Below are 60,948 nucleotides of genomic sequence, written 5' to 3' on the forward strand. Positions count from 1 at the left end.
CAGCTGCAGGGGGCTGCCTTTGTTCTCCGGTTACCCTTCCTTCCCTCCAGAGTACTCCTTCAGGCAGACTTGGGCACTGTTGCTGTGGTAGAAGACCCCCCCACCCCTCCCCACTCCACTCCCCCACCCCCAAGCAAAGCCAATGAAAAGAGAAAGGGATTACTCTAGCCTGCAGTTCAAGGCTACAGTCCATCGCATGGGGAGGTCAAGGCAGCAGGAGCTTGAAGCCAGTGGTCAGGTAACAGCCACAATTAGGAAACAGAGAGTGATGACTGCGTGGTGTTGCTCTGTGCCTTCTCCGTGTATACAGTACAGGCTCCTGGCCAGGAACAGTGCACCCACGGCAGCCAGGCCTTCCCACGTCAGTTAAGTCTACCAATAACTGCCCGCAGGCTTGCCCAGCCCCTGTCATCTGACAGTTAAAGCTCTCGGCACAGGGAATGCCATTAGGAAGGTGATTTCTACCCTTCTAAAAACCGTATCTACCTGCAGGGCAGAGATGATCGTTCCAACTAATGGGGTGAGGCATGGGGACAGCCAAGCCCCTTTCTTCCCCCGGGCCCTTCCTGAAGCCACTGAAACCATTCTGGGGTGACAATCCTGCTGGTCTCTCTGTCTCACCTAGGATTCACAGTCTGCCTACGCATCATTTGATGGTGTATGAAGAGATGAGCCAGGCCAAAGACAGGACAGTCTTCAAAATGCCAATCTAGTTAATTCCGGGCTTACTTCTTCCAGTAGTTTCCTATCACCCTGAAAATAAATTGAAAATGGTGTTGGCAAGGTGGCCCATCAGGTCTGCCTGCTTCCAAGCCTGAAAGACTGAGCTCCATTTCCTGGACCGTGGAAGCAAAGAGCTGCAAGTCCTGCAGGCTGTCTTCTCACCTGTGCACACAAGGGCTCACTATGTAGCTCTGGCTGCCCTGGAACTCACTCTGTAGACCAGGATGACCTCAGACCCAGAGATCCACCTGGCTCTGCCTCCCGAGTGCTGGGATTGAAGATGGGCACCACCATTCCTGGAATACAAGGGCATTTTTAAAAGGTGAAGCGGAAAGACCTGATTCGGCTATGGTTCCTGCATGCTGTCACCTGCTCACATCAGTGTCTGTCACTGTTCTTGGGACAGAATGATGAGGACCTTATCAGTGGTGAGAAAGGAGTGCCATGTGGCCATAAAATAAAGTAATAAATAAGCACTGGCTGGGATGATGGTGACGGCCTGGGGCCTGATGGGAAGGTGTAAAACTCAGTTCTCTGAATAGTGGGAAGCAGCCGGCCAGGGAGAGCAGGGGAGGACCTTTCCCTATGCAAGCCTGCAGAGTCCCCACACTGGATAGAGGGCTCCACACTGGATAGAGAGCCAGCGCCACTGGACAGGCCTGGGATGTGAGGCTTCGTGACCTGTCTCAACCTGCTGCTCTCACTGAGCGACCGCCCATGAGTCTTTGCTGGACATAAGTTATAGACCCAGCACTATTGAATATCTGGGTGTTTTGTGATCCTTTGATTCACGCAGGCTTCTGCTTTGTCCGTGAGTTACATTAGTTGTAATATGTACATATATCATATGTAGTTATCACAGGTTTATATTAATTAATATTTAATTATTAATAGTGAATGATTAATTGCATATGTGTAATTAATATGTTACATGCATGTGCTATATGTACATATATTACAACTATATGTTACATATGTTACTATATGTTACATATGTTACTATGTTACATATGCTACTATATGTTACTATGTTACATATATTACTATATGTTACATATGTTACAATATGTTACATATGTTACAATATGTTACATATGTTACTATATGTTCCATGTTAGTATGTTACATATGTTACTATATGTTACATAGAGTTGTAATATATAGTTGGATATAACTGAGCGGAATGAACAGATGAGTTTCACTTGGTTTCCTCTCTACATTATTTTAAACCTTCAAGCGTGAGTCGGCAGTACGGCTCATACCAGGAGATGGACTCTAGGTGCCCTGGCGTCCCTTCTCGGTGAAGTCTCCACACTGTTCAGGAGAGACACGGGGCGTTAGGCATGCTCCCGCTCTTCCCTGGGGCCGGAGCTCCCTTTGTGACCCCACACAGGACAGCCAGCCTCCCTGGGACCCGGCTGCTGGGGACCGGAGCCTTCCGAATGTCGCGCGCTCACCCACGTGCACTGGAAATCAATGTGCTGTAACCACAGGCTAAAATAAACCCTTTCCTCTCCAGTTGCCTTGGGTTAGTGCTTTCTCACAGCGAGAGAGAGGTCTGGGGCCTCCTTCCACAGCTCAGCGCAGCGGGTTATAGAGATGCTGCTGCCGGTTCCCTTGCCAGGTCCCAACATTTGCACCCTCAAGCGGCCTCTTCCCAAGCGAGGAAAGCAGCAACGCTGTTCAACCGCTCTCCACAAGGTCTAGATCCCCTAGGAACCAGTTAGCATTGTTTCTTTGTGATTTTCTCTTTGGTTTCTTCTTTAGACTGACTGACCAAAACAATAAAAATTGAAAGAAGTCAGACACCCCTGTGTGGAAAGTTCTAAAAATAGCACAAACACCTGGGCTCGAGCCTGCTTTTGTTCTGTTGGCGAGTGACTGCTCGCAGAGAGAAGTATTTGTTCTTTTAATCAGATGTGCCAACCTCAAATGATGCTTATCTATTCGTGAAAGCCAATACTAAATGGCTTCTACTTGAAAATATCCTTTAGAATTGCTGGAGAAGGTAACTTTGTTACATTTTTTCTTGCACAAAGACATCTTCTTGGGTGGCATTGTCTCCCAGTGTGCTAGTCCAGTGCTGTATTTAGAGACTCACAGAGACGAATTGTCTCAGGTAATCACCCGGCTTGCCTCAAAATGCTAACACCTCCCAGACGGACCCCCCTCCTTTTTCCTGTTGTAAAGTGCTGGCTTCCTGAAGGATATTGTAGTTTTGTTTAGTTGGCTGTTTCTGAAAATAACCATGTAGGTAGACTTTGAGAGTTGTCCACTCTAGGGTTCTTTAGAGGAGCAAAACCAATCTCACTGCAGTGCACAGTTAGGAAGGGATTTCTTGTTGGCTTAGGTGATCGGAGCCCGGGAGCTCCAACCACAGCCATCTGCAGGCTTTCGAGGCAGAGAGTTTGGTAGCTGCTTTGTCCAAGAGGCTGGAAGTCTGGAGGCAAGAGCCTAGAAGGGAAGCCCAGCTGAACATGGTGGCAGGCATCTAATCCTAGCGTGCAGAGGCAGGGGAGGGCCTCTGAGATGGATGTCTGCCAGGTCCACATGACCGGGCAGCCCCAGGTTGCGGGCTGGAGAGATTCTGTGAAAGGCTGAGAGCTGAGGACCACGGCAAAGGCAGCGGCAGAAACACCTTTTAATTTTAATGTGGAGTGAGCATGTGTGTGTTCACACCTGCTGTAGGTGCATGTGTTCATGTGTACGTGTGTGTGAGAGAGGAGCTGGGTGGGGGTGGGGCTGAAAGGGAGCATTGGCTTCTCTCCGGCGGGAATCACAGGCAGCGATGGCCTCTCTGACATGGACATCCGGGTGGAGGCATGGTGGAGGAAGAGGCTTGCCCGTGGTGGCAGGAGCCCATTGCGTGCTCATTTACTTGTGATGGTTTGCTCAGGAAGCAGAGGGAGCTGGGTGGGTGGCTAGACTGCGCCCATCCCCACACCCGCCAGCTAGGCCCTGTGTCCAGCATGTTCTACACCCTCCAAACAGCACCAGGAGGCCATGTGTCCAAACACACGAGCCTGCTTGTCTGTTTAGCTGGACTCGGTCAGTTAGAGCACAATTAAGAGGATCGGCTGTTTGGGTGGGCCCACGTTCTGGGTGGCAGGGCCGGCCTGCGCAGCGTCTTAGAACGCAAGCTTTGCTCAGGCCTTCAGGTGTGTCAGCATGTCCTCTCACATGCCCCTCACCTGTCCTGACCTCCAGCAGTGTGAGGCCCGGCGTTTACTCCTGCCTCATCACCTCCCTGTGGACAGCCCACTGGCTCCTCGCCGTGGCCCTCCTTAACTTAGGAACTGTGGCTACTTGACTGTGAGGGTGAGTGTGCTTTATCTCTGTGTCTGATTTGGGAACGGACAGCAGGCTTCTGCTGAAGTCCTCCTTATCCTGTAACTCACTGTGGGCTCTCACCTGCTGAGTGTGTATTTAGCCTCAGCTGTTTAATCTTTTTTAACCTCATGGGTATGTGTGAATGCCTGCATGTGTGTGTGTGTGTGTGTGTGTGTGTGTGTGTGTGTGTGTGTGTGTGTCTGGTGCCTGCAGAGGGCAGAAGAGGGTATATGTAGCTTGACTTACAGGCAGTTGTGAGCTTGACGGAGCACTGGGAACTGAACCCTGGTCCTCTGTAACAGCAGTAAGCTATCTTACCTGCTGAGTAATCTCTCCGGTTCTGGTCCACCTTTCTTCATAACCAGGGTGCCTGTTCCTTACTCGAGGATTCTCCGTGCCTCTCCGTGTGTCTTGATGTTCCTCTGTCGGCCCCCCTGGCCCACAGACTCTGCACTGCAGCCCTGCCTTATGCTGTCTTCCCTCCCCTGCCTGGAGACCTTCCCCGAGGGGCCATCCAGAGAGGCCAAGAATTCATCTTGTTGCCCCAGAGCAAGCAGCTGCTGCTTGTCCATCTGTTTAGCATCTCCCAGGCTACACTGTGGAGAGAAGCAGTCTACAGACCAGGGCCCATGTGCAGAAAGAGGGAGGACTTTGGAAGGTGACACGCCTTGTAGGTGCCATAGGCTCTGGAGTTCACAGCCATCAAGACCAAACATCTTTTGCTTACTCCCAGCACTGAACAACGGTGTTTGCACAGATGTAAGCAGTGAAGCCATCACTTTACAGAACAGAACAATTTAAAGGTGTGATAGATTTTATTATTTGTTCCAGATTAGTTGTTTTTATTATTTCCTTGCCTTACTTTGGTAGAGGCATGATATAGTCTTTGCCCTACTGATTTTGAACTTGGCTGTTATGACTCCCTGTAAATATGATTTATGTGAAGATTTAAGTGTGGTGCTATGGTTTGAGTTTGCCTCCTTTTTCATCTCTTATCGTCCAGCATGAGAAAAACAGGCTTCAATGGTGGGTGGTTCTCCATCCTGGGCCCATGAAGAGAAGGCACAGGGAGCTGCTCAGACCCCCTGGAGCTCAGAAGTGATCTAACCCGTGGTCCCCAGCAGCAGGAGCAAGGAATATGTTATTATTTTTTTAAAGGTTTATTTGTTTTGTATGTGAGTGTTCCGACTTCATGTACACCAAAAGAGGGCATCGGATCACATTACAGATGGTTGGGAGTCACCATGTGGTTGCCTGGGAATTGAACTCAGGACCTCTGGAAGAGCAGTCAGTGCACTTAACCACTGAGCCATCTCTCCAGCCCAAGTTATTCTTGATTAAAAAACATAACAAAACAAAGCACTAATATTCATTATGGTTGTTGTAAGAACACATGCTGATAAAAGCTGGTGTTTTGATTTTTTTTTTTGGTCTTTCTTTTTGCAGGGTATGTATGTTTTTCTTTTTTCTCTTTCTTTCTTCCTTCTTCTTCTTCTTCTTCTTCTTCTTCTTCTTCTTCTTCTTTTTTTGGCAGAGTCTCATGTAGCTCTGCCTGGCCTTGAACTCAGCACATGTTGAAGAAGATGGCCTTGAATTGTAATACACCTGCCTCTACCTTCCTGGGTGCTGTGTTGACAGACCTGTACCCCCAGCCAGGCCTCAGTGCTTTTTGTTTGTTTTTCCAGAGGGGTTCTTTGTGTAGACCAGGATGGCCTCAAACTTACAGAGAGCCACCTGCCTCTGCCTCCCTGAGTGCTGGGATTACTGGCTGCTGCTGCAAGTTGGAATTGGTGCTGCGGCTCTCTCTGACCCCCAGGGATTGTGACTGTCTGTCCCTGGTACAAAGGGTGCAGAGAGGTGGGCATGGGGCAAGGACTTGGATGACCACATGGCTGTGAGAATGACAGAATGGTCTCCTGGGATCAGCTGCAGTGAGGCAGATCAATTTTATCTGAGGTGAAGGAGGGCTATATACAACTTTGGAAAGAGAATTTTCAGGGTGGGCAAATGTCATTGGCTGGAGGGCTAAGGTCCTGAGAAGCCTCATTTACATGGAGAGGCATTTCAGAAATCTCTGGTGCTCGCTAAACAGGTCCTACCAGGAGGAAGGGGGTTGGACCTGTAATTTCCCTATGTGACAGTCCTTAGGTAGAGGGTGTGGGGATTCCGGATCCCAGATCAGGCAGAGAAGAAGGCCCCGAGCTCAGGGCTTTCCGGCAACATCAGCCTTTGGCCTTAGCAGCAGGTTTTCCCACAGGTTCTAGGCACGGAGTTGAGCTTTATCGTGCAGCACTGCTCTCCACACTGGGGAACTGTTATAGGAAGATGGAAAAGGTGGTGACCTATTCACACATGGCTGAAAACTCGGCTAAACCTCCATCGGTGGACGACGTCGCTGTGTGATGGGACATTGAACACTGTTAGCAATGGGCTATTACTGGTTTTAATTGATGAGAAACTTCAAGAAAGGGATGAACTGAGAAAAGAATCGCCTGCTTGTAGTAAGGGAAGGAACATAAAAGTGAGAATCCACGCAATTCTTGGATCTGCTGACTTAATATGTGATGCTACTTTCCATTTATTTCCGACTTTAAAATTTCATTTTACCATATAATCTGAAGGCACGGGAGTGTGGGTCCTGAGACATGGCCTGGGAACAAGCAGTCAAATGAGTGGCTCATAAGTGTTTGTTCAGATGTCTGACTGATCAGTAGATCCTAGTAAATTATTTCATTTGCTCAAAGCAGGTCTGAGACAAAAAAGTAAATAGGATCTAAAAGTGTTAGTGATAGAGGAGGATAGGGTGCATGTGTTGATAGTAATTCTACATGTGTTAAAAAATATATACAAACCAGAGCTGGGTGCAGTGGCCTGTAGTCCCAGCATGCTGTAATCAGGAGGCAGAGGCAGGCAGATCTCTGCGAGTTTGAGGCCAGCCAGCCTGGTCTACAAAGTGAGTCCAGAACAGCCAAGGCTACACAGAGAAACCCCATTTCAAAAACATGCATATGTGTGTGTGTGTGTGTGTGTGTGTGTGTGTGTGTGTGTGTGTGCCTTGCTGGTGGAAGTATATCACTGGGGAGGAAGTACGTCACTGGGGGAGGAAGTACGTCACTGGGGGAGGAAGTACGTCACTGGGGAGGAAGTTCGTCACTGGGGGAGGAAGTACGTCACTGGGGGAGGGCTCTGAGGCTTATGGGTTCACTCTCTCCTTCCTGTGTGCAGATGAAATTCAATCAACTTTTGTTCCTCCCACCATGCCATGCCTTCATTGCTATTATGGACTCTCTATCTGGAACCATAGGCTAAAATAAACTGTTTTATAAGTTGCTTTTAGTCATGGTATTTGTTGTAATAATAGACATTAACTGATATCTGGCTGTAGGGCATTACTGTGATTCTTAGTTAGCTGGTGTTGATAGGTCCTCCTGACTGTGAGTAGGACTGTCCCTCAGCAGAGGACCCTGGACTGTATAAGATGGAGAAAGCTAAGTGAGCAGTAGAAAGCTTTAGCTGATCTCTCACTGTGATGTGACTGACTGTTCTAAGCTACTGTTGCCTTGACTTCCCGCCATGACAGAGAGTCTGGACTATGAGTCAGACTCTCCCCTTAAGTTACTTTTGTTAAATATTTTATCACAGAAGTAGGATAAGTAAGAAAGATGACTTTTTGGTTCACAGGAAAAGGGTAGTCTTGTGGGCAGGGCTGTTGGCAATAATTCTCTCTCTCTCTGTCTGTCTCTGTTTCTGCACTAATTTCTCTACTTGGAATATACTTTTCTCCCCTAATGACTTCTGGGTTGTCTGTGTGAGTGGACAAGCATGATCATCCAAGGAGAACCACTAGTTGGGCTGTGTAGACTGTGTCTACCAATCCTTGATCTTTCACACCTTCCATGAGAAGCACATGCCTGTAATCCAGGACCCTTCTAGAAATGAAGAAGTGTCTATGGCACAGAGCCCAAAAGATGACCGTAGAAAGGCCCAGGATCACACAGGTCCTTCCTCCAACCTCAGTGAGCAAAGGGCAGTGTTTATTCTTGTGAGACACTGAGCTTTGGGGATTGCTTGTTACTGCAGCCAAAGCTGACTATTACAAATGACTATGGAAACGGAGAGCAGGAATTACACGTGAAATAGAAGCAGGAGCATTTTATGCAGGTCAACTAGATTGTGCGCAGGACTGAATTATACTGAAATCTAACATTTGCTACACGTAATGTTGGGCTCCTTTTTAAGGAAGAAGGTGAGGAAATTAGGGTGAGAATACTAATGTTTTTGCACCTGGGATCCAGATTAATATTTTAAAAATTTCAGACTTAGACATTGATTTAAAAGTCAAGAGCATGCTTATCATGCCAGAGCTGACATGTTGGTCATAGAAGGGCATATCTCCAGTGTTTCTGAAAGCCAGACCTATCTTCACGCCGTGTTCCAGGCAGAATTTTCATTTGTCACTAAGAGGCCTGACATCGGCCTGCAGTGATGTCACCCTAGTAGTGAAGACCTCGCGTACTTCATAGAGGAAGAGCTGTGCTGTCCAGATCTAGCTGAAGATGAACCATCTCAGCGAAAAAATATAAAACCGGGCCTTAGATCAACTGTAAGATGCATAACACACTGCTAACTAAATGCTGTTAAGGTAATTAGGTTTAATTTGTGCAAGGTAGGAGACCTACTGCATGAGCTAAGCTGAGCAATGAAAATTTAAAAATCAGACTGCAGATGACGGCAGAAAGTGAAATTAACTATGACTGTGCTGTCTGGGATATTTGGTACAAACTCTTAGTTGCTATTAATGCCATAAAAGATCAAAAAAACAAACAAACAAATTAAAAATCCCTCAACTAGATCTCGGCCTGGCTGCTCTTTTATTTTATTTTTTTTAGGTGGAGGAGAATAAAATATTTTTTTAAGCTCTAGAGAAGATATTTTTTCTATAAGATCAACGACATGTGATATATATATATATTTACTTATTATAAATAAGTAAATAAACAAACAAATAAATAAACAAACTCACCTGGGGACTGAAGAGACTGCTCAGCAGTAAAGACCACTTGCTGCTTTTATGTAGGACCTGTTCGGTTGCTAACAGCCAATGGTGTCTGATAAATGTCTGTTTCTCTTGTTCCAGGGACCTGGTATCCTTTTCTGACTCCATAGTCACCAGGCATGCATGAGGTGCACACACATGCACAGAGGCAAACATGCATACCTTTAGAGTAAATACAAGTCAATCTTTTTTTTTTGGAAGGAGCCAGCCAGTCGTGGTGCTGTCCACCTGTAATCCTAATGCTCAGTGGGCCGAGACAGGAGGTTTAGGAGTTTGAGATCAGCCTGTAACTTAGCAAGAGACAGAAAACATCTGCAGGGCAATGGAGAAGTAGTCGAAATCGCTTCAATTGAAGAAAAGTTTACATAAGTTGAGTGGCGCACGGTAACCTTTATTTCTTGTGTGAAGTTTACGTGCGTGCACTGGAGACTTGAGCACAGGCCCTCACGTTTGCATAGCAAGCACTCTTGATCGGAGCCATCATCCTAGCCCTGAATATTTTTTTTCCTGTAATATCTAAACATGGAAAGTGTTACAAGGGTATAGGGGATATTTTGTCGTCTTGGCTGCTTCCCTTAAAAGCGATGACATTGCCTTGTAATGATGGTATGATGACGACCTAGTACTTTTCAGTGCAAAAAGAACGAATTTCTATTGTTTTTATTATTTTATATTAGTATTATACTTGTAATGATGAGTTTCCTCCATTATTCTATGCAAGCTATGGAAAAGCCGTGGTTCTTTTCCAGGTCTAAGCATGGCTTTACGCTTTCTTGCTGACAGTTCTACACACTACAACCCAACTGGAGGCGGAAACAAAAACAAACAGAATAAATACTCAAGAATGACAGTGGCTCAGCCAGACCTAGTTGCATACTCCTTTCAACTCTAGTGACTTCAGAGACAGAGACAGGAAAGATCACAAGTTCAAGACCTGCCTGGGCTACAGGGTGAGTTCAGGCCAGCCTAGTTAATTTAGTGAGACCCTGCTTTAAAACAAGAAGCCAGGGATGAAGCTCTGTGATAGATTGCTTGCCTGGCTCGTACAAACTCTAGGGTCCAGGCATTTGATGGTCCAGTTTTTGCCTCCCAACTCCTTACGTGAGAGCCAGGGGCTGCAGATTTATTATTCTTATTTTCTTGCTGGGAGACGAGGTGTCAGTAGGAAATTTAACTTGAACCGTGCACAGGCCATTAGATGGCTTGATGGAAAGAATTTGTTACGACAAACATCACAACGCCTGTGGCTTATTGCCAAAGCGCTTTCAACGTGTTCCCGGCAGTTCATGTGACTTCAGCTCTACCACATTTGTTTGGCTTATAGAAGAAAGAGAACGCTGACAGGCGAGGAGATGAACCAACCCAAAGTCAACAGCTCAGCAACTTTGGGGGGGCAGCATATTAGTTCCTTTTCTTGACCCAAGGAATGAGCACCCGACAGGAAACTGTTTAAGAGACAGAGGTTATTCTGGGATGCTGTCATCATGGCAAGGAAGGGCTAGCAGCAGGGACACGGCTGGACGCGCAGCAAGAGTGCAAGCCTGCTTGCTCACAGGTAGGTGGACAAGAAAGTAGAGAATGGGAGACAAATGCTGGTGCCCCACTCACCTTCTCCTTTTCCTTTGAAGCAGGTCTCCCCACATTCAGGACAGGTTGTCCCCCTCAGGAATCTCTGTAGAAAATCCCTTACAGACTCTCTCAAGGATGGGCCCCATTGGTGCTCTGGACATTTGTTATTCAATCAAATTAAAGTTGACAATCATGACTAACCATCACCATTCGAGAACCCTTACAAAGCATGCTATAAAGGCAAGAGCATCATAGATTCTTAATGGCCAGTGCTGTAGATATCAGAAACATTCAAGAGAGTCTCAAGCGCTCGGTGACTTTAGACATGGTGACCGTCTTTACAAAGTTATTTCTTTCTATTTACATGTGTATGTGTGTGTGTGTAGGCCATGTGTGTGTAAGAGCCTGCAGAGGCCAAAGGAGAGGGTCAGATGCCCTGGAACTGGAGACACAGATGATTATGAGCCCCTGACCTGGGAGTTAGGAAGCAAACTCAGGTCCTCTGGAAGAGTGGCAAGCTAGACCCTGAGCCTTCAGGTCCCGGAGGAGTAACACCGGCAGGCCGGGTGCCTGAGGAAGCCAGTAGAGGGTGCAGACTCCTCTGGAACCGGAGTTACGAATGTTTGTGAGCCACAGTGTAGGTGCTGGGAACTGAACCCAGGTCTTCTCCGAAGAGCAGCCGGTGCTCTCTGGCCACCACTGAGCTCCGTCTTCGGCCATCAGTTATTTTTAAAACTCTGCTTTGAATTATATCATAGTAGTGATTCTAGATATACATGCATCAGTACAAAGAGTTTTTTTTCATTTCTGCAGAACTTTTGCCTACAGAAGGGAGAAAATCCAACTTCATAGACACGGGATACTGAGTATTGACTGGAACTCACTCTCATGAGCTATGCACCTTGACCAATGGCTTCCAGACAACTAGGAAACGACTCACAGCAGCCTTTGGGGACCTTTGTAGGCAGCTGAACTTGCTAAGTTTTTAATCTAGAAAAGATGAAGCCCCTCTGTAACAAAATGCCAAAATGCCTACTGGAGAAAGCATAAGAAAGACAGGTCAGTGGAGTCAGAAGTCAAGCCAGAATATAGGCATTTAAATAAAATTAGCTCCCAAAGAATTGTCTTAGGGGGCTGTTTTCCTCTGTTATAATGAAATAAGACAATGAACTTGTAAAGCGAAATGTTGATTTTGCCATTCTAGTCCAAGATGGGGCAGACCCAGTGCTTTGGGCTCCTGGCAAGCCCGCTTAATGTAGTAATAGGGTTATGTGTGGCAGGATCGATTACTCATTTTGTGGCCAAAGATGAAGCAAAAGATGAGGAAAGGCTAAGTTCCCATAATTCCTTTCAGGGAACACCTGGCAACAACCCAAGGCTCTTTTCCTAAAGGTTCCACTCCCCCCCCCCATATATAAACCACACAGCCAACTAAGTCTTTACATCATGGATGGCCTTTGGGAGACGTAAAGATCTGTACAGTTGGGAGCTGGAGAGATGGCTCAGCAGTCAAGTGTTTGCTGGTCAGCAGAGAACCACTCACACTCCAGAACCAGGGGTCCCCTCACCCCTCAGCCTGCTTTAGTGACTCAGTGCCCGTGTCCCATCATCACTAGCAGCCAGTATGATGATTTCACTCTCACCCAGTCCCTGTCTCCATGGTAGCAGTCTGCGCATGCCCCTATAAGGGCCATGCTCCATCACAGCCCGGGTTCTCTCTCTTTCCTGTCTCTGCTCAGAGGCAGCTCTTTGCATCTTCCCCCTTTCCCAGTAAATGCTCTGCGAGAGGTATATTGTGTGCTGTGATTTTGCGGTATTTCTTGGCCCCTGGGTCACCGGGACACCCTTTTGCTGGGTTTAAAACAGTGTTCACCTCTCTGGGTTCAGTTCTCTGCGTTCACCTCATGGCTGACGATCATATATAACTCTGGCTCTAGGGGACCCAGTGACTCTTCTGGTCTCCAGGGCAACTTGGTACGCATGAACCCACACATACACACATACATAGATTAAAAAAAAAAAAAAACAACAACCAAAAAAAAAAAAACCAAGTCTTTGAAGAAATTCCATACCACAGCAGCCACTGTGACGTCACTCTAGGTTGTCAACTTAACGGCATGGATCGGGAATCAACTAAGCACGATCACAGAAACACCTGTGAGAGACGCTTCACCAAATGTGGAGGTGGGCGCACCTCCACGGGCGACACAGATCACACCAGGACGGAGGGACCCTGGGCTTTTGCCTCACCGCCAAAGGAGACACAGATCACATGAGGACAGAGGAACCCTGGGCTTTTGCCTCACAGGCTTTCACTCTCACCGTGAGTTCATCTGCTTCATTGCTGCCGATTCTGCTGCTGCATTCCTTCCCTGGAATCTGAACACAGCCTCCTCCTCCAGCTTTCAATGCAGAGGAGAACCAGTGACTCCCCGGGGACTCTTCAGGGCCCCAGCACCTGGCTGAGGCTTCTGAGCAGCCTAGCCTCGTGGCCGGAGAAGTTAGGGGGTTCTCGGCCTCTTCAGCATGCGGCCAGACATTGTTGGACTGCCCACAAGCTATCATATAATCAAATCTAATGCCCCAGCCCCTGTGCTGTGTATCCATTCCAGCCACCCGTTAAATCACTTCTCTCGGCTTTCACCCACATTCATCCATTTAATTGGCGTATTGGGATGGGTGGCCCAGCCTAGCCTTTTGGACTGCAGGATCCTAAGACTTCTGCCCTAAAGCTCTGCTTACTGCAATGTTTACTATCTTCATATTCTCCGCGGTCTTGATCTTGTGGAGGGGGCATGCAGTGCTCAAAGCACCTAGGGAATGAATGCTCGGCAGGACATTTAAGGAGGATGCACACATCACTTTCTAGGCGGCCCTCCTAAAGGAATGGATTGTTAGAACCATGAAAGCCGATCACATTCAGGCTGCGCGTGAATGAAAAGGAAGTGGGGTTAAGAGCCTACAGCCAGCCCTCGGCTGTCTCTCCTCCCGGGGAGCACGGAGGTTCCCCTCCCCCCCATTTTCTTTTCTTTCCCCAGGAACAGGAAGCAGGGCACTTGGATGGAGCAAACAAACCTGCTTGTGCAATGCACGGGGCAGGTGCCGTGCTCTAAGGTTTCTGCCTGAATTAAAGGCGAGGCCACCGAGGAGGAAATAAAAGGGTGTGCTGGGAGATCAAATGAAGCATTTGTATAGAACCTTATTCAAAATGGACACAAATGCATCAACTCTTCAGAATTATAGGTGAATCAAAGGAAAATTACATCCAAGAAGATGAAGCAGAGCCAGCAGTCTGGCCACGGATGGCGCAGAGACTCAACTTTGAAGCTTCCGGCCTGGTGCGCCAAAGAGCCAGATGTGGCAGGTGGAATTATATAGCAGCCCAGCATCTGGAGGGGATAAATCTGCCCCACAGAAATTCAGAGGTGCGCAAGGAGGTGGTGAGGACGGCTGGCTGAAAATGCGTTTTTTGAAAGAAAAATTGCTTTGAAGAACACAGGACACCCCTTAAAAAAATAAAAGTAGGTCTAGGTTCAATTGCTGTATTTATTGGGGCCGGTGTGAGGGGAGCCGGCACAGCGATTCTTCAAGTTCCTGGGATTTCCATCCCAAACTCCCCCAGAGCGTCTGTTAGAGGCTGCTGGGGTCACGCCCATCTGCAGCTGTGCCTCTCTTCTCCCCCACCCCCGCTGATTCTGGATATAGCACCCCCTCTCCCCCGCCCCTCATTCCCCTCCCCCACCCCATTGCCACCTTAGGCTTCCAGACTCCAAGCCAGAAGAGACTACTGGTGACACACCCCGGATGCGGAAACACTTTAAGTAGCTAAATAGGCCTCTTCGCATCGTCCTCCCCCTCCCCCCCATACAAGACCCCTCTGCCTGCTGCTTGACCAGAGGGCCAGACTGCGGGCTGCACTGTGAACTCCTCTCAAGCTTGTGGTATAGAACCCCCTACCCCTACCCGCAGCTTATACGGAGAGACACGCCCACTCTGCCGTGTGCACCTAACTCTTCCTTAGAGCTCCCAGCATGCTTTCTTGCGGTGAAATCAATGTCTCTCCTGATAAACTTCTTATCCAAAAGACACTTTGTTCGGCATACTGAGAACCGCTAGCAGTCCTTCGCTCAGGTTCCCAAACCAGGTTCCTCCCCTCCTTCGCTGACTCACCGCCAACTAGCCCACCATCACCAACACTGACACCAAAGTTTTTACTCCATCTTCCCTATGCGCATGCTCCATACCCTTTATGAGGCCCACCCGTGCCCGGCCTGGCTCCATCACCGCCTGACCTGTCACTGTCTCCAAACCCACTCAGAGGCCGCCCGCCCCCCAGGTCAGTTGCTCGGTTTTGTTTGTTTGTTTGTGTGTGTGTGTGTGTGTGTTATTCCCTGGCCCCTGGATTAAATTCACTTTATACTATGGAAAACATATTATCTACCTTGAATTCACACAGAGAGAGGAACTCCCACAAGCCTGCCACAAGAGCCAGATTCAGTCCCCCTCCAGGTCTGAAGAAAGCTTTTTGTGTGGAATCTGTTCCCTAGGCTGTCTCTTGGTCAGGGTTAGGTTTTAGTGAGGGAGAGGAGGAAGCAGGCAAGAATTGAGCGTCCTTTGGACAACAGTTTCCTAAAACAGTGTCTGACATAGTTACAGGCCCAAGAGAGGAAACAAGGTGTCTGCTCTGAGAGGTTTGTGAGGGAAGCTGAACTCTCACATGGCAAGGAAGCAGGCTTAGTTAATACATGCCCTATGCTGTGTCTGAGGCAGGGGAACAGGGCGTGGCTGACTTGGGCTGTGTGAAAGAGGTCCCTCTTTCCTTGGGTGGGGGAGTGGAGCTGGGTTAGCGTGTGACCAATGTAGTGTGATGTGATCAGGCTGCCTTTAACCCCAGGCGGCAGGGCCAGGCGTATTCTGGCCCTGTTTGCAGCCCTCTCTGCTTAGAACCCAGAGGGCCTGGGTCCACTGCCAAGGACAGAGTTATTACTATTTATATTAGCACAAAGTCATGCTGCGTACACAGAACAGGTGCCCCAGACACGAGCAATCTCAGCACAGCATGGAGCAGCTCTACCCATAACACCACACAAATACACTTTTGGGTGCGCCATGCTCTTCCAGCTTGAAGGGACCTTGGAGATGGTCAAGCCAACCATGTCACGTTGTCTCAGTCTGAGAGACAGCAAGGAGACTTGTGGAGAGAGGCAGTCTAGTTAGGACAGAGTCGGAGTGGGGCCACAGGTCTGCATTCCAGCAGCAGGACTGGCTCTCTGTCTCTCCTGTGCTTCTTGTCTTAGCTAGCGATCCCACAATGCTTTGCTGCTGTGGCACTCTCCACAACTGTCACCTCCAGCGTGAGGTACTATGAAGATTGACACCTTGTGACATTAGCTCCGAGATGACCTTTCATGGTCTGCAGTGACTGAGCAAGCTCCCCTTCGAGCTCCCTCAGGGAATGTCCTCTGGTACCTGAGGGTGTCTCGTCTTCTGAATGTTTGGGATCCCTAGGGCAGAGTTGAACTGATAACCAGCTACCTTAACACACTCGAAGCCCGTCCTGGTGAGCATGTACTGTCAATTTGCCTCTATCTGGAGTCATCTGACAAGGAGAGGATTATCTACATCAGATTGGCTCTCTGGTATCTCTGTCTTGACTGTTAATTGATGCAGGAAGGCCAGTTCCATGGAGGTGGCACCATTCCCCGGGCAGGCAGGGGATCCTGGGCTTAATAAAAAAGCTAGCTGAGTGTGAGCCTGCTGGCCTGCCAGCAAACCTCCTCCTCATGGTTCTCATCACACGCCTGGCTGCGAAGCGACATCTTCCGTTGGAGGTTATGCTCTGTGGAGTAGCAAGCAGGCCTACCCTCAAATTTCTACTTGAGTTCTTGCCTTGATTTCCCAGAAATGAGGGACTGCAAACTGGAATTGAAAGTCAAACTATTTCCTCATGTGTGTGGGTTTTTTTTTTTTTTTTTTTTTTTTTTTTTTGGTGGTGGGAGGTCAGGATGTTTTAATTATGGCAGAAATGAAACTAGATGAAAGCTGCCTTCCTCCTGTGGGCTAAAGCTGGCCATGAGAGAAGAGCCTTCCAGCGGCATGTTAGGGCTCCACTGACAGTGCCCACTGTGAGGCACTGCCCTGACCTCACCCAGTGGCTGCCCCTCTTCTGTCTTCAGAACCTAAGACATGGCTTTCAGGGTTTACTAACTTGCTCACAGGCAGGGGATAAGCCTGTCTGCATGTCTTCCAGATTCATGTTGCTGCCTTCCATAGCTTTTTTGGCTCTTCCGTGGGGAAGGTGATGAGGTCGCTAGGAAGGTGACTTCCCACGAGGGAGATCTGGGCACGGGCAGTGAGGCTGATAAGCTGACCCTGTTCTGGAGGGGACAACTCAAGTTAACGAGATGATGGATGTGTGGGTCATGTTGGGGTGCTAATGGCTACACGTCTGCCAGCAGGGTTAGGCTGTTACAGAGGTGCTGACGACTGTGACTGCTGTAGAGTCTTGCCAGGTGACTGTGTGATGGCCGTGGTGGCGCTGGACAACAGCAGCAGTCTCCCCACGCTGACATCATTGTCCTTCCGGAGCCTGAACTCAGGGCTCCCGCAGGCTGCCTGACACTGTGAAAAACGACGAAAAGCCCTGGACCGAGACCAGCTCTTCCCACAGCCCCAGCAAGGAGCAGGCCAGATTCCACCCGGCACAGGCACTGCCTTTTTGGACAAAGCTCGCTCAGGTATAAAATATAGCTCTGGGGAAGGCAACAGTTCCTACCACATGTACAGGAAGAGAGACTCACAGGCAAGAGGAACTCTGGCCTGTTTTTCCTTTGGGAACAACCTTTCAGCCTGTCTGCACACCCCAAGGAGCCTGTGCACACTCATGTCTCAGGCAGCCGGGGTTGCACACCGTTTGCCAGGGCCAGCATCCATGCCCTAACTTGGGTTAAATCTTACTGACCAGCAGGTGGACTCGGATCTCCTCGCAGTGTCCTGTGAGACAGGGGTTATCAGGTGTCTACATTTGGGAGGACATCGTCCCTATTCCGTCCATGTAATTTTCTCAGGTGCCCCAGAGATTATCTGAGCAGAGATGTTTGCGAGGGCGTGCACACTCCCCAGTCCATGTTCCGTAGTCCTTCCTCAGGTGAGCGCATCGTCCTCCGCTGGGGGCTGCTTTAAGGGGCACAAACCCTCTCGCTTTCCATGCTGGCTGACTCTGTGGATCTGTGTTTTGGAAATGTCTAGGGAATTTGAGCTCAGACGAGGAAGCCTGGAAAATTATTTTGGGTGCTTCCTACGGCTTAATCGCATGAAGATGCACATGCTACACGTCATGATGTTGCCATAGGTGCCGTTACAGCATGCTCTCTACTTGGGTATGACATGGTAGTTTTGTGTCTAGCAGCCATCGATACTTTTGAAAATCTTTATTCGTAGTCTATTGTATTCTAACAAGGTTTTGGAATTTTTGTGTGTGAGAGACAACTTTACTACACACGATTAGCTGTATTTCAAATGAGATGTCATACCTTGTTAGCTTGAATTAAGAAAGTTCTTACTTCTGCATGTTAGTCATCTACTTAGGCTTATTCTTCTAGACCCGAGTTCCATCTGCCTTTGATTCCCCACAAGGGACATCTGGGGCAGAGGTAGGAAGTCGTGGCGGGTATGAGGTCGCTTTAATGGAAAGTGGAGCCTCCAAACTGAGGAGACTGTGTCAACGTCTCTCGGAAGAATTTGGCTAATCAGTCCGGGAGATAGTGCAGGGCAGCCGTCAGGAGCTCATTGTCAACTTCCCATCATACACGAGGGCTGGATACTTGTCAATTTCCCATCATGCACGAGGGCTGGATGCTTGCCTTTCTTCTCTGTGGTAGGACAGGTTGCTCCATAGAGCCAGTCTCCCAGAATCCGAGTTAACTTCCTTTCCTGAAATACCCCCGTTAAGGGGAGAAGAGAAATTGCTATTTATAATCAAGGACTCTAGCGGGCATTTTAGGCTAAGCCCTTGTCTAGAACTGAAAGAGTGTTTGGGGGGAAACCCTGGGGTTGGGTGGACCAAGCTGATATCACAAAGGGAACACAGATACCCTGATGACGCAGGAGAAGGTGGCCTCCCCAGTCCTAGCCCTGCTTTCCTAGCACAGAGACAGCATCCCTCTGCCGTAGACCCCTCCAGTATTTTGACTTTGTGTGCAGCCGTGTCGGACAGCCCAGGCTGCTTTCTGAAATGCAGCCGATTCATTGCCGACGGTTGTGGCTGACAGTTTATTTCATGTTATTGTGTGTCTAAGTGCCGGGGGCGGGGGAGTCATGTGCAGGAGGTGCCCACAGAGGTCAGAGAGGGTGTCAGCTCCCCTGGGCTGGAGTTACAGAGGCTGTAGGCTGGCCTGACATGGGTGTTGAGAACCACACTCGGGTCCTTTGCAGGAGCCATCTCTCCAGCCCCTCTGAGTTCAGTCTTCCTTTTCCTTTTGACTCTTTCATTCTAGAACATTCTCCAGTAATGACCTGGGAGGGAATAAATGCGTTGATGCCATGTCTGTGTTTGAAGAGGTCTTTTCTTTTTCCTTTGATGCCTAGCTTACAGTTGCATTTGGACGTCTGAGACTAGGCTGAAAATCATTTTCCTTCAGACACTGAAGACAGTTTCCCTGGAGTCTCCCAGAACTCCAGGATCGCTGGCGGCGGCCGATGCTCCCTGGGTACCTGGTGATCTCTCGGGAAGGCTGTGGGCATTCTCTTTGGTTGTCTCTGCTCATGTTTCACAGTGCTGGGCCCCACTGCTCGGACTCTATCCGAGGTGCTCAGTGGTCCTGTAACTGGGAAATCACTGTCATTATCCATTTTATTTATAGTCTTCCATTCTCTTTTCTCTTTATTCTCTCTTTGGACCCCAGTTACAGTGATGTTGGCCTCATATACTGATCTTTTAATTTTACATTTAATTTGTTTTTTATTTTTCTGTCCTTTTTTTTTTTCCAAGTTGTTATCTCAGGCTTCTCTCCCACTAAATATTCCCATCCTTCTTGGGTGCTGGTCTGCACCCTCCCCCTTTCTGAGACAGGTTCTCCCGCATGTGCCAGGCAGCCAGCCTTGAGCTTCCCGGGAGTCTCCTCTTTCTACTTTCTATCTTGGCACAGGAGTACTGGGATCACAGACCTGCACTACCACATCCAACCTTTCATGGGCTCTGGGGGTTTGAACTCACGGCTCGAGTGGCAAGCACTTTACCCACTGAGCCACACCCTAGCCCACCCCACCCCCTTCTTTTCTTTGACTGCTTCTTTTTTAGAGCATCCTGTTCTGTTTTCTCATCTCTGTGGAAACATTAACGGTGGTGAGCTGGGGTGTTATTTTCTCACCTTATCATGGTCTCTACTGCCTTCATGTTGCTCTTTTCACTCTCAGTTCACTCTGGATGAATTTCCTAGGGGCCTGGTAACAGCTACCTGCTCACACTTTATAGAGTGCAGCTAGTAAGATTCTGGTGGTGCACACACTTGTCATACTAGTGATTGGGAGACTGAGCTGGAGAATCTAGCCTAAGCTATGCAGCAAACTGTCAAAAAAAAAAAAGCTGAAAAATAAAAAAACAAAAACAGCAGCAACAGTAATGCATCTCCGGGTGGGAAGCCTGTGCCTAGAGGGCTTTTGTTCTGTTCCCGGTGGGTGGTCAACCTGGGGCTTAGGGAACTGTGATGGTCAGTATCTGCAGTCCTTCGGGCTGATCAGAAACCCTGTGTGAGGGTCTTCAGGCTTGCTGTCAGTCATTTTCTGGGAATGATGGTGTTGAGGTGTGAGGGTGGCCCTGACCATCTCCAATAGGAACTTTCTCTGCCCTTTCAGTTTTGAGCCCCCAGCCGCCAGCCCTCCGGAGAATCAGCAGTCAAGTTCTCTGTGGGCCAAGCCGGAGAGAGGCACTTCTTCAGCTTTCGTGCGCTGTGCAGGGTGTCGCACTGGTCCTGTCCAGTCCAGGCCTGGTGTCAGCTCCCTAGTCAGCTGCTGCCCAGCCAGACGTCTTTTTTTTATGGATTCTGGAACTTTGCAAGGGGGGTAACTTTGCAGTTTTCCCAAATCTGCAGGCACTTATCACTTAGGCACTGTCCAGATTCCAAAACAAGATTTTTTTTTTTTTTCTCCCAACTCACCCATGGGTTAATTTCTTTCAAAGTCAATGTCTGTCATATTAGCTGAGATGGAAGGAAACTGAGGTTCAGTGCGTGTACACAGGCTGAGGTGGGTGGCCACTCCTGTGATGGCTCATACTGGCTATCAGCTTGATATCTGTTGAGAGGAAACATCCAGGGAGGAATTGCCTCCATCAGACCGGACTGTGGGCGTGTCTGTGGGAGCGCTTCAGGCCACGTGTGATGGGTGTCCGTGCATGTGGAAGTGGAAGGAAGATGTGATGAAGTCACACGCCTCCTCAATCGTCTCCACCTTAATTTTGAGACAAGGTCTCTCACTGAGCCTGGAGTTTACTAGACAGGCCGGCCAGTGAGTCCCCGGGAAAGTCCTGTTCCCCCGACCCCCGAAGCGCTGGAATCACAGGCGTGCATTGCTCTGTGTGGCTTGTGTATTTGGGTGCTGGGAAATGGAACTCAGCTCGCAAGCACTTTCCTGATGGCACCATTTGCTCAGGCTTGTGTTTTAGGACATCCTACCTTGTCTATCGGCCTGAGTATACCAGAGGTTGCAACAGAGTCTGGAGCTGTGGTTTTGGAGAGATGTTTGAGATTTGGCATCTGGAAAACGTGACTGCTGTGGTCTCCTTCCATCTAGCTTCATTGTGGGGCCGTGTGCATTTGTGTGCTGTTCCTGCCCTGAAATTTAGACAGTGCTGTTTCCTCTGAAGGACTAAGACCTTTTGACCTCACAGGTACCCCGTCAGAAGTGGTCACTGCATCATTACAGCAACTTACTAATTATCTTTCACATCACTGAACCCGATGCCCGACAAGAAGCAACTCAAAGGAAGAAGGGTTTATTCTGGCTCACAGTTTGAGGGATCCCAGTCCATCCCCACGGAGGGGAAGCCATGGTGGCAGCTAGCTTTCTCCTTTGCATTTAGTACTCCAGTGACCCATTCAGTGGGGTCTTCCTTTCTTAATCAGACCTTTCTGGAGGCACCCTAATAGAGACCCACACCCACAAGTGTGTGTCCATGGTGATTATGAATCCATTCAAATTGACAGTAAGGCAAAACATGGCGAACTAGAGAAATAATGCAGAGCAGTTTGAGGTAGAGGACTCTAAGAAGGAAACTAAATTAAACAAAAAACAAATTAAAGAGAGTGATGGAGACCTTGGCTGGGAATCCTGTCTGCTAGATGCCTGGTCCTAGAAGAAACACCTCAGGTGGGAGGGGCATGGAGGGTGGGGTAGGGTGCTCATTTACTCTTCTGCTCGAGGCTGTATATCCACACTGTGGGCAGAAGTCCTGGCGGGAGATCCTGCCCTCACCCCCCGACACACCCCTCACTCCCACTCTTTGATATCTGAAAATTGGTGTTCTCCATCCATGCTTTTTCCAACCATGAAAAGTCACAAGATAGCCTTGATCTTTTGTTCCTAAGACCTTGGAAAATAATCCATTTCTAAGGCTGAAGAGCAGGAATAATAATAATAATAATAATAATGATAATAATAATAATAATGACAAGAAAAGGAAAAAGAAAGGGGGAAAAGCCCAAGGAAACCCCTGATGTTTTACTTGCCTAAGCCAAAGTATTACCTCCTATTTTTCTCCTTGGTAATTGTCTTAAAACAAGCTCTTCCTGGATGGCAGGCTCTGGGGCTGAAGTCACTGGCTTTAAGAGAGACAGCTGCCTTGTGACGGGGCCGGAGGCACTCCTAAATAACTTTCTTTTATTTATTTCTAACTTTATTGACCGCCACAAACAGGTTGTCTTCTTTTATTGCTGGATGTCGAGGGTTTGGGTGGCGGAGACGTCGACCCGAGGGGTCAGCCTTCACCGTGACCTAGGACTAGACAGCAGCAGGAGGTTGGAGTAGGGGGACGGGATGTTGGAGTTTTTGGGTCATATTTAATGTTCTCTTTAAAAGCCGGGGAACCTATTAGAGTGAGTGCAGCCGGCGACTGATAAATGGGCCACATCTGGCTCCATCCATGACACAAACCTCCCAGCATTAATTATGCTGATCGTTACAGCTGTGAAGGGGGAGACCATTATTTATAGTGATCTTTGCTAAGTAAATCATTTAAAAAATGGCTAAATGCAATATTTCCCTTTTAAGAAGTCCTCTAGAATTAAAGGGGCTTTTCAGTGGAACATGAAACATATTGCAGAGAGAGAGAGAAGCTGTCTTGATTAATGGCCTGATTATCAGCCATGCAAATCACTTTCACTTATTAAGTCTTGTTTAATATCCTAATGAAGGCTTCTTGAGCAGATTTGGAATTTCCAGCGAAAGTGCCCTTTCATCTCGGAGAGAATGAACCCACACTATAAAGAAAATCTCATTTACCGCCATTCCTCCCTTGCTCAGGACCCTTTTCTCAGCTTCCACTCCGCAGCAGGAGACAATTAACCTTTTCAGTGCCGGAAGTGATTCCCAGCGCCTCCCAGCTGCGAAGGCCGGCAGGGTCAGGGGAGGACAGAAGTCCTCTGTAGTCAGTGCTGGCGTGGGACAGTTCTAAGAAACTGGACTGCACAGGAAAGCCTTGAAACGTGGCTGCTGCTTAGGCGACTCCGTGTGGGCAGACGTGGTATCCCGCACCCTACCAAAGTCTTTTCAAACCCCCGCCCCTGCCCATCTGCCATGGCTTATTCAGCTCAAATCAAAGACGGCCAGAAATGAAAGCAGGCACACTGAAGAAAAGCCCAACTTGCCTCTAAATGCTGGGCAGCCTTTGTGAGCTGCCAGGAAGTTGGTTTTATTGAGGTTGAAAGTCTGGGAGGTGGAGCTGGGTGGTGATTCAGGGAACCAACGGCCTTTGGCTTGCTCTCCACGGCCCCATACCCCAGCTTTGTGGCTCTGCTCAGGCCCTGGGGTGCCAAACTGGGCTGGGGCTAGGACCTGTTTCCCACCAACTAGGCTGCCACCTGTACCCAGGGCACCCAGTGGACAGGGAGGGACTCCCAAATGTCACTACTTGTTCCCAGCTGCACTGTGTAGACCCATGTGAGGAAGGACCCAGTTGGAGTCCAGAGCATGAATAAGGTCACAGCATAGGTAGGGTTTCCTGTGAGGCCCCCAGTGGGGTGAGCGTGCCCCCTGGCTCACAGGAAGGTCTCCAGAGTGCTTGGGACCACAGTCTGGATCTGAGGCCTCATGTTTTGTAGAACAGGGAAGATGGCTTTGCATCTGGATAAAGACAAGGGGAAGAGCCCTCCCAGGCGCTGGTTTGCGTTCCATATTATACAGCGCGCTTGGGGACCAAAGGGCCTTCTGTTGGCTTAGCTTGTGTGAGGCTTTTGGTTCGACCCCAGCACTGCAAACAAGCCCTGAACCTTCCAGACTGAGCAACCAACCTACACCGAGCCTAGAGGGCCAACCATGAGGTCTTTTTAAGCTTCCTTTTTAAGCTCTTGATGGTGATCTTCCAGCTAGTGTGTGTGTGTGTGTGTGTGTGCGTGTGTGTGTGTGTGTGTGAATCCCATGATGCATTGCGCCCTGTTCATGGGAAGAAAACCCATCATGCATTGTACTTTCTCTGAACTGTTATAGTAAGAGTGTAGCAGATGAGGTGCTCTTTTCTAAGAGGAGGCAAGAAGTCAGAATGGGACTGTGGGCTGTGCTGACCAGAAGCAGTGCTCCCGTTTAAGCCTCTGCACCCGAGGAACACAGGCGGCAGCCTCCTGTGTGGTGACCCAGGAATAGGTGAGGCATGGATTTCAGAGCTCAGTGGGGCCACAGGATGGTTCACATCCCAGTGTTCTACAGGACTGTCCTCTGAGCCAAACTGCCACCATATTCATTAGTTAGTGGAAAACACCACACTTGGGTTGGTTGGTTGTCAACCTTCCCCTGTAGAAAGAGGGAAGAGGAGGGTAATGGGACCCTCACTAGACTACCCAGGCACCCCTCCACTCCTCCCAGCCAGCTCTTTGCAATTCTGACCTAACTGCGCGTGCCTCAGGGAAGAGCTGGAAGTGTTAAGGCTGGGATGGGGGGGAGGGGGCGGTACCTGTGTGGCCCGCTGTGGGAGTCAGCACTGTGCTGGGCGCAGGCCTTATAGTGTGACTGCCCGAAGGCCGCCCGCTCTCCTGTGGTAACTCCTGGCGCTCTGTAAGTAAGCCTAAAAGACTCATTGTGGCCCCGTGTGAGCTTCGGTGGAGTCAGACATTGCCTGGTCATTGACAGCGACCTCCTGAAAAGGTTTTTTGTTTTTTTTTTAATCAACACTCAGCCTTTCAGTGTTTGCTAGTTCATCACACAGGGTGCCCACCTTACCTCTCCTCTTACTCCCTCTCTCCCTCTTTCCCTTCCTTTTCTCTCCCCTTTCTCATTTCCTCCCTCCCTCCCTCCCTCCCTCCCATCCCTGCACATTACATGTTTCATCTTTTAACTGACTGAGACTTTATTTATCTACTTTGTTTAGAATCCGTTTTTTCTTTCTCTTTTCGTATCACTAAAGACTAGCTTTAAATGACTGAGTTAGGGTTGAAATCCCAAGGGAAGGTGTCTGGCTGGTTCCGGGCTGGCTCCGCTCTGTTTGAGCTCCTGCGTGTTTGAGACTCAAGCAGTGTTGAGCCAGAGGCGTAGAGTCTCAGGGAGAGTGAGGCATGAATGGTCTCAGCCTGCCTCCCTCATGGGCTTGTGTTCTCATGGCATAGAAGCAACATTTTGAACGCTGCACACGTGTGTCCTGGATGTGGTTATTTGAGAGCACGAGCCTGTGGCCACTTCCCGTTCTGCTATCCTTCCTTCCTGTGTCCTTGTCAGTATGAACTCTCTCGGGCCTCCTTTACTGTGCAGTCCCCCCCCACTTTGTGTTGCCATCATCTCTTCCCCACTGTCATCCTGTTCTTGCCCAGCTAGCAGTAATGAGAGCCGTATATGCCAGGCACCCCTGTAAGGGCGTTACATTTATCAACTCATAGCAACCCAAGTAGCCCTTTTGAAATCGGGGAAACCGAGGCACAGAGGACGACTTTAGCAGGTCTCAGGGACACATTTGGGGAACGGAGTGGTCAGCGCATGCCTTTGCATACTGGAGTGGAACTGTCAGGATATGGATGGGGGAAGTGGTACTTTCTGTCCTTTGTCCTCCCAAAGCGTTGCTCTGAGAAGCCATGCGAATGGCTGTGAAGGTGCTTTTTAAGTAAGGAAGTTAGAGGTTACTATTATAATTAAATATTTTTAATGGCAATGAAAATAGAAACTCTTAGAATATAGCTAAAGATGCATCTATGAAAATACACGCCATCTGTTCGTTGGCAGATTTGTAAATATTCTGTGGAAAGCACAGGCCTTAAGATGTGGGTTTTAATGCCGCTGCTAAACTTTCAGCTTAATGAGATTTTTAGTAACTGCCTAACCTTGGTCTTTCTCTTCTCCGCCCTAGTGTGTGTGTGTGTGTGTGTGTGTGTGTGTGTGTGTGTGTGTGCTGGGTACCATGTGAATGGATGCAGAAAGTCAGAAGATGGTGTCAGATTCCCCAGATCTGGAGTTGTGGATGGTTGAGAACCACCATATGGGTGCTGGGAACCAAACTCAATCCCTTTGCAAGAGCAACAAGTGCTTTAAAACACGTCACCTCTCCAGACCATTATTTACAATTTTAAAGTGGTGTAAGACAGTCCAGCTGGGAAGTACCCAGGACCTGAGCTGCTGCTGCGGTGTCCATCTCTGCTCTTCCCTTCTTCCCTTCTGTGGGTCCACCCTCATTGCTGGAATGGAATTGATTTCATCTTTGTATGACCCCCCCTTTTTTATTTTGGATGTAAGATTTCTGTTTTTAAAACATAGTGTTTTCCGCTATTCCTAGTCCTAGAAACATTCTCCTGAGTTTTCTGGTGTCTCTTTGCACTTTCTCCAGTAAGATATAACTCATCTGTAGTGACAGACGGACAGATCCGTTTTCTGTTCTTCCCGAGTGGTCCTGCCGTCCCCCGAGGCTGTCTACAAAGTCAAGGCTCTTGGAATCCTCCTAGTATGTGTCAAGTGTCCAGGTGTGCATCGGCGTGTGCCCCACATGGATAGTGTTAGATCAACTTTTCCAAGGCCTCTCGGTCCCTGGACAGCTTATCTGAGATGACATAACTCTGAAGTCCCCGGGTGCGGAACAGAAAGTAGTCAGGAATCAGACAGGCTAAGCCTCTCATTTGCGGATGGGTGAGATAGCTACCATGTCCGATGGAGATTTAAAAGCCTTGAGAACAAGGGAATGGACTCAGCCAGTCAAAGGACTAGCCTCACTTTTCTCACTTTTCCACCAAAACTTAATTGTAGCCCACACCAGGATCCTGCTGAGCTTAGCTCATTCTGGTAGGTCAGGAGCTATGATCCGGGCTCCTCAGTCACAGGGAACATTTCCCACCCAAGACACTGCGTTCTCTGGAAAGCGCTCCCCAAACCCTGTCAAGACCCAGGAGCCACCCTCCGTCATATGCAGATGTTCATTTCCTTTTAAAAAATTTAAAAAAAGATTTTATTTTTATGGGTGTTTTGCCTCCATGCATTTAAGTGTTCCGTGTGTGTCTGGTGCCAGTTCAGAAGAAGGCATCTGATGCCCTGAAACTGGAATTTTGGATGACTGTTAGCCTCCACATGGTGCTGGGAGTTGAACCAGGTCCTCTGGAAGACCAACCAGTTCTCTTCCCCACTAAGCCATCGCTCCAGCTGAACACATTGAAAGAGAATTTCTCATCTAATTCATTGAAGAATGGGAAGCATTTTGAGCCCAGCAAGGAGAGGAGCTTGAGTTCATCATGCCTGCATCTCTGGCCTGTTGCTATGGTACCCGAAACAAGTCACATGGGAGTGCACCAGGAGCCGCCAGAGCTGAGCCTACAGATCTACCACTGGTTTCCCAGCCAGACAACACTGATCAGCTCCACTTGGCCATCAAGCTGACACGTCTGTGGGGTCCTTGAGCTAACCTGTGCAGCATGAGGAGAAGGGGTGCTTCCTGTTGGTATGGAAGTGTATTTGAGCCTTGACTATCCTCAAACTGTCCTTGCTGATAAAGGAAAGGTATTAAGGATGAATCAGTAACAAGACAACATGTGTCAGCCATCCAACATAACAGACCCTGAATCAGACAGAGGGCGATTCATCGGAGGAGCAACAAGGAAGTGTGTGTAATTTAATATGCAATAATTCTAGGCTCATGGAAAGCACTTATTCAGGTAACAAATAGCAGAGATGGTTTTCTGTCTCCTTTGATTCATTTCTGAATGTTCAATTCATTTGTAGTTTAAAAGAGTAAACACATCAAATAGACTTGAGTTGCCTATGTTTTTGACATATGCTGATGGGACCTGAGGGACACTATGACTCTTTTACTCAGAGCCATAGCTGCAAAAGGAGGTGCAGTCAGCAGCCTGAATGGATGCAGACTGCCAGGGCTAGGCAGGACCTTCATACGGAAGTGTATAAAACTCAGAGGGAGACACAGGTGGGTGTGTGCGGACCCTTGAGCCTGTTTCTCCGCTCCCTCGAGAGCAACAGCATGCCCACACAAGCTGCATGGCCAGACACAGAGGGGAGGAGAAGGTCAGGCTCAGAGGCAGGAGGTGATTGTGGCAGCGTCGTATTCTGGGCCACCAATTGTGTTTGTAACTCCTCGCAGGCATGGCTTTCGCTTTTAAGTGGGAAGTTCTTGTCTCCCACACTGAAGCGAATGAATATGAGAAGCTCTCGTGAGCAAAGGTAAATGGCAGTGCTGCTGAGGAGTTTATTTCAGTAAAAGGTGGAGAGGCTGTGTGGTGAAGGGGAGACACAAGGCAACACGGACTTGGGTCCCTGAGTTCCTGAGAGCCTCCAGCGAGCCACCCCTCCTTCCGCTACTGTGCATTCTCGGAGCCAAGGATTATCTACGATAATCTGGTGACCTTCACGTGTCTGTGCGCTGTCCATTTTAACCCACTCACTAGATTGCTGCAAAATTAATTCTAAATACAGTCTAAATCTAGATGCATTCTATTTTTGCATGTGTATGCACACTGTATATGTATGTGCTTGCCTAGATGTGTGAATGTAAGTGTGTGTGTGTGTGTGTGTGTGTGTGTGTGTGTGTGTGTAAGCCAGAAGCCAACACTGGGTGTGTTCCTTGATCATTCCCCACCCTATGTATTGAGGTGGGGTCCTGCATTTGCACCCACAGCTCACTGATTTGGATAATCTAGCTAACCAGCTTGCCTCTAAAAAGCGCTTATCCCTGCCTCCCAGTCCGTGGGATTACAGGCAGGCTGTCATGGCATCTTAGCATTTACATGAATGTTGGGGTCTTGAACTCAGGTCCTTTTGCTTGCATGGCAAGCATTTTACCTGCCAAACTGTCCACCCAGTCCACTCAGTGCTTTTTTGATCTTAGCTCTTTGGTTTGCTTTGTCCATGGAGTCAAAGGCAGACTCTTGTTTAAATTTCCAAACTCTCCACTCTTCAGTTTTGATTTTCATCTTCCATCTGGCTCTACATAGCTCTCTTTACATGTAAACCATCTTTTGCTTGTCTGAGGGAGTTTCTCATGCCCAGCCAATGCCCACTGCCCACGAGCTGCAGTTCTGCTCTTAATTCTTAACTGTCCTTCAAGACCCAGTTCGATGACTTTCTTCTTTTGAAGCTATTTCTGATGGTCCTGGTGGATCTTTTCATTTCTCTAATGATTTACATTTATCTCATGGCGTGGCTCTCCCAGCCCCTTCCCTATGTGAAGGCAACTTTCTGGGTCGTCTTCATGCAGCATTGGAGAGTTATTTGCTAGACTCTTCTTTTTTCATTATTTCACTTAATTAAAAAATTATTTAGAGTTTAGTGCAGCCCCTATGACCACGAGTCATGCAGGTGTTTTTTCTGCGTTTGGAAAAGTCACATCTGGAGTGCGGTGGGTGCCCAGCACCTTGGGAAATCCACCCTTGTGCTCCTGGTATCACGTAGGGTTTTGCTTGTTTTGTCTTTCAAAAGTAGCACGTAATTGTGAAAGTGCAAAGTACTCTACTTCACACATGATTATAAGGAGAACAGCAAGTGGCCATCACCCATGTCAGTAAGTAAAATGTGGGTAATTTTGTATGAGTCCCTGCTGTTTGCGTCCACTTATCACGGTACCTTTCCTCTTTCAATATCTGCTTCAGAGGCTTGGGCTCAGTGAGTTGCTCAGTTACTTCAAGGATAAATGATTAGAAGATGAGATCAGTCCAGAGTGAACAAGGCTAAGGTTGTAATCACACAGGACAAAGGTTCAGACAACATTCCTTGACTGAAGAGTCACCAGAAATCCCTCCATAGATCTACGAACTGCATCTCACATGTGAAGTGCTATTTATTTCTAAGCGTGAGGAGTCGCTTGAGTTTGCTCAGTGGGTAAGAGTGCTCTCTGCAACCACAGGACCTTCACAAAACAAGGTAAGTGTGTTCTCAGGAGGTCCAGTACCCCAGCACTGTCCGGGCAGGCAGGAGGCTCTCCCGGCTGCCTGGCTTCCCACCTACCTGAAACACATGAACTCTAGGCTCAGGGAGAGAGCCCTCTTCAAAGGAAAGGGCAGAAAGCGATAGAGGGGGATATTTCATACCCTCCTGTCCCATGCACAGACCATCCCACATACACACACACACACACACACACACCACAAATGTTATATGTGCACACATACACCACACACACCATAGACACACATACACACATCATATACACATATGCCATACATATATATAAATACCACACACACATGTACACACATAGTACACACACATACACATAGGCCACACACACACATCATACACACATGTATGTCACGTACACACACTATAGATACACATATATGCCATATATGCACATGGGCCAGGCACATACACATAGGCCACATCCACATATATCACACACACATGTCACATGCACATACTTCATACATTTACATTTGCCACACACACCTATACCACACACATACACACCACACACACCATACACACACACCGCACCATACACACATATGCTATACATACACAAGATGCTTTAAAGATTTAATTACTGTATTTTCATTGTATAAAATGATCGACATTCATGAGGACATCGTAAAACGTCTCTATCATGTAGCTCGCTTATCATCATCTCCCATTCTTCCTCTGTCCCTTCTTTCTCCCTAAGCGAGCCAGGTGTGATTCACAAGCATCTGTGGACCGATGACCCCAGCACATTGGGGATCAAAGTGCAAGTCAGGAAAGGCCCCACTGTGTCAAGCTGCATCCAGAGCTACAGTCTCAGGGAAGCTAGATGGCTGCTGACTTAATCCTCTCAGCCTCCTGCCCGGGGACAAAGCTTGGGGCACACCTGAGTGTGAGCCCAGCACAGCCAGACTCCCAAAGCTGACTGCCTGTCAGGACTCCTCGACACCCCGAGTGGGAGGGCATCCAGAGTGACCCGCGCGCTCGAGGACAGGGATTGGGAGCAGCACCCTGTGCCATCTTGCTGCTGTGACCAGCAACCTTCTCAATATTTATGTTTATTTTTATCTCCATGACAGAGAGGCGTTATCTGTGCACAGGCTGTTAAAAACAGTTCGGAGGGAAACACTCGCAGCTGCTTCCCCCTGGTTTCCATCTGCTGTGTTTACACGTCTGTCCTCGCATGCAGTTAACCGTTGCTTGTCAGGCGGTTGAAATTTTCTGAGGACGGCAAAAAAACCAATCTTCAGGGTGGGTCGGGCGTGCGATTGATCTGGAAGACACCATCTCGGTCACTCGCCAGTGTTACGCTGGGGATTTGAGCATCAAGCAGAAGGAGGCTGAAAGAGTTAAGTTGTTGGGTGAGACTGTTTCTGTGAGCATCCGTGAGGCCTCGTCTCCCGGTTAATCTTGACCATGTAAATCCTCAGTTCATCTGGAATTGCTTAGTGGAGGCTGGCGTGCGAGCGTGGCGGATTATGGCATCCCGTCACACCTCTGAGCCTCTTTACTGCTTCCTCATTTCGGAGCAGATCAGAACAGCCGCACACGTGCCACGGGAGTGCGTTACTACAGGAGACTTGGTCTTGGGCACTGATTTCCTTCAGGAGAAACAGAAAAGTGTCCTCTGGCTCATGGGTCACGTCACAGTCCTGGGGCTCCGTGGCACAGCCCCCTCCCTGTGAGGATATTTCTGAGAAGGAATGAATTTTTTCAGCCACAGCAATAATAGTTACTCACCCCCCCCGCCCGGGCTGTAGGGAGGGGAGGTGGTGTGACCTGTGGGTGGAAGTGATTCGGTGTCAGGCAGTTGCCAGCGGAGGCTGGGACAGGAGAATGGTGGACCCAATACTGTGTTTTACACTCTTCTCTCTTCCTTTCTTCCTGTCTCCCTGTCATTTGTAACGGGGTTTATTGCCTTCACATATTTCAGATATAGCGAGGGCTGATGTGAGCAAACTCTTCTCAGTCTGCATTGAGAGTCATAAGCAGGTTCCAGCTCCACTCATGGGTGCGTTCCTCTGTGCTCCAGGCTCTGGGGTCTGTGGTCCTGTGGGTCAGCCTCCTGCAGCCATGCTCCCAGGCCACACAAACAGGCCTGCAAATTCAGCATGGGCCTGTGTGGATCCCTCTCCCCACCCGGGGCCTCACGCATCTGCAAGCTTCCTAAAGCCATCCTAAAGGGCTGTGTGGGCTGTGAAGCTGGAGCTGTCCTCCTGTGGGATCTCAGAGACCGCAGGGCCAGTGTGCACAACCCATGTTTCACTCACATGTAAACCACTTGTCTGCATACCTAATCTACTAAGACGATGCCCCAGAATCTTGAATCACCCACACGGATACTGTAATGTCTACTTTAGTGGCAGAGAGTGTAGAAACAAATCTCAATTCAGGAAATGCACACGGGTGTGTAGAGCACATGCCCCGTGTACTAGTGTCCAAATGGTTTGTGAAGATGAGTTGAAGGTTCTTTAAGCCCCATCATAATGAACTCCACTCCAGAAGCTGGGACCTCCAGCACTGGTGAGTCATTCCTGGGTCTTGAGTGTGTCAGTCCAGTCGATTACATTTAATAGCTCGATTACATTTAATAACTTTATTCTTGAGGAGATGTGGTGTCTAGTACCCAGTACCCACAAGACAGAGAGAGAGAGAGACAGAAACACAGAGCAAGAGAGAGGAAGAGAAAGAGAGGGAGAGAGAGAGACAGAGAGAGAGAGGGAGAAAGAGGAAGAAAGAGAGAGACAAGAGACAGAAAAAGAGAGACAGAGAGAAAAGAAGAGAGAGAAAAGAGAGACAGAGAGAGAGAGAGAGAGAGAGAGAGAGAGAGAGAGAGAGAGAGAGAGATCTTTCTGGACACCGGATTGTAAGAAAGCCATGGCCGGGCTGGCCTTGTGGACATGAGACCTGTGCAGTAGCTCAGAGTCCCATGCTTAAAGGTAGCTACACTTTCTTAGAAAATCCCATAATTCATTATAATCTAAATAACTGTCCTTTAATTGTGCTTCAATACCCCAGGTCCTCCCTTCCCTCCCCTGTCCTTCTTTTCCTCCCCTCCCTTTCTCTCCTCCCCCCTCCCTTTCCTCCTTCCATCTTCCTCTCTCTTTGACACTGAAACCTTCCACGTGCTATTGTATCATTGAGTGTATGCAGTCTCTAGAAATTCTTCATAGTAATTTTAAAACCTTTAAAATCAATTTTTAAAGTTAATGTGCAGAACAATGGTCTCACCACCCCTCTTGCATCCCCGCGCTTCCTCACATCCCCATCCCATACCTCTTTACAATATCTTTTTAATCAATGGTAACCCCTTGTCCTGGGAATGGCCTCTAATGATAAGCTGTCCATCACACCCAGAGTCACCACCTCAGGTGCTTCAGAGACTCAGAGGCCTTACAGCATTTGTGTGAGGACATGGCAATAAATCGGTGAACAGCCAGGGATGAGGGGCTTAGCCAAACACCCACTATTTCCTTAGGTGGTTGGAAGGATGGCTCGTTGCCTGCTGTGTGTTTGTGATGGCACTGGTTGAGCATGCTACATGCTGCCTCTCCTCAGTGTTGACCAGGCTCAACACTGGCAGCTTTGAAGTAAGTGTTCGCGGGGTGCACGGGTGAGGAGGATGATAGTGCAAAGCACAGCAGCGTGGTCTGCAGAAGGTATGATGGCGTCTTGGCAGGTGGCTTAGCTCAAGCTGAGACTGAAGGGAAACTATGGAGTTGCCATGTCAGGAGGAGAAATTAGTGAGCTGTAGATGACAGGACTAACATGAAAAGGCCACAGGGTCCAAGAGAGAAAAACCAAGCCTTAAGGAAGGAAAGTGTAGCTGGAAGTCCCAGGCACCAGGGTGTGGAATGTAATTATGTTGGAGAGGTCAAAAGGGATTAAAAGGGATTAAGACATCCGTGGTGCTCGTAAGTCACTAAAGATGACCACAGTGACCATGTTACTGACTGAGGGGCCCTGCATGTATTCTGTCATTTCGCCACTCCCCTCCCCCAATAGCTTTGGGCAGGCTTGATTGTTAACTCCCTCTACAAAGGAAGAAAACAGAGACAGAGTTATCGACGCAGGAGCCAGCAGAGAGATGGCTCAGTGGAGAACACAGATGCTTCACAGGTAAGAAGACACTTCAGATGACAGCGTCCACACACAAAGCCGACGTGAGCCTGCGTGTTCCTGAGCCCAGAGACGTAGGGATGGAGGTAGGTGGATCACTTAGGTGCTGGTTACCATCCTAGCTGAAAAGCACACAGAGCTCCCAGCTCAGGGAGAGACATTGCCTCAAAGGAGGATGGTGACGCAGAAGGGCATCTGACTGCCTCCTCTGGCCCCTGTACATGTGCACACACACAGGCATGCACACAGACATGCAGGCATGCACACACATCATTTTAAATCTTAAAATTGTTATATGTCATCTATTACAGTCTAGATTTTAAACTGTTTTATATATATATATATATGTTTCCACAACACACATTTTTAAAATGAAATAAGAGTCAAAGCAGGTGTGACTCTTCACACGGGCCAGGTTCTACACCATGTACTTAAGGCTGAAGAGCTCACACTAGGGACTGAAGACTATTTGCTCATCGCGAGCAGACAGGCCACGTGGAGAACCTTGCAGCTCAGAGGGATGACTGCAGATGCTCCCCTAGGTACAGTACTCCATCTGGTTCGGCAGCTCTGGGCTTGGCTCACCATGACTGTAGCCTTATCTTGTTTCTTCCTTGGCTTAACTTTTGGAGTCTGAAAGGAGATAAGGACAAAGATTTCAAATTGGCCACCTCAATTCCTGATGTGAAGCTTTAGGAGAGTTCCCTGGGGCAGGTAGACCATGGAAATGAAGATCTGTTTGTTGGCTGCAGTTTGTCTTTCATTGTGGACAATTATTAGCACACTGTAGGTCACTATGCATAGAAATGAAGGTATTTACAAATGGCAATTTGCATTTTGAAAATAAAGAAAAAAACAAGTCTTTATAGTGCCTCACATGTTTAATCACATGACGAGAGAGAGCGAGAGCACGCGTGCGCACAATCAACCCTCTCTTCTCAGTCCCGTCCTTTGTGCTCAGGGTCTTACACAGGCCTGGCCACTTGGCACTTCCTTTCCAACCCACCCTGAAGAGTCTCCACCTTCTCCATCCATCTTCTCCACCCAGAGCATCCTCTGTTGTTGACACACAAAGTGTGATTGTTTATTTCTAGAGATTTCCATGTAATAGTTTTGGACCAGAGATGATGGATTAGTTACTTTATTCTTGTTGAGACAAAATCAAGAAAGGATTTATTTTGGTTTACAGTCCTGAGGGGGAAGGGTGCAGTGACAGTTCATCATGACCAGAAGCGTGGCAATACACAGCTCCATGGGAACCTTTGGAGGGACTCCTCACCTTGTATCTCGGTGGAGCAGGAAGTAGAGAGCAGACAGGAAGTAGCCTGTCCCCAGTGACTCAGTTCCTCCTGAAGGTTCCACCATCTCTGAAAGCAGCACCATCAGCTGGGGACCAAGTGCTCAAGTACAAGAGCAGGAGGAAGGTCCCTCCCATTCAAACCATGAGCTGATCTCCTGTGACTAACATGACAGAAAGCAAAATGGTGGAAAGTGAAACAGAGGTTTCTTGTAACTCTGAAACACTGAGACCTTGGCCCCAATGGCGTGGTTCACATTCCCCTGGAGTCTGCTGTCTCTCCTGCGGGCTCCCACACTGCTTCTCACTGCCTGTCTTTACAGCACCCAGAAGCCCCGTGGTAATGCCTGTCTGTGCCAGGGGCTTACCCTCTGTGTTAAGAGGCTCTCTACTCTGGCTCCTTGGGCGGTGAAGCCAAGTCAAGAAACTCTTTGGAATAATTTTACAGTATCTACCACAGGCCAACATGGCATTCATTGGTCACCAGTGTAGGCTTTGATTTTTTTAAACCTACTTTATTTGGGGCTCATAAACACCTTGACCTTTCTTCAAACCCCTGACCCTAAGTAGGAGAAAAAGAAGGTTAGTAGGGACAAGGGGGTGTAGGCCTCTTCAGACTCAAATCCTTGGGATAGTTCCCCTCTTTGTCATAAGGATTCCAGCAGTCCAGCCAAACAGCAAACAGCAACCACGGCCAGCAGAACAAATCAGCAGCAGCCTCCTTGAAGTGTTCTCTCTCTCTCCCTCCCTTCCTTCTTCCATCCCTCTGGGCTCCTATTTATACCCTCTCAGAGTTGGAACAAGGATTTTTTTTTCCAGCTGGCAAAAACAATGCCCCCTGAATGAGGCAGTTTCAAGCTGACAAAGATCACTTGCCCTCTCAGGAGGCTGTTATCAGCTGTTGATAAATTGAAAACATCCCCACATCCTACACTTGGGATTACAACAGGAAACATATTTACATAACATAACATAACTGAGTTTTTAAAAGAAACCAAAACTTCCACTACACACAAGAGTGGAATTCTATCATGAATATTAGTGAAAAAATAAAGGCCAGTGTGGTACAGGTAACTCACTGAAGCTGTCTTCCCAGGTAATCCTAGCTGTGGCAAGCCGACATTTAAAACTAACCCCCACAGGCCTCTGTCTCTACAACCGGTAGCAGTGACCCAGCCAAACTCTGGGCTCTTGAACAGGAATCCATCTTAGGATGCTCTTGGCCCCCTTTTGAGAGATGATGGTTGGGATGAAGCAGCCATGGGGTGGAGATCATGTTTCTTAAGCAATAGGGCCATTCCTAGTGTGTTGCTGTTCAATGAATGAATGACTCACCTGCCTGAATGAATGATGGAGAGGCTCACTCATACCCACCGTGTGGATTCCCCTGTGGCTCTGATTAAAGCCAATGGTTTTAATCAAGGCAGACTATCTTCTTTAAACTCAAGGATTAGCTTCTCTGAAGGAGAAATGTAAACTGGACTCTAATTAGAGAATTCACTAATTGTTCCTCCCACTGAGGACGTTAGCTGGGTTTAGTCTTTAGCTGTGACAGCCAAATGACTTTCCCTTTATCTCCAGAAAGGGAAACGTGGGCTGGAGAGATTCGTTTCAATACCCAGGTTCGTTCCCCTTCCCTTTCACCCTCAAAAAGGATATTGCAGCGGGGAAGATCACAGACTCAGCCCAGAACAGTGGACCCAGGCTGCCAGCGCTCAGCGCCCTCAGTCCTGGAGCCCCAACTGCTGAGGCAAAGATAAATCGGCAGGAAGATTTCTTTGGAATGATGTGAATTTAATGAATCATGAAAAATATCCCCAGCTGTTCTTAAATTTAAGGGAGATTGAGTGATAACAAAGGATAGTTTCCCTTCCCCTTAGATGTAGGCTGGAGCGGAAAGAGCTGAGGTTAAAAAAAAAAACAAAACAAAAAAACAAACAAACAAAAAAAACAAAAAACAAAAAAAAAAACAAACCCAACAAAACCCCTGAGGCCACAAGCTTGCCTTTTCTTTCCCGTCTCTCCTATTGTTAAGTGGGGGAGAAAGCTGTCTGCAGTCAGCATCTACCGAAGGGCATGGTAAAGAGCGTTTGCCAGGGCAGACCTGAGGATCACCCAGGCTAACGTTAGGAAGTGACAGGCTCCTGACCCTACCCACATTCCACTCAGCACCTGCGTGGACTCCGGACAGGTGCCCAGTGCTCCTTTCCTCCACCGAGCCACTGCAGACTTCACACCCCGGCCCTGGAAATCAGTCTGAATGGGTTGATTTGTGGGGTGCCCTAGGTCTGCCCTCAGCTGTGGCATTAGAAAGCAGACCAGGTGGAGCGTGCTGGTCCAGATCACTCACTCCTCGTCTGCAGAGGCCTGAGCAGAAATGAACGGCACATGTCTCCCCTTTTTCCTGTTTTGGTCAGGGTGTTAGTTAGCATGGATGACCCCCCCATCCCACTTCAGATGCTGGGGTTCAGCTTGTCCTCACCTGGAGGACCCAAGGGAGGTTGAAAGCTGTGACAGTCATGAGGAAATTCCTGCCCCTGTCCTCTTCCTCCTGACCCCTGTTCTCTTCTGCTTTCCCAGCACCCTCCTGCGTCCCTTGTCCCTCTGTTCCCCATTTCCTCCTGCTCCTCCCATGTCCCTACCTCTTCTAACCTTCTCCTGCTTCTTCCTGTTCCCCTGGAGTTTTTACCTGTCTTTGGATAGTCCTTCCTTTCTTAAAGATTTTTAAGGTAAGCACAATGGGCTTGCTAAGCAAGAGTTTTGTGTTTTTGTTTTGTTTTTCATCAAAACAATTTTTACCCTTTTAAAAAAGAGGTGGGGAGTAAAAAAAAAATTACTTTATAGCCTGGGTTGCTCTAAAAACTGCAGTAGTCTTCCTGCCTCGGATTCCCAGGTCCTGGGACTACAGGTGTGAACTGCCATACCTAGCCCGGAGTCTTTAAACTTCTAAGTGTAAGTGAGAAGTGTGTTGGAAGAATGGAAGTGCCAGCCTCTTTGCACAACTGTTAGCAGAGGGAAGAGGGGCCTGGTTGGTGAACATAGCCACGTGGCTGTTATCAGCGACAAACAATAACACTGTGTGCTTTCAGTGACCCAGCTGGAGCGTTAGACGTTGCTCGTATCCACTGCAGGACAGCTACACAGAAAAACAAGACTTCCAGGGAGTCAATTATTGTAGCTGTCCTCTGACAACTGGACTTGTCCAGATCCTAGCAAGGATAAAACACACTCCCTGCCCCACTACTGTTCACTGTGTTGACTTACACAGTTTTGATGCCGAAGATAGAATGGTGAGTGGAAGAAACAGGCTGAATTTTGTCTTAACACAGGAGGTGGAGAGAATCAGTCCAGTGAGCTGCTACTTGGGGCTCGAGTTAAGAAAGAGATTCTTTCTGCAGTTTTTTTTTTTTTCTTTCTGTGAGTCCTTTGGTGCTACTGTTCTTTTTTTTTAAATTATTTATTTATTTTTATTTTATGTGCATTGGTGTTTTGACTGCACATATGTCTGTGTGAGGGTTTCGGATCCCCTGGAACATGGAGTTACAGAGAGTTGTGAGCTGCCATGTGGGTGCTGGGAATTGAACCTGGGTCCTCTAGAAGAGCAGCCCCAGTGCTCCTAACTGCTGAGCCACCTCTCCAGCCCCGGTGCTACTGTTCTTATCCTCCCACTCCACCTCTAAACAGTTAATCGAGTGTGCTAGTTCTGTGACAAGAGCAGCTCAAAGAGGGTTTTATTCTGGCTTCTAGTTTGAGGGGACACGGTTCATGATGGGGAAGGCATGGCAGAGGAGCCGTTCAAGCTGCTTACACCATCTAAGCGAGTCAGGAAGTAGAGCCGATGTTGCCTGTCAGCTTCCTTTCTCCTCATGATTCAGTCCTGGCTCCCAGCCTGTGGGAGGGCACCACTCACACCTGGGGTGGGGTGTCTTTCCTCCTTACTTAAACCTCTCTTGAAATAGGCCCAGAAGATTTTCTTTCAGGTGATTCTTAGTCCAGTCAAGTTGACAATGATGGTAACCAGGCCCAGAAACCCCCAGACCACAAACGCCAAGTCCAAGTTTACTGCAGCACCCTGGATGTGTTCCTCCTCCAGCAGGACAGCAGAGTCAAGGGAATGGAGACTGAGATGCACCTGAACAACCAGAGGAAACTGCCAACGTCATCTACAAGAAGTGAGCAGAAGCTGTGGCGTGAAGAAGAGGGGGGACGAGGGCTTGGAAGTGGAGCAGTACAAGGAAGAGCACGAGCTGAAATTCCTAGGAGGCTTTGATGCCATTGGAGGCACACACCCTCCTGTCCTGGCCGGCCTCTACTGGTGGCCTCTGAGTGCTGTTGGGGGAGGCAGAAATCAAAGAAACTCCACAGATCTGAGACAGCTGGTGAAGAGTCCAAGGTGGCAAAGCCACGTGAAAAGCAGGGAGGGAGAAAGAGGGAGACCTGGGAAGCTCTGGATGTGAGCCAGACGCCCACCCTGGGGATCTGCAGCCATCTTGAAGAGGGCGTCCTCGTTCCCACTGGACATCGCAGAGTCAGCTCGAGCTAATTGAATCAAAATCTCCTGTGACAGCGCAGACCGCAGCTGACATCTGGGCTGTGCTCAGACAATCAAATGGTTCTTTTAAGCATCTGCTTTGTAACTCCTTCCTCACTGAGCTTTTGACCCAACTTGCTAGAGAGAAGAGTCTTGAAGTGAATTCTGCTTAATGTCCCATGGCCACACTTTGTTTGGAGGTACTGGAGAAGCAGAGATAACACAGGACAGCTAGGCCAAGGAAAAGAAAATCACGTGGCATGAGTAATGGGATAAATTGATGATCAGCTCACAGTAATTAAGTTTGACCGTGGAGTTAGCAGAAAGCTTTTCCTTTGAGCTCATGTGTGCAGAGCTGCATCTGAGAATTCTGTTGCCTAAATTTGAAAGTGTGCAGAGACCCCACAGACCCCACAGGGTTCTTTTGGTGGGGCGGAGGGTGGTGAGTGCAATTTTTGTACGACTGGCAGCTGCAGGCTCGGTGGAGGACTGTAATTCAATCCTCAGTGTCACAATAAATAAAATACTGAATGCAGGAGAAACGAGGTCTAAAGTGCAGTTATAATAGCCTAGAGTGGGAGCTGAGGGTCACCAGCCATTGTTCTAGAATTTTCTAGCACTTCTTTGAATGAGGTAGGTTGCTTCGGTTTCTGTTAAGCGCTGCTCTCACCTGCTGCCCTCACAGCGCCTGAGTTTCAAGAGCGAAAAAGCCACTGTCTTGATGTCTGCTTATTGAGTGTTTCTTATTCTCATCACTGTTGTAACAAAGGAGTTGGTGTGGCCTAAGGTGCCTAGACAGACACGTGTGGACACGTGAAACACGTACGTGCATGCCTGCACAACGTAGGCACCCTTTTGCTAACTGGAAGCATGTCCTTCCATTAACGTCGCTTCATTAACCCTTCTCTTTAGTGGAGTTTAAGCTAAAGTGTTCTGTAGTGTCACGGACAACTTAGCACTCCAGTAGAGCTGAGCTTCTGGCCACATGGCTCCACGAGTAGTGCACGTGCTCCTGCCACTGCCTACGCCAACATGTTCTACAAACAAGTTCATTTGTTGTTTGCTGCAGGAGGCAGCCTTGTGGCAATGGGAGCGGTGGCAGGAAGGGGACACTGAGCCACGTTTCGGACTTTGTTGTGTTCTCATGGCGAAAGAATAGAACAGGGCCATCTTTTCCCTGTTGAGTGACCGGCTATGTTGGAGATTCTGGTCTTATGCCTCTGGCCTAGCCCTCTCCCACAAATACATTTTTGTTTCTCCCTCATTATCTTTTTTGGTTTTATTTTCTATTTTACACATTTCTGGTCTTTTTTATTATCTTAATGGAACGTGTGTTTTAGAATGTGCATGCATGACAGTGTACAGCCAAATACTTAAACACAGTCATGATACCAATTTTAATTCTTTTCCTCTCCCGATGGGTTAATTCCTGGCAGGCTCAGCCAGTTTGTGCGTCTCGTCTTGCAGGAACTCTGCCATGACCAGGTCTGAGGAGCTGAGGATGGAAACTCCAGGGAGGCTTGATATCAGAGGTCCAGGCACGAGTCCCCTTCCAGGGCTGTTCCCTTTCTTGACTTCCAATAACTGGCAGCCACAGACAAGGAAGCAAATGAGGTCCAGGAAAGGCTTTCTAGCTTGATTGATGGTAGAGGTGCACGAGAGGAGGCAGCAGGAAGTATGTGCTCTGTTCAAAACAGGAAGGTTTCAGGGAGAGCCAAGAGACACTAGAGACGACACAGCACTGTCCCTCACCCTGCTTCCTGAGCCTGAGTTGAGTAGGGGTGGGAGGGGAGGCAAGAAGCTCCTGTGAGCTCTTCCCTGCTCCCACATCTCTAGAGCAGTGGATCTCAGCTTGTGGGATCGCCTGAATGCCAGATATTTACATTACAACTCACACCAGCAGCAAAGTTACAGTCACGAAGCAGCCACAGTTACAAAGCAGAAATAACCTTTGGTTGTGTTGTTATGTTATAGGATCACCACATCATGAGAAATTATATTAAAGGGTCTCAGCATTAGGAAGGTTGAGAACCACTGCTGGAAAGGAGGTTGTCTGGTTGGCTGTGTCTTACACGATAGCATCATATCCCAGGAATGAACAAGACAAACCCAAGAGGGACCCTCCCCCAGAACTTGTGCTCTGGCTGTGGCCTTCCTTATGAGGGCTATAGTTAGCAAGTTCCCCCTTGAACATGCTGAACTGTGCAGAAGCTAGGTGAGCAAGTAAATGCACCCCCTGCCTTGGGGTTGAATCCTGGTACTGGTGTGTAGGTCTTCAGGACTGAGGGGTAGCTAAGGGGTGGGCATATGGAGTCTCAGAGAGAGCTAGGCATGTGGGAAGGAAGGCTAGAGAAAGCGAAGAAAGAAAGGGGAAGAGGAAAAACAAGCTGATAGCTGGCTCTTGTAACTCCCATGTCCTACCTAGGACAGGACTCAGGAGTATGGGAATTTTGTGTTAAACCATTTCAGAGTTGTGTGAGAGGATGGGGCACTGCATTTGTTGGCATGGTTTATAGCTCTCAGATGTCCAGGCAGTTGGTGCACTGGCTCCTGGCTATGTTCTGACCCTTCCACAAATGTTAGAACAAGAGTCCTAGGTGAAGCCCTCGCCTAAGCTCTGGTGAGAGGGGACCACAAACGTAGGGACCAGAAAGAACAAACTATTTTGCTGTTCTGACAGCTTCTGAGGTTCAAGAAGACAGGCCAGGTACACAGTAGCGCAGTGCCTCATGGGATGGGAACTCCAGAGCAGCACTCGGAGGCTGTGGTAACTCAGTGGCTGGACTGGCATCACTGAGACGCTGTCACTTCCTTGTCTGGAGATGTGGTTGGTTCTGCTGCTGGCTGCAGCAGCCACACGGCTCTCTCCTTTTTGCCAAGGTGTCTTCCGAGCATCAGAAGGAGAACAAGGTAGGCACTGCCATGCATTTTATTAACCAGCTGTGGATGTCCCAGCATCACCTCTGCCACAGTGGTGAAGCCCAGGCTCAAGCAGAAACAAAATCACAGCCTCCTCTTCACCAGAGAAGTGTCGAAAACACAACGTGGAGGACCCATGGGATGCGAGACGTGGCTTCCTTTGACAAATGCATTCTGTCATAGTGTGCTTTGCTCAACAGAGCGTAACTAGGGACTTGAGAAGAAATCTCATGTCCAAGGTTCCCAGAGGACATGGTGCATTAACTTACATCAAAGAATTATAGTGGCTGGTATATGGAAAAACTCAATAAAGAGCAGCTTCTGTTTCCATCACCACTACCACTATCACCACCACCACCACCACCATTACCACTAACGCTATCACCATTACCATCACCATCACCATTACCACCAGAACCACTGTCACCACCACCACCACCATCATCACCATCACCACCACTATCACTGTCACCACCACCATTAATTAGCATCATCACCATCACTACCACCACCAGCACCATCATCAGCATCACTACTACTGCCATTGTCACCACTGTCATTACCACCATTACTATCACCACCACAGCCATCACCATCATTACTGTCACTGCCACCTCTGCCATCAGCATTACCAACACCTTTTACCCTTCTTTCATCATCTCTGAGAAGCCTGTGGAGATGAGTTGACTGGGAGGAGAGAGGGAACTGTGCCGTGTTTTGGATGCCTCTCTGTATGTTCTGCCCACCTGTTCCATGGTCGGGAGTTCTGTCGTTGCACTGTAGTCAGTCTACGGTCCTTAGCCTGACTGTCACAGTACTGTAGTGCCCCTTTTAGGTTACCCTTGTCTTCGTTAATACATGCCTGAAGCATGAGGGAGGAATACTGGGAGTTCACTTACATTGCCGTGAAGCTGCCAACAGTTTAGTGGGAGGTCAGCATTTAGACTAGAGTTTGTGGCTTGTATTAGAGAATTATGAATTAGTAATTTGGTGACATTGTAAAGTAAGGGCTTTACTTAAGCCCAGGCCCAGTGCATGTAGCAGTGGCTGTGGAGCCTGGAGCTCCACACACACTGGATAGGTACTGCGGCCACTGCCCTAGGTGCCCAGTGCTGGGCCACAAACCCCAAGGGCTTAAATCCTAGTCGTTGCTTTTGCTTGTCAGATGACAACGATTCAGAGAAGATTTAGATGGTGGCTATTTTGGCCTTCTTTAAACACACACACACACACACACACACACACACACACACACACTCCAAAAACATAGTAAACATCATCACAGAACTTCTATTTACTGTTTTAGATAATTCATGTTTTAAACATCAGACTTCTGTGTTTTAGAAAGAGTGTTATCTAAGGTAGTTACCAAACCAGATCATACCAGGAAGTGTTTATTAAAGCAACAAATGATATAAATAATAACCAGAGTAGCTGTAGACTGTGGCTATGAGCTACTAAGTTTCCCCATGTCAGGAACCTCACTTGGCAGGAGAACTGTCTCCCCTCATCTGTGGTTTTGTTTTCTACAGTTTCAGATACATGTGGTCAAGAGCAACCCAAAACCACTAAATGAAAAACCCCAGATGCAGACCATGCGTGTTTTAAATTCAGTGTCGCCCTGGGTCAAGAGATGAAGTCTCTGTTGTTCCTTGCTGGCTGAGGCATGAACCGACCTCTGCCCAGCATTTCCTTACTGTGTCTTCTACCCTCCTGGTAAGTGCTCGGTGGCTCTGCCGTAGTACTTAGATGCACCGCCACGGGGCTGCCGTGCCCCTTGTAGTTACCCCAAGCACAGGGGTAGGGCTGCTGGCAGCTCACACATGCTTACACGAAGCCGCAGTGTGCTTCTCAGGCTGAGAATGTCCGACTTTTAAGAAGGAAAACACGCAAACAAACAAAACGATAACAAAAACCCACACGTGAGGGTTCTTAAGAGTTGCAGCATGGGTGAGTCTTCCAGACAGGAAATCATTAAGAAGGAAAAATAAACTAGTGTGGGTTTTTCTGACATACCTGTGACTGGAAAATTGTGAGTGCAGTGATTACAAGTGCAGAGCTGACACAGAAGACACTATCAGGAGGGCTTGGGATTTATCCCTGAAAAGGGATGGATGCCCTCTAAATTGGTGGTACTCAGTGTTTGAAAATCAAGCAATTTCTCTAAAGGATTCTTCTACAACTATGAATTCTCTCTTATGTTGTTTATTTCATTTTGGGTTAGTGTTCACATCACTCGACTACCCTTGAGGGCACGTGGGTGGTATAGCCAAACCAACTGACATCCTGGTGCTGAGCCAATCTGGCCCAATGATGACAGGCCTCAGTGGCGAAGAGTAGCTAGACTCGCTTCTCTGACCTCCCTTTTGGTCAGTGTTGCTTGCCCCAAGGCTTCAAAAGCACCTGAGGGTGTCAAGAATGCCAGCTAGCTCTGGTTTATGTAACCATGCCTGTTTTGTTTTCAGTTGGGAGGTGAGGTCAAAGGTGAGCTTTCATAGAGGTCTACTCTCCAGACTGGACCTGGGACCTGTCCAAGGAGACAGAGTCCAGTTGACGTTGGATGTTGACCGCTAGTGTCAATGGACAGGGGCCAGTGATGAAATCTTTCTCTGAGGTTTTCTAGGCAAAAATGGAAGCTGAACTATGCGCAGCCATACGTAGCTAGACTTTGTTATTCAAGGAGACCTCGGAACTGAGTGTGTGGGCTCAGTGACGGTGTGGCAGGCAGGTGAGCCTGTTTCCTGGAGTCTGAAATGAGGTAGTGCTCACCGCATGGCCTTCTCTTCAAGCTCTCTTTGTCTGTGGTGTGCGCGTACGGAAATGCCCCTGTGCGCGTGTGTGTGAGTGTGTGCATGCACAGGGACCCGAGGTCTGTGGTGGCTCTCTATCAGGCTCCATCTTGAGACATGGTCTCTCACTGAAACTGGAGGCCACCTCAGCCGACCTGGCTGGCCAGTGAGACTCAGGGATCCCAATCTTCACCTGCCGGTGCTGGCGTTGCAGGCGGTGCCATGGCCCCCAGCTTTTTATGTGAGTGCTGGGAATCTGAACTCAGGTCCTGATGGTTCACCCATAGACCTTTCTCCCAGTCCCGCCTTGGGACTGCCTTGGGAGCCCTAGGCAGTAAAAGGAGTAACAGAAGCAAAGAGCTTAGAGCTGTACACTGCCCAGAGCTGCCTAGGAGATGCTGCTGTCCTTCTGTCCTTGATAGCAGTTGCAGCCACTCAAGAGAAAGGGCTGTGTGGTGGGAACCTTGTCAGGCTTAATGGTATCACATGGAAACTCTGTGTGCTACCTGCTTTTTGTCCCCGGGCCATAGATGAGAAAAGTGACAACATGGAGAAGGTTCATCATCTGCGCATGGTCACACAGTCACGGGGAAGGGTTGTGGAAATGGCACTCAGTGTTGTCTGGCACAAGAGCTTTTGCTTTTCATCACAAGAAAACAAAAGACAAGGCAAGAAATAGCCTTGTCCTCAGCATCTCCCAGGTCCCCTGAGGAGGGTATTTGGGGGCTCTTCCAAGAGCACGACAGAGCTGTGGCTGTGACATCTTCAGGCAGTTTCTTTCAAGGATTCTTTTCTCATTCTAACTAGATTGTGAAAGGTTAAATTCCGTAAAAGTCCAACGCAGTTTTGTAAGCCTTTGTGTAGCTTACGTGCTGTCTTGCGTTAGTGTTAAAGATCTGGTCTTTTAAGGGCACAGAGGTACCTTCAAAATCCGACCAATCGATGTCATTGATTGACTGTGCTGCTGTGTGCAGAAGACATTTCGAGAAGGCTTTCTGTTCCAGCGGGGCCTTCCACTGCTGGTGGCATTTGGGGCTGGAAACTCAGTTGTGTCCCACAGGGGTTTGGGAGGGGTGCTGCATGTGAGGGCAAGCTTGTGTACATTGCTGTGGGAAACCAGATGAATCTGGGGTGCCTGCATGATGGTAAGGGTGGGGATATGAAGTCCCCGAGGCCCCCCATTTCCTCCCTCTTCACAGAAGGCCTGCCCGGCGTGCTCACCTGAAGGCCCGCGAGCACTAGGGTAGAGTTGGCTCTGGTTGTGCTCACTGCTCCTGGCTCCCGAACTTTTCCTTTTTTCCCCAGACCACAACAAGTGAAGATTGACAGCTGGAATGGAAAATCCCACGGTGTGGTCTACAAACACAGACGAGGCCAGAAGTGGGGGAAGATCCTCCTTCCTTCTCTGTTTGTTCAAAGATAAAGAGGCCCATTCAGTCCACATGGGGTCCAGCAATTTAACCATAAACTACATTAATGGATGCCAGAAAGTAACTGCCCTCCTGGGCTGAGTCCAGAGACAGGCACCTCAGGTTCCAAACCGTCTGTGCCAAGTGTCCCCAATTCCTCCCTTTAAAAGTGACCTTTCAAGAATTCATTCTGCAATCTCAGAGCCTATAGATCTTTCTTTTCTTTCTTTCTTGAATTAAAAAAGAAAAGCTTCTTGTATTTCTAATCTTTGGTGATCCTGATGTTTCAGATCTGCCTACAATCCCTGTTCCAAAGACAAAGGTTTTTTTTTTTTTTTCCTTACTGGAATTTTTTCATTCCTTCCCACCCACCCCACCCCCATTCTGTATTTCCTCAGGAAACCATTTAGCTAGAGACAGAGGGAAAGTTTCCCAGCACATTTCACCAGCCCCCACAGACTCACACATGCACAGGCAGCCATCAAGCAGCAAGAACACACGCACGGCCTCGCCCATGAGTATTTCTCCCTGGGGGCAGTCAGAAGGCTTTCACTGCTGTTCACACCAGCTGACCTCCAGGAAGACTGGAGGTTAGTATGTCACCTTTCCAGGCAAAGCCATCACAGAGCTTCCACGGAGGACGCTACGGTGTGCTCTCCCGGGCTCTCCTGGAAGGGTTCTTGCAAAGACAGTCCGGTGGGCTGCAAGAGGAAGGTGGTGGACCCTGATAAAATGTTCAGCCCTTTATTGTGCAGCAGAAGTTTAGCTAGCAGACGGGCTGTCCAGGCCTCTGTCCTCTGTTCTGGATTTGCACCGCTAGGAGGAGTAAATAGGCAGAACCAAAGAGAGCAAATAAAGAACCAACTGTGTTTTTTATTTTTATTTTTGGTGATAAGTGCTATGAAGACATCAAATAATGTCTTACCATAGTGCCCAATTTCTATTGTGTTTGCAAAGAAGTGTCTCTAATATTCCAGAGTCAGCTGCCTGCCACCAGGCTGAGAGATCTGTGGAAGATGGGGTACCTTTGTCCCATCTACAGCAGGGAGACTACCTTCTTCCTCCAATGGTGGACTGAGAATTTCCATGAGCAAAGGTCTGGAGCCACATGGGTTTGCACCAACTCCTGGTTGGACATCATGTGACAAGAGGAAAAAATGCCTGTAGAGGACTTGACAAAGCATTCTCTACTTTATGGTCCCCAACAGATGGAGAGCTTGTGAGAACTATTTCTGAGGCAAAGAACCAGTGATCAGAGTGCTGTGTTTCCAACTCCAAGGAAAGCATCAACTGCAAATCAGAAGGCGTCCTGGTGCTGTTCACGTTTCAGGATTTGCTCACATCAAATCTGAGCTCCCCAAATCCTAGGAGTGTCTGAGCCTTCAGGGAAGGGGGATCTGGGGGAAGGTGTCCCCCATTTCCTGGTTTGAATTCTTACAGTCCCGCTGGATTAGTTGGGGGGAGCCTTGGGAATCCAGCATAAAGTCCTTCTAAGAGCCTACACTCTGCTGAGCAGCCAGCAGATGTCAGTAGCTCATCTGCTTTTGATCCCTGGCGGAGGGACAGAGCCCACCAAAGAGGAAGCCTGGGGCTGACACCAGGTGTTTTTAAGTTTCAGACATGGGCTAAGGAATTGGTCTAGTCATAGTCCAAATAGCAACAGCCCAGGGGACGATGAACTTCAGACAAGACAAGCAGATACATTCATGAAATGGATGTATCTTGCTCTTCATACTTGACCAGGCAGATTTAAAAATTTATTGTTGTTTCTTCGTCAGTCATATTTATAGATACCAGAATTTGTCAGAGAATTAGACAAGCTTTGTTAGGAAAATTTCAAAAGCTGAGGAAAACTACATTTGTTTTTAAGTATGTTTTTCCCCCTTTCTAAAATCCGTGTTTTAAAAAGAATCTTACTAGAATGCTTAGGAAGGAAAGAACAGTCTGAAAATTACAAACAGAATTTCAAGCAGGAGGTCCAAAAAAGATGTGTAAAGGGCAGAAGGCAATTAAGACCAGCCCCTGTGGTTGGTTATTTATTTTACAAAGCCAAAGTAATCCCTCGACCTAATAAATGTGAGACCAAATACCACTGGTGAATTAAACATCAACACAGCTAAAAATGCCTTAGGTTTATGGAGGAGGACTCCTTGCTCGTGTGTTCCCATGGCTTACATGCCTCTCAGATCTATTCCTCAGAAGCCCAGGGCCAGAGGGCAAAGACAATGTAAGACTACATTTATTAATTATTCCCCAAGCAGAAGATATCCATTTAGTGTGTGTGTGTGAGTGTGTGTGTGTGTGTGTGTGTGTGTGTTTGTGATATCCAGTGTCTTTTCCAGTTGTTCTTCACCCTCTTTTAGACAGGGTCTTCCACCAAACTTGTTATTCATCAGTTCAGCTACACTAGTCAGCCAAGAAGCCCAGGGCCCTGCTCTCCCTGGCTCCTCAGCACAAGACAACAGTAACACATTGCCATGTCTGGGAATGTGGGTTCTGGGAATTGAACTCAGGTCCTTGTGCTTGCTGCACTGACTGACCAGGCCGTTTCCTCAGCTGTTGCTCATTCTTTCCTCAGTGAGCCTCTCGTGTTTCTTCTCTGCCTTTTCATTCTTCTGGCTTTGTTGTTGTGGAGGCTGTGCTTGAAGGTCAAATGGTTGACGTCATGGTTGGGCAAGTCTCCGGGCTGGCCCGGAAGAGGAGGGTCGCGTGAATGCTGGTGTGAGGCTCGCAGTGGAAACGCAGCTGGAGTTACGTGTGGACCCAGCCCGAGTCTGGCCTTTGAGTCTGACCTCCGCACTCACCCACTGTGCCGACAGCTCCATCCCCAAGGCTTAGCATGGTCCACGGCCCAGTGGCTGATGATTTACCTACTGGAAGACCATGGGGCACCCTGCCTTTCCTGCTGCTTCTTTACATGTCTTTGAACTGCTGGCCTCATCCTCCTGCATTTCTGGTGGTCACTTCCAGAGCTCTCCATGTTCCTTCCCAGGTCTGTCCTCACTGTTCCCTGGAACTGCCCTCCATCTCATCTAAATTCAGCAAATGCTTCCAGCCCCATCTCCTCACTGGTCCCTTCACCTGTTACTCTAGCTTAGTGTTATTTTATGCCTCTTAATTCCTCACATGTCCAGAATACCACGTCTTTCATTCTTTTAATTAACCACCTGATTTTACACAAATAATTGCATAGGTATAGTTATATAACAATAATTAATATATGTAGCACATTATATTATATTGCCATCTCTATGATATAAGTCTCTTTCTTGCACATTCTCTTTCAAAATACATGAGTAAACTTCTTGAAGTTTGTGGTAAGTTTTAGACTGCGTTTACCAATGGTGTGCTGCCTCATGACAGGCACTTGCTAAATGAGGGCAGAAACAGGGGCTGGGGAGATGGCTCCGTGGTAAAGCGCTTGCCTTGGGAACAGGGGCAGAGCTGGATCCTCAGAACCCAGTAAGAAGCATGTGATGGCCAACCCTGTGATTCAGGCTTCATGGAGGTGGAGGCAGATGAAGCCCATGGGGCCCGCTGGCCAGCTAGCCCAGCTGAGGAGGGATGACCTGAGCTTGTTCTTCCACACATGCACATCCCTCTGCCCAAGTGCATATTCAGGAATGTACACACAGGCACATACACATGACAGGGGGGGGGAGAGAGAGAGAGAGAGAGAGAGAGAGAGAGAGAGGGAGAGAGAGAGAGAGGGAGAAGAAATGTTGAGTGGGTTAATTTCACCTCAGCCTCTATGTCCAGAATAGCCCTCTCAGGGAGGGAAAGTCTGGGAAAAAAGAGAAGCAGGGCAGAGCCCTCAGCTCCTTCCTCACTTATTGCTCTTTTGAGATCCTTGAGCAAAGGCATTTCCCAGGTTGAGCTGCTCCCGAAGGCTGCTGCTCCTTTTGGCAAGGAGGAATGCCAGGCCTCTGTCCCCTGAGGGAAATCTGACCTGCTAATTATATGCAAAGACTTGCTCCCTAAAAGAAAGTCTGACTTTGTTGTCACTGGGAAATGTCAACAAATGGCATTATCTCCGTCTGAGCAATGTCTGGCTGTAGAAGGAGTCAGGTGAGCGGGCACCTTAGCCTCACCAGGGACTTGGCTGGGTGGGTGTGGCAGCTGCAGAAAGCCAGCCTGCAGCTTTGATCTGTGGCAAGGCATTCTTCTATGTCCCCGTTTGTGAGTAGAAGGGGGTGGGTGCTGGGAAGCACAGTGGTGTCCCACCTGGTGACAGCATGAGGACACCATCACCAGTGTCCAGTGCTAGCTTGTCCCTCCTCTCCCTACTGCCTGGATGGGTGGAGGTCAGTGTAAACGCAAAGGAAGCGCTGGTTATACAGGCTCATGGTGGCCTGTGACTTCTGCTCACCCAGCCTAAGTGTTTCTCCACCATCTTTGGTCCTTACCACGGTCCTTTTGAGTCCTTTGCTTCTTCTCTAGAGGAAGCTGGAGCTCAAGGAAGCAAGGGACCATGCCCTGCATTCAGCAGCTCCTCAAGGGTGGAGGTTGATTTTGAGTCGGGGAAAATGGCGCCTGGTCTGGATCCCGGGTTCAGCTTTGCCAGTCTATGCCTCTGCACCTGTGGAGGTTTGAATGTGGAATGTCCCCTAAAGGCCCCGAATCTGAGCTCTTAGTTCCCAGCTGGTAGCACTGTCTGGGGAGATTGTGGAACCTTTCGAGGCAGAGCAAGTGAGTCTCTGATAGTAGGTCTGAGCCTTGCTCAGGTGGCTCCACTTCTTGTTCACGTTTTGCTTCCTAACTGTGGATGCAAAGTGATGAGCCAGCCTCTGGCTCCTGCCTCCATGCTTTCCCTGCTGTGATGGTCTGCATCTCCCTTTTAAGAGTATTTTATCACAGCAACAAGAAGGTAACTAAGGCAGTGTCTCAGAAAGGCCTGTTCACGACCTCTTTATCAGTCTGCGTCTTTTTCTTAAAATGAAGGACCTGAGCAGATGGTTTACAGCTGCTTTGTTTAAGGTGGGCCCATGGCTCTGTGTACACTATTGGGTATGTGTGGCCAAAATTAGGGAGTGCAGGTGTGTAATACAAAAGCCTGGCACAAGAGCAGAGGAGAGGGCTCAGTCAATAAACTGTTTGATTCCCAGAACCCACGTAAGAGTCTGTGAGAGGCAGTGCACACTTCCAGTCCCAGCACTGGGAAGGAAGAGACGGGGATCCCTGCAGCTCTCTGGATAGTCAGTGTAGCCAATCGGTAGGTTCTAGGTCCCATGAAGGCCTCATAATATAGGACAGATTTTGTGGAGGGCATGTCTGTAAAAATGTGATTCATAGTTGAAACTGATGTTCCATGGTTCTGCAACAGCCATTCTGAGGGGACAGAGATTCACTGGGATGCATGAAGTTTGGGACTGGGCATATCTTTGAGTAGTTTCCTTAATCTAGATATGTGATGTTTTTATTTGTGAGTTCATTACAGTAAAGTGATTTAAAAAAAAAAAACATCAAAAAGATGGAGAATTGGTGAAGACATCTGATGTAACCTCTGACCTCCATACCCATGCATGAGTTCTGAATCTCTGTAGGACAGAAGTGTTGTGTTGCTGTTTCCTTTTTATGAAAAAATTCTCTTGAAGCTTAGGAACAAAATTCACGAAGTTTAGCAAGTTCCTGAAACTTACAATCCCCACAAGGCCCTGCCATAAGATTATATACGCTCAGTATTTGATGGGCAAGAGGAAATTTTCTCTTGTCCCCGTTTGTGAGTAGAAGGGGGTGGGTGCTGGGAAGCACAGTGGCGTCCCACCTGGTGACAGCATGAGGACACCATCACCAGTGTCCAGTGCTAGCTTGTCCCTCCTCTCCCTACTGCCTGGATGCAAAGTGATGAGCCAGCCTCTGGCTCCTGCCTCCATGCTTTCCCTGCTGTGATGGTCTGCATCTCCCTTTTAAGAGTATTTTATCACAGCAACAAGAAGGTAACTAAGGCAGTGTCTCAGAAAGGCCTGTTCACGACCTCTTTATCAGTCTGCGTCTTTTTCTTAAAATGAAGGACCTGAGCAGATGGTTTACAGCTGCTTTGTTTAAGGTGGGCAGGCAGCTCCAGGGATGCATTTTTTGGTGAGCCCTTAGAGTTTTGTTCATGCTGGGGTGGGCTGTTCAGTGATGCAGCCACCTCATGTGTCACTCACATCCTATACGTGACTCGAGTAAACTTACTGGTTCACTACACTAGAGTTGTGTGGAATCACTTGTTTTTGTCACTGGTGCCCTATGTGGGGTGAATAGACATTTGCTTAGTTCCCCACAGGAAAAACACACTATGAGAGTTCTTCAGTGGAAGACAGTAAGCAGTGATACAGATGGAGAAACTGATGACAGGTGCAAAGAAACTCTACCAGACAACAGGGTAAAACCCAGAAAGCCTGTCTGCAGTAGCTAACTGTGTTCAAATATTCACATATCACAACTTAAAAGTTACACTTTTAAATTCCCTGCTAGGAAGTGATACCACAGCCAGAAGAGAAAAGCACGATGATTTTAATGTAAAAAGTTACTGGGGCTGGGCGTGTAGCTCAGTGGTAGAGCACGTCCTTTATGCATGTGGTCCTGCTTCACTCCCTGTCAAAGAAGCAAATGGAAGAAGACAGAGGAATTATTTGCTGTAGAGTTGGGGGAGGTTGGCTAAGAGTAACTAAAAAGAACCCGAGAACACAAGGATAGCACTGGTCAGCAGCAGCCGTTACACTGGAAGTTGAGGCGGAGGTCTGAGGGATATTTCCCTCTTGTCTATCTTCCCCTAAGAACTGAGGCCCCGAGCATGCTGGTGAGGGTGTTGAGGCAGAAGTGTCCCTCTAGACTCTTAGAGGTATTAGCCCAGGGCAGACCTGAGCTGTGGCTGCCCATATGCAGTGCTGGAGCCTGGCATTGCAGAAACCATGGCTCTTCTGGATCTAGGTGCTGTAAGACCCTACATGCTCAGGATCTAGTGCATATAGGGAAAGATGTTCAAGATCCAGGGCACACATGGGAGGATGCTCAGGATCCAGGGCACACAGGGAGGAGCTGAATGCTTTAAAAAATGTCTGTGGTTAGGACTGCAGAACCACAAGTCAGGAGCCAGAACCCAGATGGAAACCCCCTTTGTGTTCCATTTGACTCCGAATTAATGTGGTACCATCTGGCAAAGGAAAACAATTGAAAGGCTCCAGATCCATTTTCTTAATGGTGAAGGGTGAACTTGGAATGGAAAGGTCATGAGTTCAGAACTGGTGCACTGTAGAAGAACATTAACCATAATTTACTGTGTATGAGTAACGCCTCGGGAAACCAGTCTTGGGGAATTCCCCACACCCCATATTCTGGCTCAGGGGTTTTGAGAGGCATGCCAGGTAGTCTGGATGTGTGGACTGCTCAGTTATTCCAGTAGTCCCCTAATTGCTGCTGTGTTTCTTGTTCCCATATCACTTGTTTTGCACACAGCGGTTACATTAGTCCACTACCTCGCTCCCCATCAGGTTAGAAAGACCATAGCAATGAAGTACTCCTAAAGGATACATGTTCACTCATCTCATGTCTTGGAAGCTGGAAGTCCCAGGCTGAGCACCTCCGTCTCTGTCCTCTTGGATATGTTATATGGTGCAGAGACAGACATGTACTTGAGTAGACACAGGAGGATCTCCTGCATGAGAAATGGTCTTGCTGTGTAATAACATAGTCTCTTGAGAACCAGCTCACTCCAGCAGTGTGGCAATGGGTCCTTTCTGTGGGCAGCATCTTCAGTGGCCCAAGTACCATGGACCAGACCTCACCCCCTAAAGGCAGAAAACATGTATATCCAAAAGATTTCTAACCAAAACCTTTGGTATCCAAACCCAAGTAGCCAGGAGGGTTAAATGGAACTGAAGTATGAGTTAGAACATGGCCTTCCTCTGCTGATGGACAAGGGACTTAGCTCTCTAGAGAAAATCTCCCATCTTTTCAGGGACCTGCATGATGTTTGCTGCTAACTGCCCTCACCCTTTGCCCGGATGAAGCTGCGTTCAAGCAGGCCAGGTGCAGCCAGCCCCAGGATGATCGCTCTTATAGCCTCTTCCTCCTACTGGCCACCTCTCCCAGATTCCTGCTGGTCCACACCCTCCCTGCTTCCTGATCTTGGTTCAGATGATACCTTCTCTGAGATTCCTTGCTTTACTCCTTGGCTTAAAGTTCCAGTCTTCTTCCCATGCCCCGAGCCCTGGCGCTCTGCTTTCAGGGTTGGGCTTTCTCCACACAGCTTACCACCGCTGTGCGCAGCATGTCCCACATGCTTATTTTGTTCATTTCTCTTAGTATTGTGACGTAGAACACAAGCTCATGAGAAGACCTTTCATCTCTCTGTCTTATTTATGGCTGTACTTGCTGTGACCTCGAATGATGCCTAGGACCCTGTTGCTCAGTGTGTGGTGGGTGAATGGACACATCCTGCACTCTGAAATGTCTCTGTGGAGTTTATGGATTGAGGTAGCCATGGCCAAGGCAGTTCTCAAATTCTTTGAAATCCCATACGTGTACACTAGCACGGGCCTGTGATAAGGCCAGCACTTTGTGAAAATAGAGCCTTCTAGAACAGTGGGGGCAGAAACTCCTGAGGACACTCCAGTGTCCATTCAGAAGTGTGGAAAAACAGCCCAGCACACTGAAAACAACACAACAGCACTTTGGAGAGGGAAAAGCATGACTATTCAAGATGATAATGTGTTACAAAGACTGAGTTCTTATCCATGGTTTTTGTTCTTCAAGCCTCCGGGGGCTTCCAGAAGACAAAACTCCAGATGGAAGTGAGGCTGCTCTGTCTGCATGTCTGTGTTCTTTCCAGAGTGAGCTCTCCCTGTTCCTGAAGGCAGGAAACCTGTCTGTGATTGGCATTTCCTTCAGGCTTTGGAAATTGTCTTATCACTGCTGGGGTCAAAGCCTTCTGCTTTCTCTTAACACTGAGAACTGAGCTAATTCCAAGTGTGGCCTTGCTGAGTGAGTCACATCCCCACCCCACATGATTTGGATCATTTTTAGCCAAGGACAAAGAAGAATTTCTCAATAACTTATTTAAGGAATGGGCAGAGAGCAGAGAGAGTCACCCTGAGATTTGAGCTGGTTCCTGCAGAATCAAACGGGGAAGCAAATAGGTGTGACACAGGGGTCTGTGCGTGAGGTTGGAGAGCCGACTGTCTAGAACAAGTTCTAGTTCTGTCTTCATGGAACAAGTCAACAGAGGGCTGGAGAAACTGCTCCGCGACAGAGAGCCTGCCCAGCATGGCCCCCAACTCAATCCTCAATGCCTCCTTGCCACCCCCTGCCCCCCAACAAAGAAAGCCGAAAGAAAAACCACCACTTGTGCTTGAAGGCAATCAGAGTTGTTTTAGTTTCACTGGATCAGTTAGGACATCCAGGCAATTCAGTGCAAGCATGAGTACTCTGTTTACTCCAAGGACTTAGAGTGCATCTACAACACACAAAGACCTCCTCCCTGTTGTAAGATGTGGTCTGTCTTCCAAGAGCTCTTCCTATTCACCTCTCAGCATGGACTACTTGCATGCAGACAACCTTGCTTGACATGTCTCCTTCGGTGCTCCATAGATAGCTCCTACTTAACACATCCCCAAACCTGCTCTGATTTCTACATCGCTCAACAAATAAAAGTAACCCCCCTTTCTCAGCTATCCCAAACTGAAAATCTTGGGATCGTCATATCTGGGGTATCAGCATATCCCAGTGGGCTCAGTGCTAGATTGCTTGCTTGACATTCTCTGGCATTGGGGTTCCATCACCAAATAAAACCAAAATTAAAAAGCCTATGCTTAGATGACACCTTTCATTATTTTTCCTGGCCACCATGGAAAGTATCAATGACCTTAGCCAGCTTCTGCTATACATGGTGTAAACAGTAACGGGTGTAACACAAGTCTTCACCCCACTTCCTATTGCTGTGTCTACACTGAAGTCTGGTTATTGGTTCTGCCACTGATGATGTGACCTTGTGTGTGTTTATTTGCTTGTTATCTGTATGTCTGTCTACACTGAAATAACTACGAGGGCCAAAGAACCCGGCCAGCTGCCCTTGCTAGTGTCTCCAGTGGCCTAGAACACCTGTCCAGATGGGTGTGACTGAAGAAAGTCCTTAACCAGACAGAGGTTGGTGGTCAATAGGCTGTGCGTGAAGAATCACTGTGAATTCAGGGGGCTCGACGGGCCTGTAAGAAGACTAGCTCAAGACTCAGGGAGATGGCCCAGTGCATGGAGTGCTTGCCATCCAGCTGTGAGGACCTGAGTTTGAATCTCCAGGGTCTGTTTAAAGCCAGGTATAGCAGTGTCCATCTCTAATCTCAGAACTCCGCACAGGTAAGGGACAAAGAGAGGTGAATCCCTGGAAGCTCAGAGGTCGCATAACTTGGTGAACATAGTGGTGGAAGAGAGGCCCCATCTCAACTGAGGCAGAAGGCAAGGACTGACCGTCAAGGTCCTCTCACTCAGGAGCCATGGTTTGCATGTGCTTTCACTCACACTGGCCCCTCTCGCACCCCCCTAACACACACACACACACACACACACACACACACACACACACAGACACGGTGATGGTGGATATTGAGATTTCATTTTCTTTTCTTTTTGAGACAGAGTGTCACAACATAGCCCTGGTTGTCCTGAAACTTGCTCTGGAGACCAGGCTGGCCTCAAACTTCTAGAGATCTACCTACCTTTGCCTCTTTGGTGCTGGGATTAAAGGTTTGTACCACTATGGCTGGTTAACAGCCACAGATCTTTTGAACAGAGTGAGAGAAAGAACTGTTTCATAGACAGAGGAAGCAAGAGTTCTCCGTAGATGACTTGGATCAAAGAGGCTGAATGTTCCATGTTCATGACCAGTTTGGAGCCATGCCTGCTGGCTCTGTGTCACTGTGCACAATATTTAATATTGCAAATTCTTATGTTTTTTGTTTGTTTATTTGTTTGGTGTTTTTTTTTTCTGCAAGGTAGAGTTAATAAAACCTACTTTGGAATTTCACTAAGCAAATACGTTTAAAAGTACTCAGTGTGAGAGCTGGATATAACAAGTACTCAGTAAATGTCATAGTTGTCATTCTGTAGTACAAAATAATCAAACACTGCTGGCCCTACCCTCAGCAGCACTGGGCTGGCTTGAGTTTGGGATTGTAGGTGATTTGGGTTTGGCAATGAGCAAGCATTACCATATAAAAACACATGGAAATTAGTGCATTAAACAAAGAACTAGATCAACCTAGTTGTGCTTCTCCTGCATTGGGTCAAGTCTGAATAGCTGATGGTCCTTCTGATTTCTATTGGCATATCTACTTGGCCCTCCTTAAACCAAAGGCAAGAGGCCATGTTCTAAGGATGTGTGTGGGAGAAGGCAGGGTCCAGGATGCCTTTGCTGTGAAGTGGACGGGGTGCAGATGCTCAGGCACTTCTGGGACGGAGGCTTCACTGCAGAGCTGAGTGGAGTCTAATCCAGACTTCCTGGTATGCTGGAGGAAAGGAAACAGCAGGTCTTTCTGCCGTGGCTCCAGCCTTTGAGAAGAGGCAGAGTCTAGACGAGGGCTGCTGAGAGAACCTGGGTTCTGTCACGTGGAGGCTGAGGGTTCTGTGCTGTCAGGGGGAGAAGTACAAGCCCGCGTTCCTTGAAGGTTCTCTAGTTGGAGGTTGCAGCTGGGGCTCAGTTGGAAGGATTCTTGCCTGGTGTGTGCAAACCCTGGGTTTGATATCCAGCATAAGCTGGGCCTGGTGCCACACTCCTGTAATCCCAGCACTCAGGAGTGGGGGTCAGGAGGATTGGCAGTTCAAGGCCAGCATGGGCTACATGAAACCTTGTTGCAAAATTAAAAAAAAATTTAAAATGACAAAAACCATAATAGAGTGTTTTAGGTGGAATACTTAAAGAGTGGAAAAACAGGGGCAATTAATTTTCTTGACATGCTTTGTAATTCTTTGTAATGTTGACATTTCTTCCATGTTTAGATGATATTACTTTGTAGTATTTGTTGGCTATCTATTATGCCTAGGTGTAACAGTAGGTATTTAAAATTTTCCTTCAAAATACTCAAGGAGTGTCATAGAGAAAATACACAAATGTTATTAATAAGATAATTTATATTATTTTTTCTTCTGCTTCTTGCATTTACCTTTCATCACCAAGGGCACTTCCAGTTATGAGACACCTCCATTTGGGCTGGCTGTCTCTCCTGTGCCTGGTGGTCACCTGTGGCTGGTGGCCACTGCATGCCATAGGACAGCTAAAGATCTCCCAAGTGACCGCTCCAGGCAGGGAGATTCCGCAGGTGGCTTCCTAGGCCAAGTCTCTTCCCTCCTGTCTTATCACTGTCCCCTCGGAGAGGGCCTCACCTTGACCTGGTCATTTCCTGCCAGGGTAGTCCTTGATGCTGCCAACCCTTCCCAGAAATGGAGTGGTTTCCAGCAAAGACAGAACCTATTGAGAAATGCATAGGGGCAGGCAGTGAGCCACTTGGAGGACACTCGGGTCACCCTCCAGAAGCTGTGTGGAGGCCTGGCTGGCTGGTCACTGGAGGGCTGGGCTGAGACACTCTCAAGGTTAGTGGAGGCCTGGCTGGCCGGTCACTGGAGGGCTGGGCTGAGACACTCTCAAGGTTAGTGGAGGCCTGGGTATTCCATAACGCTATGGAAAGCGTTATGACTTGGCTTCCTTCTGGGAGGATGACCTTTGCGAGCTGAAGTGTCCTGCCTTACAAAGTCCTTCCCAACTCCCTCCCCAGGCCTGTCCTCCATTCTCCTTCCCCCTCAGAGTGGCCCTGTGCTACTCTCCTCTCAGCCAAGGGGAAATCAAGAAAAGGAGCCATGCTTACCTTGCCTGGGGAGACTTACCTAGTACATTTGTCAGCAATGGAGCTCAGCTGGAACATAACTGGTGGCTCCATTTGTCACAGGCTGTGCTTCTGTATTTTGAAGATTTATTTTTCCCAATGAAGAATTGTCTAAAGAGGTCTAATGAGCCTTGAGGGCTCTTGTTTGCTTTCAGAGTTTGCATCTAATGTGAGCATCTCTGCAAGGCAGGCTTGCCTCTCTGGGCTCAGTGATACCCACTGTGAGGGGGGTGAGGGCAAAGGCCAGAGTCATTTTCATTCTCAGGGTGCACGTGGCCTTGGGATGCCCAAGTTCTTCCATTCATCTCCCACCCGGGGTGCTTACATTTGGGGATGTTTAGTTAAGATGATATTTTTCTTTATGCTTATAATGATTTGCATAATCTTTTGTTTGTGGAGCTGACAAAGTGCTCTCCAGGCAGAAGAGAAAGGCATGGTCCACACAGATGAATTGAGTGGCTTGGAAGCTGCTGGCTTCCCCATACAGCCCCCACCACTCCTGGCCTTCCTGCTTGCTTTCCTCTACTAGGTGTGTGTATGTGAGGTCTTTCTGTTTAAATGGCACTGATTTTCCAGTTCTCTGGATATGAGGAATAGGATAGGCAAAGGTAGAGAGAAGGAAGTGAGAGACAGAAAAAGAAAGAGATGGTACAGCAGAAGGCAAAGGGTCGGGGGATAAGACGCTAGGTAATCAGAAGGAAAGAAAGGGATGAAGGTTATGTGTGTGTGTGTGTGTCTGTGTGTGTGTGTGTGTGTAAACACCCATGTGTCTGG

General features: G+C 48.2%; 2 long non-coding RNA genes across 3 annotated transcripts; one reads left to right on the forward strand and one right to left on the reverse strand.

The window, feature by feature from the left end:
- Window positions 1–41,472: 41,472 nt before the first annotated feature.
- Window positions 41,473–48,103, reverse strand: LOC132646424 (uncharacterized). Its single transcript, XR_009584687.1, has 3 exons — window positions 47,924–48,103; window positions 47,133–47,316; window positions 41,473–41,887 (listed from the first exon to the last, which is right to left on the reverse strand). It is a non-coding gene; the product is annotated as an uncharacterized LOC132646424 (long non-coding RNA).
- Window positions 45,731–47,586, forward strand: LOC132646423 (uncharacterized). Of its 2 annotated transcripts, none has more exons than XR_009584686.1 (2): window positions 45,731–45,880; window positions 47,217–47,586. It is a non-coding gene; the product is annotated as an uncharacterized LOC132646423 (long non-coding RNA). The 2 variants fall into 2 exon arrangements; XR_009584685.1 differs by having other exon boundaries at window positions 45,732–45,850.
- Window positions 48,104–60,948: the final 12,845 nt, after the last annotated feature.

This window comes from Meriones unguiculatus, chromosome 11 (assembly GCF_030254825.1).
Source record: "Meriones unguiculatus strain TT.TT164.6M chromosome 11, Bangor_MerUng_6.1, whole genome shotgun sequence".
In the NCBI taxonomy this organism is placed as follows: Eukaryota; Metazoa; Chordata; class Mammalia; order Rodentia; family Muridae; genus Meriones; species Meriones unguiculatus.